This window comes from Quercus suber, unplaced genomic scaffold (assembly GCF_002906115.3).
Source record: "Quercus suber isolate HL8 unplaced genomic scaffold, Cork oak 2.0 scaffold_391, whole genome shotgun sequence".
NCBI lineage: Eukaryota > Viridiplantae > Streptophyta > Magnoliopsida > Fagales > Fagaceae > Quercus > Quercus suber.
This window is the reverse complement of record NW_027069843.1, coordinates 558965-623725: the sequence shown is the minus strand read 5'-3', so window position 1 is coordinate 623725 and position 64761 is coordinate 558965. Positions and strand designations below refer to the sequence as shown.

Genomic DNA, 64761 nt, shown 5'->3' with positions numbered 1-64761 from the left:
TTAAGTGATTTAAGTGTCAGAAGAGGAATACAAAAACTCAACTGATCTGAATTCGAATCTTAAACATTAAAGAAATCTAAGCGAAGAAACAACCAAACTCAACCAACCAAAAATGGGGTCTTGTATTTAGTTCGATAAGCGCATAGATTGGTTGAAAAGAGAAAAGAGGAAACATGGGTTGGAATTGGAGAAATGGGATTCAAGAAGTGGCGAATACAAGGCCTCTGTTCTTGACAATTTACGCCACTGTCATCATTGGTGTAATCTTCTCCTCTTTCTATGTCTTCTCGGCTATATATTCCAAGCCTTTAGTTGACTCCTCCTTCTCATGGCTCTCCTCTCCACCTTCAGCATTTCCTCTCACAGTATGTTTTTTTCTTTTCTAATCTCTATATGAATTTTATTTTGCCTTCACTTTTATGCACACCCATTTGGGTTCTAGGACGATTGGAGGGTTAATCTCGTTTGCATTTTACTTGGGCTGTGATGGGTTTTCCATATTATTATGTTTTTGTTTGTTAAATTTTTGCTGATTTGGTTGGTATAAACTAAACCCATTTGAGTTTTTGTTGGGAGTGTTAAGGAGAGAACTCTTTTTAGAACGTCAATGTTGTGTACATTTCAAGTAGGAACTATGGAATCAAGTTTGGTGCTTGTTTGTGTTTTGGCTTTTTATGTCATTACTTACCAATCTCTATGTATATCTATTTTGCTTTCACTTTTATGCACACCCATTTGGGTTTTAGGACGACTGGAGGGTTAATCTCGTTTATGTTTTATTTGGGCTGTGATAGGTTTTTCATATTATTAAGCTTTGCTAGTAAACATTTTTGCTGATTTGATTGGTAAGAACTAAACCCATTTGAGTTGTGGTTGGGGTAAAAGATTTCTCTTTAGAACTTATGCGTTTTGTGCATTTCAATAGGAACTATGATAATCGAGTTTCGTGCTTTGTTTGTGTTTTGTATCTATTTATGCACACTCATTTGGGTTTTAAGACGATTGTGGAGTTAATCTCGTTTATATTTTACTTGGGCTGATGGGTTTTTTCATTTTAAATTTTGTTGTTAAACAATTTTGCTGATTTGGTTGGTAAAAAAAAAAAAAAAACCCCATTTCAGTTCTGTATGTTTGGAGTGTTTGGGTAGAGAATTCTTTTTAGAACTTCAATGTTTTGTATATTTCAAGTAGGAACTATGAATCAAGTTTGGTGCTTGTTTGTATTTTGCACTTTTTATGTCATAACCTACCAATCTCTATTATGCTTTCATTTTTATGCTCACCCATTTAGGTTTAGGTTTTAGTGCAATTGTAAGGCTAATCTCATTTATATTTTGCTTGGGTAAAATGGGTTTTCCATATTAATAAGTTATGCTGTTAAACATTTTGCAGATTTGCTTGGTAAAACTAAACCCATTGAGTCGTGTGTTGGAGTGTTAGGGTAGAGATTTCTCTTTAGAGCCTTTTTAAAAATCTTCTACTTTTCAAGTGGGGACTATGATAATCAAGTTTGCTGCTTGTTTGTCTTTTGTACTCCTCTCCCAGACCCCATAAAAGTGGGAGCTTTCTGTACTGGGTACATTTTTTTACCTAGAAAGGTCAATTGTTGTTGGATATTTCTAACTGATCTAATTATTTAGAATTAGAATTATTTCAAATTAGAATCTATCTAGAAATAGAATAAATAAGTAAAATTAGAATGTGTAGAATATGATTCTAATCTAATTAGATTCCATTTCTAATATTAATTGGTATGTTCCTCCTCCCTTCTTCCAAGAGTAACTAGGACTGACTCAGTCACGATTTCAGCTCTAACTGTATAAGTCATTTTGTGACTTTTTTTTTTTTTTTTTTTAAATCAAGATTCCACTTACTCCTACAAAAAAAAAAAAAAATTCATTTACTAGTAGATTCTAAGTAGCTAAACTGGTAAAGTTTCTTATCGTCAAATATGAGATTTGGGATTGAAACTCTACCTACACCAAAAACCAGTTAGTATATTTAGGCCGATAATGAAAAGTATTTATTATGGAATAAACACCATAAGTTGAAATTATATTGTATTTATATATAAAATAAAATAAAAACTAACTATTTATATGAAAGGGTTTGTTAATAGTTAGATAATGACCACTACACACCCTTGGTTCGATGGTCACTCTACAAATATAAGTGTTTGTGGAGTGTGGGGGGCAAGAGCTGAGGTTCAAGTCTCCAGGAAGAAGTTTTACACACATACATACTTAGTGTTGGAGCATTTTAATATTAAGTAATTAAAATGAATAAATGTTATAACATAAATGTAAAGATGTGGAAGATGAGGAGTTAGTGAAAAATGTTTAATCTCACATTGAAAAGGAGAGAAACTATTTTATTATTTTTAATTGTGATGATTAATGGGCTAAAATGTATTGACTCAGATATTAGACTAAATACGTGCGCAAAGGAGAGGTGAAGAGTGAATGTATCAAAATTGGAAATGAGTGAAGAGCCATTAACCCACTTAATGGACTATCCGTTTGGGCCTTTTCATTCCTTAGAAACTCCTTATCTCACCATTAATTGTGTAACTCTAGCCCATCAGATTAATATCTACCAATTAAACTTGTAACACCCACTTAATCAGAATAATGGACCTAATTAATCAGAATAAATTGGGTAGTAATTTCATGAGGTCCATTGAGCCTATAAATAGACTCATACAGATCCAATCCATGTAATTGCAATACACACAAAGAAAAAATAGAGAGATTCTTGGTAAGGAAGGGTGTTCTTTCTGGTAGAGTTTTGGGCTTGAACACTTTGTGCAGAGGTTGTTCTACCCATACAACACTTGTTGGGCTGTTGTATTCTGGGGGAGACAAGTCAGAGAATGTCTGCACCGGTTACAAAGTTTAGCCAACAAAGAGCTTGAATCTCCTTAAAGAGAGCGAGTGCCGCGCCTCAATCCAAATAGTGTTGTGTAATTTCTCTCTTTACGTTAATAATATTCAGAAGTATTTTCAATTTCTATTTGTATTATTTCCATTATTATTGTGATTGCACCAACAATTTTAAAGAGATTTAACACATGGAATCTACACAAGAGAAACCAAATGAGCCTGTTGGAGATCTTAACAAGCCCTTTCGCTTTAAGGGAGCCCACTTCAAGAGGTGGAAAGGAAAGGTCATCTTCTACTTGAGCCTTCTCAAAGTCTCCTACATCTTCACTGACAAGAATCCATCAAAAGCTCCTATTGATGAGATGAGTGATGAAGAATATATTCTCCATCAAGAAAAAATAGATAAGTATACAAAAAATGAATATAATTGTCGCTCTTATCTATTGAATTGTCTTGCCGATCATTTATATAATTATTATGATACAACTTACAATTCTGCTAAGAAAATTTGGAAAGCTTTACAAAGCAAGTATGATACCAAGGAGGCAGGTGCAAAGAACTATGCTGCTAGCAGATTTTTCCGTTACCAAATGGTAGATGAAAAATCGGTGGTGGATCAAGCACAAGACTTCCAAATGATCGTTGCAGAATTGAGATCTGAAGGCATAAAGATTAGAGACAATTTGGTGGCAGCTGGCATAATTGACAAACTACCACAATCTTGGAGGGATTTCCAAAAGACTTTGCGGCACAAACAAAAGGAGACATCCTTGGAGACTTTGATCACACACATCCGTGTGGAGGAGGAGGCTAGAGGACAAGATGCACTCATGACACAAGAGAGCAATGGTAATTCCACTACAAATGTAAACCTTATTTCAGCCAATAATCATATGCCCAAAAATCATTTTCCTAGAAATAGTCAATTGAAGCCTAAAAAGAGAGCCTTTAAAAATAATAATAGACCTCAAGGAAGGGGAAACCCGAATAAAAATTACAATAAGAACTAAGGACCCATTTCACAAGATCAATTTAATAGATCCCGTTTTGTCTGTGGCAAGAGTGGGCACATTGCTCGATTTTGCAAATTTCGGAAATGTGAATCTGTCTCGCAGGCTAACGTAACCGAAGAGCTTTTAGTGGCTATGATTACAGACATCAATATCATGCAATATGTTGAAGGGTGGTGAGCAAATTCTAGTGCTAATAGGCACGTCTGCTATGACAAAAATTGGTTCAAGTTGTACACTCCTTTTGAAGAAGAAAAAACTATTATACTTGATGACTCTAGGAAAACCAAGGTTCTTGGGAGTGGTGAGGCTGAATTGAAATTCACTTCTGGATGCGTGCTAACATTGAAAGATATTCTTTACACTCTGTCCATGAAGAAGAATTTGATATCAAGTTTTTTTGCTTAACAAGGCTGGCTTCAAGCAAACTATGAAATCTGATAATTATGTAATAACTAAAAAAGGATTATTTGTGGGCAAGGGTTATGCTTGTGATGGAATGTTTAAATTGAATGTTGAGAATAATAAAACATTTACAAATTCAGTTTATATGCTTTCTTCTATTAATTTTTGGCATGCTCGTTTGTGTCATATAAATAGTAGATATGTGAGAATTATGAGTAGTTTAGGATTAATTCCAAGACTGTCAAAAGATTTTGAAAAATGTGAAACTTGTAGTCAAGCTAAGATTACAAAAAGGCCTCATAAAAATGTTGTAAGAAATATCGAATTGCTTGAGTTAATTCACTCCGATTTATGTGAATTTGAGGGAATTTTAACTCGTGGAGGAAATAAATATATTATCACTTTTATTGATGATTTCTCAAAATATACAACTATTTATTTGTTGTAAAATAAAAGTGATGCTTTTGAAAAATTTCAATATTTTTTAAAAGAAGTTGAAAATCAATTCGAGAGAAAAATAAAAAGAATAAGAAGTGATAGAGGCCGTGAGTATGAATCAAGTGCATTCAACTCATTTGTTCAGTCTTTGGGAATCATCCATGAAACTACTGTACCATATTCACCTACTTCTAATGGTGTGGCTAAAAGAAAAAATAGAACTTCAATTGAGTTAACAAATGTCATGTTAATTGAATATGGTGTACCTTTACATTTTTGGGGTGAAGCTATTTTAACTGCATGTCATGTTTTGAATAGAGTGCCACATAAAAAGTCACACACCACACCTTTTGATATGCGGAAAGGACATAAGCCAAATTTGGGATATTTGAGAGTATGGGGTTGTCTTGCTTATGTAAGGCTTACTGACCCTAAAATGCCTAAATTAGGAATAAGAGCTACTACCTGTGCTTTTCTTGGTTATGCGATTAATAGTGCAACCTATAGATTTTTTTGATCTTGAAAACAAAATAATTTTTGAATCTGATTATGCAATTTTTCATGAAGAAAAATTTCCTTTTAAATTGAAAAATAGTGGGGGTGAAGAAAATATTTTGTCACAACCTAGTTCTTCTACTTCACATTTACAAAATCAAGAAAATTTTGAAGTGGAACCTAGAAGGAGTAAAAAAGCTAGAGTTGAAAAGGATTTTGGTCCTGATTATTATGTTTTTAACATTGAGGAAAATCTCCAAAATTTAAAAGAGGTTTTAACATCATCTGATACTATATTTTGGAAAGACACTATAAATGATGAGATGGAATCTCTAATTTCTAATAGAACTTGGGAATTAGTAGATCTTCCACCGGGTTGTAAGACCATAGGTTGTAAATGGGTCCTTAGAAAAAAGTTGAAACCGGATAGGTCAATAGATAAGTTTAAAGCTAAACTTGTTGCAAAAGGTTTTAAACAAAAAACTGATCTTGATTTCTTTGATACTTTTTCTCCAGTAACAAGAATTGCATCTATTAGATTGTTAATTGCTATTGCTGCAATTTTTGATTTGAAAATTCATCAAATGGATGTAAAAACTGCTTTTTTAAATGGGGACCTAGAGGAAGAGATTTATATGGATCAACCCGAAGGCTTCGTAGAGCTTGGAGAAGAAAGCAAGGTATGTAAGCTAACTAAATCCCTATATGGCTTAAAACAAGCACCTAAACAGTGGCATGAAAAGTTTGATTCTTGCATGATTGAGAATGGTTATAAATCAAATGAATATGATAAATGTATTTATTCTAAATCATGGAATAATTTACATGTTATTATTAGCCTCTACGTGGATGATATGTTGATTTTTGGCTCAAATATGCATGTTATAAATAAGACAAAAAATATGCTTAAAAGTCATTTTGATATGAAAGATCTTGGTGAGGCTAATTTTATTTTGGACATGAAAATTACAAAAACATGTGATGGAATATATCTTGATCAATCACATTATGTTGAGAAAATATTGAGAAAATATAATTTTCATAATCACAAAAGTGTAGCTACTCCTTTTGATTCTAGTGTTCATTTATTTCTTGTGAATAATGGTGATGAGATTTTTAATCAAAAGGATTATGCTAGTATCATTGGCAGTTTGCGTTTTGCTACTGATTGTACTAGGCCTGACATTGCATATGCAGTAGGAGTACTTAGCAGATTTACTAGCAAGCCTAGTAAAGATCATTGGTTAGCTATTGAGCGAGTCATGAGATATTTAATTGGTACAAAAAACTATGGCTTATTTTATAAAAAGTACCCTGTTGTGATTGAAGGTTTTAGTGATGCCGATTGGAATACTTTGTCAGGTGATTCTCTCTCTACCACTGGTTATATTTTTACCTTAGGTAGTGGTGCTATTTGTTGGAAATCTAAAAAGCAAACAATAATTGCTAATTCAACAATGGAAGCTGAATTAATAGCATTAGCTTCAGCTAGTGAAGAGGCAAATTGGCTTAGAGATTTGGTATCTGAAATTCCACTTTGGGAAAAGTCAATTCCACCTATATTAGTTCATTGTGATAGCACTGCCGTAATTGGTAGAGTTAAAAACTGTTACTACAATGGTAAATCCAGACCTATAAGAAGAAAGCACAGTATCGTGCGATCTTATTTGAGTGGTGGCATCATAACTATAGATTATATTAAATCTAATGATAATCTTGCAGATCCATTTATCAAGGCCTTGGCAAAAGATAGAGTTTGGAATACATCGAGGGGGATGGGACTTAAGTCCATAGAATCATGAGTCATGTATGATGATACCCAACCCAAGGACCAGAGATCCTGAGAATTAGGTTCAATGGGAAAAACGAATCATACAATGGTCGTAAGAAATGCACAATTTATTTATTTTTAATTATTTATGTTGTAAATAATTTTTTAATTGCTCATCCCTATGATGTAAATACATTTATCCTGTAATGTGGAGAGGATGAGTTAAAAAACTCTTAATGAAATTTGTAGCTCATATGAGTGGGGTGTTAGAATTACAAGAGCACCCTTGACAAAATTTCACCTATGTGAGTGTAGGGGTGGGGCTGCTTCCTATGAGATTTGGACTTAATTTCAAATACACTCATAAAACCGGGATCAGCACACGGCCGTAAAGTGCTGGCTATAAAAGCTCATGTCAACACTTAGGTTATTATGTGTAAGCAGTGACGCTTAATTTCCCTAAAACAATCCTAGTTCAAGTTGGAGACCACTACGACTCTGGAGTTGAGATCGCTGTTTTACCAAGTGAAGGTTTAATGTAGAGCACACCTTCATGATGCATAGTGACCCGTCTTTGCCTAGTAATCTCTCTTTAACTAAAAATTTTAATATTAAAATGAGTGAGGGATTGTTAGAGTATTTTAATATTAAGTAATTAAAATGAATAAATGTTATAATATAAATGTAAAGATGTGGAAGATGAGGAGTTAGTGAAAAATGTTTAATCCCACATTGAAAAGGAGAGAGACTATTTTATTCATTTTAATTGTGGTGATTAATGAGCTAAAATGTATTGACTTAGATATTGGGCTAGATACGTGTGCAAGAAGGAGGTGAAGAGTGGAGATATCAAAATTGGAAATGAATCAGCCTCTTTGATCCTCCTACTTGACAGCCCATTTAGAGTAATTACCATATTCTTTGGCGAGTAAATGGCCCGAATTAATACTCCATTTTTATTATAGACAATGAAGAGCCATTAACCCACTTAATGGACTATCCATTTGGGCATTTTCATTCCTCAGAAACTCCTTATCTCACCATTAATTGTGTAACTCTAGCCCATCAGATTAATATCTAGCAATTAAACTTGTAACACTCACTTAATCAGAATAATGGACCTAATTAATCAGAATAAATTGGGTAGTAATTTCATGAAGCCCATTGAGCCTATAAATAGACTCATACAGATTCAATCCATCTAATTACAATACACACAAAGAAAAAATAGAGAGATTCTTGGTAAGGAAGGGTGTTCTTTCTGGTGGAGTTTTGGGTTTAAACACTTTGTGCAGAGGTTGTTCTAGCTATACGACACTTGTTGAGCTGTTGTATATTGGGGGAGACAAGTCAGAGAAGGTCTACACCGGTTACAAAGTTTAGCCGCTTGAATCTCCTTAAAGAGAGCGAGTGCCGCGTCTCAGTCCAAATAGTGTTGTGTAATTTCTCTCTTTACATTAATAATATTCAGAAGTATTTTCAGTTTCTCTTTGTGTTATTTCCATTATTATTGTGATTGCACCAACACTTAGATTAGGGTATAGTAGAAATTCTATCTTGTATAAACAAAAAAAATAGTTAGATAATGAAAAGTAATTATTATGGAATTAATATCATAAGTTAAAATTATATTGTATCTATATATCAAATAAATAAATAAAAACTATTTATACGAAAGGGGTTGTTAATAGTTAGACTAATCTCGGGAGTAACTAATGTGAATTCTAGTTCAACTTTGCTTTGGTAAATTTATTTTTTCTTCTTTTCAAGACCTTTTGTTGTTGTGCTTGCAATTCTTGGACGTATATAGTTATTTGTAACTATTGGGTAGTTTGCTTTCTTTATAAGTTAAAAAGTTATTTCATTAATTTCTGACCAAGTCAGGGTCTTACTTACCAACGACCAAACCAAAATAAGAGCACTAGCATCAACTATGTTAAGCCAAATGCAATTTTAACACATTAAAACCTACTTTATCTATTTTATTATAGTTTTTAATAATACACCTTATATCACATTTTCTATTTTAACATTCATCACATTAAAATAATATAACCAATCCATTAAAATAATATAAATAACCCAATAAAAATATGCATTCATTTAAAGCCTTGTCTCTTTACATCTGAACTTTAAAACCTTCTCTCTCTCTCTCTCTCTCTTCAATCCCAAGGAAAAAAACACCACCACCATTGCAAGAATGAAAAAAAGAAGAAGCATACTTGTTCTTTATCACCCTAGGCCAAACTCAACCAATAACCACTAAACCCAACCACCGTGATCAACACTAGATCAAGCGAAACCCAAAATCAACCCAAGCTTCACATTCACAATGACCACAACCCAATTGAGAGAGAGAGAGAGAGAGAGTCATCACCGTCAATTAACCAAAAGTAAAGCTTTGGATCTAAGATAAAAAACAAAAAAACAACTGCTAGAGATACTGAGAGATCAGAAGGGAGAAGAAGGGGAACATAAAAAGGGGAGAGAGAGAGAGAGAGAGAGAGCAATACCCAAGCTTTCAAATAAGAGAGGTAGAGAAGAGAAGAAGAGGAGAAAAATGAGAGATCAAAGATTGATGGATGAGAGAAGAGATAAAAGACGAGAGAGACCAAATGGGTGAGGGAGAAGAGAATGAATATTTTATTATTAGGAGAGAGAGAAAGTTGAATAGAAAAAACCCAAATATTAACATTTTATATTGTATCTTTCTATTGATAGAAGGGTATTAAAGCTCACTCAAAAAAAAAAAAATTTTTTTGGGCGTTTGTCACACTTAATGGAGCATGGTTTTTAGTGTTTGGTGTGCTAAATGCTAAAAATTTAGCATTTACACAACTAATGTTAGTGCTCTAACTCTTTAGCTTATTCTCTACTTAAACAATCCCATTAGACCTTAGTTTTTATCCTACATAGATTGCTCATCTCGCTCAAGTAAGAAAAAATCATTTTTGTTATTTCTCCATCTTCAAAGGAAAGACTTTTATTTTTTTATTTTTGATAATCTACAATGTATTAAACTAGGAAACAGAAACAAAGGGAAAATCTTCCTTACAAATGGTAGTCAATGTCAGGGGAAGATTGTCCTTATTGAAAAAGCAGGATTTTGGTGTGCTAAATGCTAAAAATTTAGCATTTACACAACTAATGTTAGTGCTCTAACTCTTTAGCTTATTCTCTACTTAAACAATCCCATTAGACCTTAGTTTTTATCCTACATAGATTGCTCATCTCGCTCAAGTAAGAAAAAATCATTTTTGTTATTTCTCCATCTTCAAAGGAAAGACTTTTATTTTTTTATTTTTGATAATCTACAATGTATTAAACTAGGAAACAGAAACAAAGGGAAAATCTTCCTTACAAATGGTAGTCAATGTCAGGGGAAGATTGTCCTTATTGAAAAAGCAGGAATATAAAGACTAGAGGTATTCGCGGTGCAGTTTTGGGTCCTTTTTAGCACCGTATTTTGCGGTGCGATTTAACTAAAACCATAATTACACCGCACCTTGTTTTTACAGTCACATGTGCGATGTGGTGCGATTTAGAGTTTAGTCAAAACCATAACCGCACCGCACCTCATTTTTACAGTTACATGTGCGATACTATGTATAAGATACGATCTGAAGTCGGTATATTTTTCAAATTTTAGGCTTTTCCTACTCAACCCAAAACTAATTTTTTCCTTTTTTTGGGCCAAATTTTAAATTATTGAGCTAATTTTTCTGTATTTTGGGTTGGCTTTTATAGTCAACACTTGCTAGGGTTATTTATTTATTTTTTTTTTGGAAAACTAGGGTTATTAAACTATTAATAATATATTTAATATTAAAAATAAATAAATATATTAATATATAGAGAGGGTGCGGTGCGATATGATTTGTGCGGTTTTCTTATTATAAAACCATAAACCACACTGCACCATGCGGTGCGGTGAACTATTACTTGTGGTGCAGTGCGGTTATGCTATTTTGTTGGCAGTTTTGGTGTCACATATAGAGTTAGGCTAGCCATTTAACATATGAATATCTATTTTACTATAATAGTTACTTAGTACTTATTTGCTAAAGGTAATATCAACTCATTAAAAACTTCTAAGAATGATAACGAATATCATCATCTTTCAACAATAAGCAACTAAGTTTTGCTAAGATATTGTTACAATATTTAACTTTTCATAATGAATGATGTCATATGCTACAATTGAAACTTTTCATCAAATACCTTCAACCATACACAATGAAAATTTTTTCATTCATACTTTCTTCTCTGTCATTCTACATGACTCTAGGTGCAATGTTTAGCTTACATAGTTTTTAATGAACACCCATTTAAGGCAAGAAAAGAAAAGAAAAGAAAAAAGATAACAAAAGGCATGTGTCACCAAATATAAATTATAAGTTTCGAAGATTTAAACCTAGAAAATCAATTTTCTTTAGGTAATAAATAAAACACCTTATATCACCATTCTAACTTTCTAAACATTACTACCATCTAAAACTCAAAATAAGTGAAGAAATAAAATTTTGAAATGTTAAAATTTAGTGGGAATATTTTAGACATTACACAATGTAATATTTAAAAATCATAAGTTTTCATTAGGGTTTAACTAAGAGAATAACAATATGACATATTAGCTCATTTCCAAAATATTAAGGGGAGAATTGCTTGATTTTAAAGTTTAAGTAAGAATTGTGAACTACCCCAAAATAAAGAATAAAAAGTGATTTTATCTTAAGTTTTGATTTTGTGTGTGTGTGTAAAATTATGTATTTTTACTTAAAATGGTGCATAAAAATAAAAATATAATTAAAAAATACAAAAAGTAAATCCAAAAAAACTATATGTAAAACAGTAAATTTTGGCTCAACAAAGTTAACTAAACTAAAAAAAAATTTCTAGAAACATAGCATAATGGTACAACATATTCGTAATACCTTTATAATTTTGCTATATTTTATTTTGACTCATAAAGAATTGACACTTTAGTAGTTGTGAAAATATTATGACGATAATAAAATGTCTTAATATTTTTCACAAGAGAAATTTTATTTCTATAACAATTTCATAATAGATTATAAAGTAGTAGGTTGTTACGAGTTGTTATTAGTGGGCAAAAAGCAGAGACGGAGCCATTGTTGGACTAGGGGGGGCGATGGCCCCCCTATTTTAAAAAAAAAAAAAAAAAACTATATATGTGTGTACTAATTTTAGCAATTTTATATTTATAAAATTACATTTACTTCCCTTAAACTATATCATTGATTCTTTTAAGAGTAATGTTATACTCACAAACTTTTTTACAAACTATTTTGGTAGCAAATTCTTATTATATGGGCTCACTACTTACATCATTTTTTTTTTACCTACTAATAACTACTTATTACCTCAACGATTTTTAAATAAGTTTGTAACTCTAGCATTTTCTTCATTTTAGTGACCATAAAAAAATTTATAGATCTAAAATCTAAAACAAAATATACAAACCAAAAAAAAATTAGCTCAACAACAAAAATTACCAATAGTAAAACTAAAAAAAAAAAAAAATTAAGCTCAATCAACAAATTTTATTCAAAATATACAATCATACCCTTTAAAAAAATTCTAAACAAAAATAATTTTGTTTTTATCCACAAAAAAAAAAAAAAAAAAAAACTCAGCAGTTAAGTAGTAGCAAAATCAGAAGTTGAAATCACCGCACACAGCCAACAATAAAACCGCCCCTTTTAACTCAAAGTTCTGACTCTGTCCCTAGTAAAGAGTATTTTCATTGGTAAATTTAAATTAGAACCGGTAACAATTTACCACTTATGATTTGTTATGAAAGTATTATGAAAAATATTATACATGTCGTATTTTTTTTAACAATACCTTTATTTTTAGTTGTAATTGGTTTCAGTATGATATTTTATTATTTTATTTTAGCCTATAAGGAATTAACACTTCAACAATTGTGAAAATATTGTGACAATTTGTTGTATTGATATTTTATTTATTTAGAGTAATAACTCATATGTAGATAAAAAAATAAAAGATAAAAAGTGCGTTCAATATGCGATATTTCCAACAAAAAAAAAAAAAAAAAGGAAAAGGAACCCAGTGAAAGAGTGCGGATTGAATAAACCAAAATTATTGTTGCTTTGCGGATTGGCTCTTTTTATATATAGAGAAATTTGTTTCTGTCTTAAAGATCTTTTGCATCCTCAAAAAACATTTTAGCACTACACAAGAGTAATATTTAGGCAAAAATATAATTAATTTACACCGGTTAATTCATTTTAGTCTTTTACTTAAAGTTTGACATTTTAGTCCAGTTTCTTTACCCAAAAATCATTTTAGTCATTTAAGTTTGAAGTTGCTCATTTTAATTCGGTAACTTTACTTAAAAATCATATTAGTCATTTAAGGACTAAAGGACTAATATGTACAACTTCAAACTTAAATAACTAAAATGATTTATGAGTAAATTTATTGAACTAAAAATGACCAACTTTAAACTTAAATGACTAAAATAATTTTTGGGCAAATTTATTGGACTAAAAATGACCAACTTCAAACTTAAATTATTAAAATAATTTTTGGACAATTTTATCAAACTAAAAATGACCAATTTCAAATGTGAAGGATTAAAACGATTTTTGAGCAAAATTAGACTGTATAAATTGCATTTTGGCCTAATATTTATTATTTAAGAAATCTTGTATGGGTAATAATCCTATGACCTTGTGTTCTACTCTGTATTTGACAAGAAATGTACAAACGAAAACGTCAGAGTTAAGACCCTTTGATTATTCCCATGCATAAGAAAGTCTTTGGTAATTTCAAGCTTAGTCATGCTACGCTTCAAGTCAATGAATCTTCAAAGCATTTCTGTACACCAACATAATTTCCTTCTTTGATCCTTCTTAGCGCTTCCATTTCTAGCTCTCTCTTTCTCCCCTCACAAACAGGAGAATGGTATAGGGCATAAGTTGATATAAAGAAAAGAAAGGTACAAGAGCACAAGTAAAGGCAAATTAATAATAGCATCATGTGGCTCTTTGGTTTCTCCACCAGCCATCCAAGAAACCTATGGATAATTGGTGCTATTCTGCTGGTGGTTCTTCTAACCATGGTCTTAAAGAAGTGGGCAGTCTACGTAGAAGACCAAGAAAACAAATGGTCAGAAAGAGAAGGTGATCAGACACAACACCATGGAACTTCAAGGACTGCACGTAGTATGTGTTGCCCAGGTGTTATGAGGACATATGCGCTCCAAGAGTTGAAAAAGGCAACCGCGGATTTCAAGTTTCGTATCGGGGTCGGAGCCACTTCTTTCGTGTACCTTGCGGAGCTTGGAGACGGAAGATTTGGTGCAGTGAAGCGGGTGATGGAGGAGAGAGGTGGCAGCAGGAAGATGTTCTTGGATGAAGTCTCAGTTTTGCTAAGAATTTCTCATCCAAATTTGGTGGGCTTACTGGGCTTTTGCTTGGACAAAGGTAAGCCCAAATAAAGAACCATATCTTGCTCAGCCTATTTTCATTTTTAATTTTAGGGCCCAGCCCAGGAAAGTCACCTAACAGCTAAGCCTTCTGCATTTGTTAGAAAATATTTTTAACAGGCCTAGCTACATGCTTCATCTATATTAAGCCCGAGTATATTGGGCTTAAAGTCCTAATTGGGCCTTTCAAATGTTTTTTCATTGGGACCAATGTTCTTTGCATAAAATGGATCCATCATGCTTCTTGCTGCTTGTTTCAAAATCATAATTTTTTTTTTTTTAAATTTTTTAAAAAATTTTATGATCAAGTTTGAACTCAAATAAGAGTAAATTGGGCCTTGTCTGTTCACAATTTAAAGGGCCAATGCAAAAACTCTTCACCAAAATATGCTCACACATTTGTTGCCAAATGGTAATGTGGTCGCAATGACAAATCCTTTATGCAGCTAATTATAAGTTGTAATTAAGCAGGTGAACAACTTCTACTACTGGAGTACATCCCAAACAAGAGCCTTTTTGATAAAATGCACACATACCATGGCCAATTCTCAGGGATATTGACATGGTCTAACCGGTTGAACATTGCTCTAGACATTAATCGAGCCCTTGAGTACCTTCACTCACAAGCCGACCCACCTATCATTCACAGAGATGTCAAGTCCTCTAACATTCTCTTAGTTGACAATAACCATGCCAAGCTTGCTGACTTCGGCCTTTGCAAGTTGGGCTATGGCACAGAACATGGCTCACAAACTCCAACTAGTGTAAAAGGTTCATTTGGTTACATTGACACTACTTATCTCAGTACAGGCCTAGTTTCGCCTAAGAGTGATGTTTATAGTTTTGGGGTCTTATTGCTTGAGCTAATAACGGGCTTGAAATCCACACAAGGCTCATTGACACTTGTGGAATGGACCGAGGAGTGCCGGAAGAGCAATGATATTGAGGCCTTGGCTAGAATGTTGGATCCAAAACTAAATGGTGATGCAAATTTACAGCAACTACTATCTTTGATTAGTGTAGCCAACTCAGCATTACTTAAGAATTTAGAAGGGAGACCTGATATGAGCCAGATTGTGGATGTGATTTTGAGTTCTATAGAACCCCAACTCCAATTAGAGCTGCCAGTATAAAATTGTACAGAATGCAACGAAACATAAGTACAATTCCTTAAATGTTATATCTTAAAATTTTCAATCAAATTCAACTATATGGTTACATCGAAGTATTGAATAATATAGCACAAAATGTGTTATCTTTTTTCAAGAAAATACGCTGCCGTACAGTTGAATTTAATTGGACAAACTAAGGTACAACACTTAAGAAATTGTAAGTATGTTTTGTTCTTGTTAATACTTGCTAATAATGTCTTATTTGTAAATCTAATATTAGATTGATTATTTAAACTCATGGTAAATTTTTTTTTTTTTTTTTTTTACTTATTAATTGACCATTTTCCATTTTCTTTCTTAAATTATAAAATTCAGAAATTGTAGTTTTACATCATCACATGTTTTTTTTTTTTTTTTTTTGAGAAGCTCATCATCACATGTTTTAGATGATAAACTAGCTAGAATCCATTTTGCTGGCGTGCGTGGACTGGGTCTATCATAAAGGACAGTTATATCCATCTTCTTTTAGAGTCCCTTTCCGTGTGGAATTTCTGGCAATCAATTATCCCAAATGCAATACAAGTCCAAAGTTTATTCTTGTTTGAGCTCCTGTTATTTTCATCACATTGTCAAAGGAATTGTAATGAGTGGAAAATTCAATTCTTCGATCGCCACTTGTTTTTGGTTCTCTCATAGGGAACTAACAATTAATGATTCCCGTGGCAAAACCGTGTAGCCCCTCATTAGTTTTTTTAGAACCTCGTAGCCCCTCATTATTATTATTGGAAAAACAGAATTTATAATTTCCATCAATTTCTGATCTGTTTGTTGGATTTTTTTTTTTTTGGATCATGATTACGTGTTCTCCACCCATATTAGAAGGTTGTAGTCACGTTTTGAAAATTTTTTCTATAGTGGATTCAGAAAATTTGGACCATAAATTTTCATTAAATTAACCTAGCTATAGGGTTATAGCTAGTAGGTCAGAGTCTTTTGTTTTGAAAATCAGTAGGTCAGAGTCTGTGACAGACAATAGAAATTATTCTTAATTAATTGCTTAAACATGTATACTGTACAAGCAGACCCTTTCATCGTTCTTATTAATTAGACATCGAATTCACAAAATTAATTGGTATATACATTATTATATGTAGAAAGGTCAAATCAACTTGCTGGGATCCAATACCTTTGCACTTGATCCTAGGTTCAGCCCTAAATTTCCAATAGTATATGTTCATACATAAATACCCGATGTTCTTTCCTGGACCCTGCCCCGTGGATTGGATAGCATAGATGTAATTCATAAGCAAAAATACAAGAATTAAGTAATTGATAAGTTAGAATATAGGTTTCAAAAAATAAATAAATAAATAAATAAGAGGAAGAAGAAGAAGATAAGTTAAAATATAGAGAATGCTTAGCGGCATAAATAAAGTTTTCAAAAAAATGTTTTTCCCATTTTGGTTACTAGCTTATAAACCCTATATATGTAGGAGTGTAATACACACAAATAATATATTGTACATATTCGTCAAAAAAAAAAAAAAACATATTGTACATATTTATAATATTAGATAGAACTCATAGAAGGATAATAAATTCGAAATGAGTTATTTTATATTTTCTAAGTTTAGATACTTGAATTTGCATGTAAACATAATTGACATATAATTAGTATCATTGGAATGACACTTAACGTGAAATTGGAATATATTTAAAATATAGAGACACTGGACATCAAATAATAAGATAATTAGAATGACACTTGGCATAAACTTGGAGTACAATTAAAATCTAATTTGGATTTGTGATTGAGCTTAATCTTATCTCTTGCTTTTATATATTATATATAAAATAAGATTTGAAACACTTGAAGATTTTGGTCAAATTGAAAATGGTTTCAATTGGTTAAAGATAAAAGAAAATTAAAAAACCGTTGATGTAATTTATAAAGGTCCTAAAACATTTCTCTCAGCTAGCTTCTGCTTTTATATATTATACAAGGTAATATTTGAGACACTTGAATATTTTGGCCAAATTAAAAATGATTTTAATTGATTTAAAAAAATAAAATAAAAAACTTAAAACAGGTTGAGGTAATTTAGAATAGATGTAAAAAAGTTCTCTCAGCTTCTGCTTTTATGTATTATACAAGATAAGATTTAGGACACTTGAAGATTTTGGTCAAACTGAAAATGATTTCATTTGATCAGAGAAAACCTTAAAATGATTGATGTAATTCATAACAGACCTAAAACAATTTCAGTACATAGTCACCCTGTAATGGTCTACTAAAACATTTTCCTCAACCACCAGAGACAAACTTCCACACAACTGCCCCCTTTTACGACCCAACTGCCCCCAATCCACTGGATGCACACTCATCCTATAACCACCCACTCTATAACAAAACTTGTTCCTCAATTGTGACCAATCTGAGACTCTTTAAGACATGCCCTAGTCATCGGAGAAAAATTTTCTGTCTGGATATGTCCTGTTTGTATCTTTTTTTATTTTCCCTCTATTTTTTAGAAATTAATTCACCTACTACTTTAGTATCACACACACTCTCTCTCCCCAAAGTCATTGAGTGCTAATTCTACGAAACAAAAAATTTCAATTAGACTTCCTTTATTGGTAAGAAAAATGGGATAGTTGAAATGATTAAAAAAAATAATAATAAAGAAAGAAAAAAAATATATATCTATATCTATGTAAGATTTTTTTTTTTTTTTTTGTGATTTTTGAAAAAACCAATTGATTTTTGAAGTATTTTTAAAAATGCAACAAAACACGAAAAATAGTCGATCGTCTTGAAAATATTTTTCATTATTAAACATATTACATCAAGATAAATAGAGGTTTTATTTGTCTTCATTTTTATTTTAGTGTTTAGATTAAATTCTAGGGTCTAGTGCTCTACTTAAATCTAGCCACCGGTGGACTTTGTTTAAAAGTCAACCATGGCTCCCAATCAAATCGTTCATTCCTTAGTTAACTATTGTTTTGAAAATAGTAAAATATCTAATACACCTAATTATTATTGTTTGAAAACACATTATTGGTCTATAATATCTAAAATATCTAATATATTCATTATTGTTTTTGGCAAAGCATCATGATCAATTAAGAAATTATTTTTTATTAGTAGGGACTGTCGAAGCACTAAACACAACTGGCTTTGTCTGGTTTTGGACTCATATATGTATAGAATTAATTATGTGCCCTAGGGCATGGATGCTTCATTGAATGCCACTCGTAAAGTATGATCCATTGTTCATTATTTCTCGTTAAAAATTTATACAATGACCTTTAAAAAAATTATTCTACCTATGTACATATTAGTACGTACGTGCATGTGTACTTCAAATCAAATGGAAGCACGTGTCTACAGTTGCATGGATTAGCACACCACTCATTATTTAATAGGTCAAAGGATGTGTATAAATTGTTAAGATTATGACAGATGAGTGAATGTATATGCATTATTATGTCAGTGACCTACTTTTATTCTTAAAATAATAGTTAATTAGGTGTGCCATGAACACTTTGAGAAGAACAGCCACGCCTTATCTGTAAAGTCAGAGAATGACTTGTACACAAAGTGATTATATACATATAATAATAACTATACTTATTGCTGCACACGTTCAATTACACGCAACTTGTAAATACATAACTTCATTTGTGATTGCAAAATGATGAAATCGTGTTTTTAACTAAAATCATGTATTTTAGTTGTTTTTCTCATATATATTAATTGTTTTTCTCGTACTTACAGTGTGTAACTAACACCGACAATATAATAAATATATCATAAAAACATTTCAAAGGAGCACTTTGGGGCTTGAGAAAACGAAAACCATCAAAAAGGTGGTATTAAATTAGGAGTGGTTTCCACCCCAGAAAGTTGCTGAAACACCAAAGAAATAGTATCCATGTGGGGTAGGAGAGGTTGATTTGTATTTTGTTTCCATATCCCAATCCCATCCCATATTGTCTCATTCAAGAACAAAGAATATAATAATAAACAAGAAGAAGCCTATAGAGAGAGAGAGAGAGAGAGATTAGCTAAGGGAGAGGAATGATACCTTAATAAATTGTTGAAATCTGGTATGCATAATTATTATTATTATTATTTAGCAAATAGACCAGTTTTGAGTAAGGGGGATTATGGACCCACATGCAAGGATGCCCCTATTTGGCCGTCAAAAAGTTGAAACTTATCTGATATATTGATCAACAAACTCTTCCAAGTTGCACGCAGCAAACTGGGACTGACCCCTGGTTTCTATTCTTAGTGGTTTTTCACATACTGGGACTCTCTCCCTGGTTTTGTTTAGGCCCTACGTACGCGGTGGCATACAATTATTTGCCGTTTAAAGTAGGCCAATGATTGTCTCTTATTCTTCTAATAGCTCTAGAACATTATTTTACAAAATATCAACATCGTGAATCTATATTTTTTCTTTTCTTCAAATTTTTGGTATGTACGGAGTATGGTCTTTGGGAGGTAGAGCGATGCCATGTACGTACATTGCAATACTAATAATTAAGTCTAATGTGCCAATAAATTTCATTACTGTTGATGAGTGTTGCGGTGTTCCAAGTTGTATAAATTTGATTGGACCATATGAGTTTGTGTTGTACAGACACATAGTGATGAGTTTTACATTGTGTGTTTACTAAGTGAATTTTTAGATATATAAATGATTATAACAAACCTTGATTGTAACTCAACAAGCCTTTATGGGAAAATAAGCTCCTTTATGTAATTAGCGCTTTCCTTGTGGCACACCGTACCATTTATTTTGCCTATTATTATCTAGATTCTAGCATTGACTAGCTAGGAGTAATGTGGTCCATCCTTTGATTGTGGCTAGTGTAAGGAATATGCAATGTTCCTCGAGGTGTGAATTCAGTTTTTGAGGGCTTGGTTGGCTGGTTAGGTGTTTAAGGGACTTCTAGGTTCGGCTAGGGCTCAGAATTATAATAGGTTAAGCGTTCAAGAACAGTTCTCAATGAGAAATGAAGAGAGAGTTTGTAGGAAATGAGATTAGGGTTGAGAGTTTACAATGAAAAATGGTTTAAGGTAGACCAAGATTTTACAATGAAAAAAACACTAAAAAATAGTAAAAATATTTTCCTATATTTTAGGATTAAACAAACGGAGTCTAATATTTTCACTTTAAGCTAAAGAAAGTATAACTTACAAAAAAACAAGTGTATAACTATAGTAATTACAAAGAAACGTCAAATATACTCAAGAATTGTTGGCTACAAAAATAGCATCCAGTTAAGAGAATAGCACGTTTTGAAACAACGGTGGCGCTTTGAATAAGAGTCAAACTACTTGACTCCTTACGAGTCCTTGTTTTGTATCTAGTCAATCTATGTATACATAAATTATTTGTATCGATAAGTGATGGAATTGATACCAGATCTTTTTTGGCTAAATGGGTCATTATGATGATAGAATTGATATGTTAGCCCATCTTTCAAGCTAAAGATTGTGATCAGATTTCCCCCAAGTGTCTTTGTTTGTATGTTTTTTTGTTAGTTTGGTAAGTGTACAAGTTGTGCAATTTGATAGTCTTTGTTTGTGGGGTTTACATGACCATTCCTATAGCAGCAGCTGCTATAGGAACACAGAAAACTGATTTTGTTAGACAAAAAAGGCAAGCTAATGTCAATTTCTATGAAAAGGATGGGACCTTTTTTCTGTCTTTGGTGGATTCAAGGTCATTGTAATGAGAGAATATATATACATATATATTAATTGTTTATGATCGTTATCTTAAACTTTATAATATCAGTATGAATTGGAAAAACCTACAGAGCAAAATCCAACACCTTTTTTTTTTAACACCATCAAGGTGAATGTCCACTTATAAAGGCACACTGGTACAAGTGGGAGATCCCTCCCATCCCTTTCTTCATGTCTCTCTCACTCTCTAACGACAAGTGATAGCTGTAACCAAGTACTCTTTGAAAAGAGAAAAGATAGAAACAATCCAATTCAAATCATTCAATATAGACTTTGTCCAATTTTTTCTATATTTAAACCTTTTAAAAATTATATGAGGTCCTCTTGCTTTGGTACTATGTACCTTAATTTATGACCAATAATTAATAACTTAAGTTTAGTGCTAGTGAGGAAAGATTTGAGTTAAAAAAAAATCTATAGCCACTAGATTTATATATCACTTATCAAGCATTAACAATCCATTAACCATCACATAATTTTAAATTTATTCAAAAACTAAACTCAAAAAGAAAAAATAAACATAAAAAAATGTGAACATAGTTGCATTAGATTCGATTAATCTTGCTTAGAAGGTCTTTGTCCTGTTATCTGTAGATTTTTCCACAATCAATTAAAACCAAATATATAAAAAAAAGCTTTCTTACTTATAATGTTGATGTACAATAAGAAATTGATATAGTGGAACTTATAAGAATCCAGATGTGTTGGTTCTGTTTTTCAAAAATTAATACAATAATTCATATTAAAATAATAAACTTGCAATAAATAATATGGATTTTCACTATTCATTTCAATACATTTATATGAAAAATCACACATGTATGATTGGTAAATAAATCTATAATATATAGTAGGGTTGAGAGGATATACATAACTTGGTTGAGTCACTGCTAAAGGTGTTTCATGCCGCAAAATAATATTATACATACATATTTTTCAATCGGTGTCGTGTGTTTTCGAAATTGTTGGAAAAAGTTTAGCTTATTATTATTATTATTATTTTGTCTCAGTTGTTTTTTTTATTTAAATAATTGATTATTTTTTTATAAATAAATCAGCTTTTAATTTTTTTAAAACATTTAATATAAAAGTTATCAAAAACGATAACTGATAATAAACATTATGCAAATAAGTTATTGAAAATAAATAATTTTCAAACAAACATGCATTGTGTTCACAATGTCTGTTTCTAAATACAATAGCTTAACCACATACACTATAATATATAAATGAATTCCTTATCTATCTTTGTAACTTAATCCCTAATCTTAGATCACGGGTTCTAAAGAGTGTTTGGGAAAAGTCAAAAATCATTTTGCTTTTTGGTTTTCTTTTCTTTTCTTTTTATCTTTTTTTTTTTTTTTTTTTGTCTCATTTGCAAATAATCTAATAATCTAACTTGTAGCTTATTTGTGAAAAATCTAAAAGTTATGTTATTTGTAAATAAGCTAGTTTTTAGCTTTTTGTTACACATTCAATATAAAAGTTACCAAAAATGATATCGTTTATATACTATGCAAATAAACTACCAAAAATTGTGGGGTACCTAAACAAATAAATTTTGTTATTTTAAGAATGTAACCAAGATATCAAAGTTTTGTAATTTTCTTAAATTGTATCTAGAGAATGAAGCTATGAATTCTTTTTCTTTTGCATTCAATAATAATATAAACTTTTTTAATGTAAAAAAATAATTTTGTTTCATTTTCAATGTTAATTTTTTTATTCAATAAAATAAGTGACGATTCTATGTAAAACTCTTGAACTAAGAGGACATCAGTCAAACCACTTACTAGAGACAATAGTTTTAACCACATATATTATAAGCTTAATGTGTTTGTACAATACCATAAAGCAAAAAATCCAACAAAGATATACTCTTTCTTATCAAAAAATAATATATACAAGATCTCCATTTTATACATGAATTCCTTATTTATCTCTATAACTTAGCTTCCAATCTTAGATTAATGGTTCTAGACTAGGTCTTATCTTGTAAAAAATTTTATTATTATTATTATTTTAAATGTAACTAGGAAATCAAATTTACGTAATTTTCCTATATTGTAACTAGAAAATTAAGCTACATATTCTTCCCTTTGCATTCAATTATAATGTAAATTTTGTTTTTTTATTTAAAATGAAATAAAAAAGTGTTGTTTCATTTGCAAGATTTTCTTGTATAATAATGTAAGTGACGACTTCATGTAAAACCTTTGATCTAAGGAGACAAATATCTTGGAAATATATTCTTGGAGAAAACTCTCAAAAAAGATACTTTGAGGAAAACCTTAATTGGACTTTTTTGTTATAAAGCAAAAAGTCATTTCGATCACATAAGACACTTTCTTTATGATTTTTTTTTTTTTGGGTCTTTTGAGAAAGACAGCCCTTAAGGCTTTTAGAAAATATATTTCCAGGAAAATCTTTCTTTGATATTTTCAAAGAAAAGGGTTTTCATGGAAATTACTTTTCTAAAGAAAGTAATTTATTAGGATTTTGGAAGAAAAAAAATGTTTCAAATGTATCAAAAGATTCAAAACCATCCTTTATGAGTTTTTCCAACGAAAACAAAATCATTTTAGGAAGGAATTCTTTGGAAACACACCCATAATTGGATAGTTTTCAATAAACCATTGTGCTGACCAAAGGAGAGGCAAATGGACTGGGCCTCACTTGGGCTCACAACTTATTTGAAAAGTGGGTATAGGATTTCTCACAATAGGTGGTCCACGGCACAGAGACTCAATGAAATCACTTTTCTCCTTTTATGTGGCTACCATTTTTCTTTCACCCTCTCTCTCCCTCTCTTTTCTTCAAAACTCTCCAACCCCCTATCTACTCTCCCTTCTCTCTTATTTATAGCACTCTGATTAATGGGGTGCCATGATTGCTTTTATAGTTAGTGTAATGAGAGGTCTAATGTTATCCGTTATAAGTGGTTAGTTAGGTGGGAGTGGGATGGGGCGAAGGTGGCTTTGGAACTTGGTTCCCACTTCAGCGATTATGTCTGGCATAGGTGCTTCAGGGTATCGCCGGTCACATTCATGATGGGATGCTCGACAGTTATTCTTCTTATACTGTCCGGTAATTGTTTCCCGAGCAAATACTGAGTGGTAAAACCTGGGCCTACACCCCGTGTGGGCTTAAGTTGGGATCCTGGGTAAAGGAGGATGGGAATAATGGGCCGCATCGTTTGTGCTTGAACTTAAGGCCCAAATGGGCCTGGTCATCTTGGAGCCGTACATTAGCCCCCTCTTGATTCATGTCCAGTGCACGGATAGAATCAAGAAGCCCGGTGGGCACATTCGCTAGAGAAGGTTAATAGGTGGAAGCCAAGGCGGTTTTAGAGACCCATTAATGCGCCATTAAAAGACGTGCCGTTTTGGCCTATTGGGTTCAGCTGTCATCATTACTTGATGGTTTGTGAACTGAAGATGTGTCAGTTGGCGCCCACGTGAACTCTTCGTTAATGGAGCCTCATTATTGCTGTTTGGGCGCCGTTTCCCTCCTCCTTTGTCCTCTATAAATAGTTCACTCCAAATCACTTCTCCATTTTCAAACTCTCCACTCTCTGAATTTTTTTTCTGCCGAGCATTCATCTGCGCACCTATTCGCCTGCCCAGAGCCCCTCTTCCTTCCTTAGAGCCCAAAGTAAGTCCCCTACCTCTTACTTTTTCTTCAACATCTTTCTTCGTGTTTCCCCTTTTTGATTTTAGATTCTAGGATGGGGTTTGCTTACCTTTTAAACACCGCAGATTCCTTAGCCATATTTAGGCAGAAATTTGATATTCCTAATGACGTGGAAGTGGCATATTGCCATGAGAGCGAATTCGAACTCCACAGAGGGGATCAAACTGCCTTTTTTCCTCTAATGGCAGTCCTTAAGGGTGGGGTTAGGTTCCCCTTGGACCCCCTCTTACTAGACACACTCCGGTACTACGGGCTGTGCCCCGACCAACTACCTCCAAACTTTTACCGAGTTGTTAGTTGCGTTAGTAGGTTGAACCATACATTCGGTTTGCAGTTAAACTATCACGATATAAACCACATGTACAGCTTGTGTGGAAACAAGAACACAAATTATTATTTAAAGATTAGGGATAAGCGGGTACGGGTGATATCATGCCTACCTGACTTGAATAGAAATTCTGTAGGGGAATATGTCCGGGTGCGCGGCAACTAGTTTGCTAGGGATGTCCCCCCTCCTCTCACTCGTCGCGAAGTGGGTTCGTATTGACTCTTGACCTTACTGTCTTTGTTTAATAGCTGTTCTGCTCACTTGAATTTCAATACGCCTATATGTGTGTTAATTGTTTCTTCATTTTTTCGTCATCCATGTTGTTGTTTCTCTTTCTTACAGACGGTAAAGTGTTTATCCCGGACTTCAGGGTAGTTCACGTAAGGGATTTGAACTTTGTGCTCCGATCGGAGATATTCGTTTACTGGGACGGGCAGCTCCGAGCATCCCACCTCATTCTCGGAGTTGAACCAGTTTACTCCACTCGGCAACCCTATAAGTAAGCACTCTTGGTAGACAGTCCCCTCCTATCTTATATCAACGTTCGACACGCGAACTTTTTGCTGCCGAACCTTACAATGGGAGAAGCTCGAGAGATTGGCCGGTGATACACTTGCTTGGAAGAGCTAGCCCCAATACACGACGAATCAGCGGAGTGCGTGTCCCAGCACCTCCGAGAAGTTGCACATGCTCCCGTTGAGGAAGAGGCTCCCATTCAAGAGGCTCTTGTCCAAGAAGCCCCTGCCCAACCCGAAGCCCCGACTGATCCCGAGGATCTTGTACTTGCTACCGAGCAAGTTGTTGTTGACATTACCGAACTCTCCGATACAAAATCTGACCAGAGTGTGGATATGGTGACAAGAAAGACCCTGTCCATTGACTGCTTTGTGCCTGGGGCCCTCTAGGGCCAGACGTCTCCCCCTCCGCCCTCGTCGCAAACTGGACGAGCACAAAAAAGGCAACGTGTAGGCGAGCAGGCCTCCACTAAGCCGGGAGATGCTCCTACCCGGGTACCCCTACAGTCGTCCAAGGGCATCATCATACAAGAGCCGCGGGCTCAAACCGAGGCGGCGACGTCCTCCTCTAGGGTAGCTCGGCCATGGCAACCCATGTTTCTCCTGGACGGTGATCCACTCCCCAACATTGCCAGTGTGCGAGTTTGGGAGAAAGGCGAAGGGGGTCGTGTTACCCAAAGTTTAGTGCATGGACTTCTTCTGTCTGAGGACGTGCACGCTTATGAGCAAGGGACGGAGGAGTCTATGGGGGAGAAGGCGCAATGGTTTATTGTCGTGGTAATCTCTCACTCACTAGTTTTTGTATGTTGTTATTACTTATCATTACTGTTAGCATGTACATGGTATGCGCACTAACACTCAAAATTTTATCAGGCAGCCCAACTGGCCCACGTGGTGGATGGTCATATGAAGGAACTTTCCGAGGATGCCGACAGGGAGAGGGTCGCCAAGGAGACGGCCACCAGGGCCATGAAAGAAAAAGCGAAGGCCGTTGATGCTGCCGAGAAGGCTAGGGCTTTGGCAGAGAGTAGATGTCAAATTGGCCAAGGCAGAAAGTCTGAATACCACCTAGATCGAGGAACTAGTCGATATGAGAGCGGCGTTGGCGGCTGCCGAAGAGAAGTGGAACCAAGAAGGGTATGCCGATGCGAAAAACTCGGTGGAGCCAGTAGTGAACCAAGCTCGGAAGTTGGATTTTGAAGCTGGTTGGTTGGCAGCCCTGCAGGCTATGGGGGTTCTTGAGGATTCTCTCCTTAGGAACCCCAGCCAAATACCCTTCCTAGATCTTGCTCCAGCCTCGCAGAACCCCCGGGCACCTACCGACGCAGAGGATACAACTAGCTTCAGGGAATTGGTGGAGCAAATAGACGCTCATGCAGAAACGGATGACACGGAAGTTACCAGTGTTCCCTGCCCAACCGACCAGCGTGGTGAAGACTTAGCCCAAAACCTCGCCGACCAGCAATCAATCGACCATGCCGACCAAATGAGAGAAAATTGACCAGGAAGCCGTACAAGCTTGCTATTGTTTCGTTCCAGCTAAAGTTTTTACTAGGTTTTACTTTCTTTTCTTAATTTGCCTATGTCACCGGGTTGTGGTGACTGAACAATTATTACTTTGCCTCGTTTTACCTTTCATATGGTCGCTTGGTTTTGGTGATAGGACAACGGTTTTATTCCTTATGTGTTTATGTGGTTTTTGTGTTTTTCATTTGCTTAACGTTCGCTTTAAACGTTTTCATAGAGGTTTATTTTCATGATATTTTTCTCATCATGTTTCACTGTTTTCCTTGCATAAACAATTTCCTGAATGCCAGGTAACTTATGGGGTGCTAAAGATCGAGAGCTTAGGTCAAGGTTTCTCTCTATCTGACGATGAGCATCGGACCGAGGATAGGTTTCTGTCCTTAGAAAATTTAGACTAAGGTTTCTTCCTATTCAGTGATGGATGTGGAACCGGGACAGGTTTCTGTCCTTAGAAGTTTTTTTTTTTTTTTTTTTTTTTTTTATTATTATTACAAATTTTCCGGTTGCTCGGTAATGATGATCGAACTGGGACCGACTGATAGAATCAAGCATGAGTGCACGGGTAATTCTTTCATTGTCATTAGTGATACGTGGGCAAGGTACTGCCTTACAACACAGCTTACAACAGATTAGTGGTAAAATTTCTTAAGATTATGAACATTCCATGGCCAAGGTAATGGCCTTTCATTCAAGTCCTCTTAAAGATATGCTCCAGCGCCAACGATTGCAGTAACTAGGTAGGGTCCTTCCCATGTCTGGGCTAGCTTCCCGGAGTTCGTATCTCACATGTTCCCCACGGCTTTCCTCAACACCAAGTCCCCAGCGTTGAACTCCCTTGTTTTTATACCTTGATTATAACGCCGAGCAAGCTTCTGTTGATATTCGGCCAATCGTATGGTAGCCGATTCTCAGCGCTCTTCTATCCAGTCCAAGCGTTCCATCATCAGCTCACCATTTTGGGTGGGGTCGAAACCTTCTACTCGTGCACTGCAAAGATTTACCTCGGCTAGTATCACTGCTTCCGCTCCGTACGTCAACGAAAACGAAGTCTCACCGGTTGATCTCCTTGGAGTTGTTCGGTATGCCCACAAAATGCTCGGTAGCTCCTCGGCCCATCTGCCTTTCGCACTGCCCAATCTCTTCTTCAGCCCGTTTGGGATCGCTTTGTTGATGGTTTCAGCTTGACCGTTGCTTTGTGGATAGGCTAGTGTCGAATACCTGTTTTTGATGCCGAGATCACTACAAAAAGCACGAAAAGCTTTACTATCAAACTGCAGTCCGTTGTCGGATATTAGCGAGTCTGGAACCCCAAATCTCGTAACTATGTTCCTCCACACAAACTTCTTGACGTCCACGACCCGAATATTGGCCAAAGCCTCTGCTTCCGCCCATATTGAGAAGTAATCAATGGCCACCAATACAAACCTTCGGTTACCCATTATTCGGGGAAAAGGGGCGAGAATATCCAGCCCCCACTGCGCGAAGGGCCATGGACTACTGATCGGGTTTAGATGCCCTGCTCGCTGATGGATTAACGAGGCGTGTTTTTAACACTGTTCGCAATTTCTTACATACTCAGCGGCATCCTTCTGTATTTGCAATCACCAAAACCCCAGAGTCATTGCTCAGTGGGCCAATGAACGCCCCTCCACATGGCTGCCACAAACCCCTCATGCAATTCGGCTAGAAGCTCGCCCATCTTCTCTGGGTGCAAGCACAGAAGATATGGCCCCCCAAAAGTTCTTTGATATAGCTTGCGATCTGTCGACAACCAGTATCGGGGTGCTACTCGGCGAACCTTGTTAGCCTCTTTTCGTCGCTTGGGACCCGATTCTCAGAAAGGAACTCAATGATTGGGTCCATCCAACACGGCTCGAGTGTTGTAATCACGGCAACGTCAACCTTGATGATGCCAACGCAACCTGTCATACCAATGCTCGGTTCTGCTATCAGTTCCACTTTAATCAGCCGAGGAACCTCTTTCGTCATTGACGACGCTAACGTAGCTAAGGAATCAACATGTCTGTTCTGCGTTCGGCCCGCTTGGGATACCTTCACTGTACTAAACTTGTTCATAGCCTCTTTTACCGATTGCAAGTATGCTTTCATCCAGGGGTCCCGGGCTTTAAATGTTCCCTGGACTTGACTCACAACCAACCGAGAATTCGAATGTATCTCCACCTCTGGGGCTCCCATTTCCGAGACAACTCTCAATCCGACGAGGAAAGCTTCGTACTCAGCTTTGTTGTTAGAAGCTCTGAACCCCAGCCTAAAAGAGTGCTCCAGCCTTATTCCCTCCGGAGTGACAATAACAATACCGGCTCCCGTCCTCAAAGAGTTTGATGCGCCATCCACGAATACTTTCCACGGGCGAGCCTCCACATGACACATTGTTCCCCCGTCAATCTTGGGAGAAAACTCTACAACGAAATCAGCGAGGACTTGGCCCTTCACTGAACTTCGTGGCCGGTATCGTATATCAAAAGAACCCAGCCGAGTCGCTCATTTTTCTATCCGGCCTGTGAAGTCTGACCCCCTCAACAACGATTACAAGGGATACTTCGTCAAGACATACACTGTGTAAGCTTGAAAATAACGTGGCAACCTTTTCGCGGCGTGTATCAGGGCTAGCACCAACTTTTCCAATGGCATGTATCTTGTCTCGGCATCAACTAAAGTCTTACTGATGTAATACACAGGCTGTTGAATTTCTCGGTCACTGAGTAGTACGGCATTGACAGCGTGATCGAACACTAACAGATACATGAGTAAGTCCTCCTCGGGCTCCGGGGCTGTTAACATAGGTGCCCGTATCAAATATTCCTTCAAATCCTGAAAGGCCTTATCACATTCTTTGTCCCATTAAAACCCTTTCCACTTCTTTAGAAGTTGATAGAATGATCGGCAAATTTGGAGATGAACCGGTTAAGGGCGGCTAGCATCCTAGTTAACACTTGCACCTCTTTTAGATTGCTCAGTGGTTTGAGACGCTTCACGGCATCTATCTGGTCTAGATTGACTTCTATTCCTTGGTTGGTGATCAAATATCCCAGAAATTTTCCGGCACCCACTCCAAAAGCACACTTCTCGGCATTCAGGCGTAACATATGTTGGCGAAGTACCTCAAACACCCCCCTGAGGTCTTCCAAATGCCACACCTCCTGCTTGCTTTTCACCACCATGTGGTCAATATACACTTCAATGGTTTGTCCTATTTTATTCCGGAACATCATCGTCATCATCCGCTAATATGTGGCCCCGGCATTTTTCAACCCAAAGGGCATCATAGTATAGTGATAGTTAGCATCCGGGGATATGAAGGCGGTCTTTTCCTGGTCCTTGGGAGCCAACGTAATCTGGTGATACCCCTGAAAAGCGTCCAAAAAACTCATCCTCGTGTGCTCGCACGTGGCATCTACTAACTGGTTGATCTTCGGCATGGAAAATGGGTCTTTCGAACATGCTCGATTCAAATCTGTGAAATCCACACAGACTCTCCACTTGCCGTTTTTCTTCCTCCCTACCATCGTGTTTGTCAACCATTCCGGGAAATAGATTTCCCTTATTTCCCCAGCCTCTTTTAACCTTTGAACTTCTGCTTTCACTGCTTCAACATGTTCCTTGGCTGACCTTCTCTGCTTTTGCNTGATCTTTATTGCGGGCGCTTTTCTTTTGCTTTGCAGTCGGTTGTCTTCTAGCCGTTTGTACTCTTTGATGCGCCTCATCAGCTATCTCATGTCCTCGGGGGTTTCTTAATTAATGATTCCCTTAGTCCGGAGTCCTCGGAAACCCCCATTCTGAAAGTGCTCGCAGCTATCTTCTCGTTTCCTTCGCTGATCTCGTTGTAAAGCTCCCAATACCAAGCAGCATAGCTACGAAGGGTCTCCCCCACCCTCATTTTCATGGACAGCAATGCGTCTACCGGTTGTGGCTCCCGGCTACAACTTACGAACCGGATCCCGAACTCCTGTATTAACTGGACGAAGTTGTGGATGGAGCCTTTCCGTAACCCATTAAACCATCTCAGAGCGGTAGGGCCAAAACTTGAGGGAAAAACTTTACACATCAGCGCGTCATTGTGGGTATGCAGGGACATCATCTGGATGTAATGATTGATGTGCTCTACTGGGTCAGTCTTCCCATCATAAGAGTTGAACGGAGGCCGCACGAATCTGTCTGGCATTGGGGTCCGCTCGATGCCATCTGAAAATGGCAACCTTGCAGCTCTTCGCAGCGCACGACTCATCGTATCCATGGCCGCATTATGGGCCGTTGCTCTTCTGGGGAATCCGAGCCTCGGTCCGTATACTCCCGTGACCGCGAACGGTCTCGGCGGTGGTGGGATTCTTGCGAATTCGAACATTCCCTTCGCCGACGAGATTCCCGTGAGTGGGATCGTTCTTGGCAGTGATTGGATCTGGATTGATTGGATCCAGTCTCTTGACGATTTTCCCTGGTATTGGACCTCCTTTCTCGGTCGTCTTGGTTCCTTCTACGACGTCGATTCTCTGCCTCCAACTCCAGATCTCTCACCATCCTGCGCAACCACTCAAGTTCCTCGTCCCTTTCGTCGGGTTGTCTGTGCCCTAAAGCAACGGATATTGTTCGTTGCGTTTGGAATGACTGTTCGTCGAGGCTGGATCTCTCTTCCTCGCACTCGTGATTCTTATCTTCGCGCCTTTTTTGCCTCTGTTCTCACTAGGAGGATCCCCGAGAAGATCCCATCGAACCACTTTTAGCATCACTCCCGGAATGTCTCCCGGACATTTTCTCGCGTAGGAGTCTCGACGGAACCACGGCTCTGTAGGAGATTCCCATAGATGGTGCCAATTGTGCTAACCAAAGGAAAGGCAAGTGGACTGGGCCTCACTTGGGCTCACAACTTATTTGAAAAGTGGGTATAGGATTTCCCACAATGGGTGGTCCACGGCACAGAAACTCAATGAGATCACTTTTCTCCTTCTATGTGGCTACCATTTTTCTTTCACCTTCTCTCTCCCTCTCTTTTCTTCAAAACTCTCCAACCCCCTATCCACTCTCCCTCCTCTCTTATTTATAGCACTCTGATTAGTGGGGTGCCATGATTGCTTTTGCAGTTAGTGTAATGAGAGGTCCAATGTCATCAGTTATAAGTGGTTGGTTAGGTGGGAGTGGGATGGAGTGAAGGTGGCTTTGGAACTTGGTTCCCACTTCAGCGATTATGTCCGACAGTGGTGCTTCAGGGTATCGCCGATCACATTCATGATGGGATGCTCGGCAGTTATTCTTCTTATACTGTCCGGTAATTGTTTCTCGAGCAAATACTGAGTGGTAAAACCTAGGCCTACACCCCGTGTGGGCTTAGGTTGGGATCCTGGGTAAAGGGGATGGGAATAATGGGTCACATCGTTTGTGCTTGAACTTAAGGCCCAAATGGGCCTGGTCATCTCGGGGTCGTACAACCATAGTTTGATAATCTAAAGGATCAAATATTTATATAAAATTAAAGGAGTTCAAAGGATCTGCAGGCCACATATAATATGCGAGTTAAGTGCGTTTTACATCACTAATTAATTTGGAATTTAGTGTGTAAAACCTTGTCCATTTAAGAAATTAAGCTAAATACAAAGAAAGTGCATGCAAGAAATCATGCATCCAAATAAAATAAAATAAAATCCAATCTACACATCCATGATACTGTTTATTCAATAACTAAAAATGTAGCTTGTTGTTAAGAAGAAATTGGGTAAGAATAGTTCAAGAGTTCAAGCGAAGAAGCGTATAAGCGACTAGCTAGTAGTTTAGAGAACAGGAAGTTTCCTATTTTCCATAATGAGTTGAAAGTGTCAGCTCGATGCTTGAATATTAATTGGTCCCCATGTCACCTCTATCCTCTGTTGTGAATGAATAGGGTCCTTACTAGAGATGACCTCATGTCTATGTAATATTATATCCCTCTTATTTTGTTTTGAGTAATGTTAAGATCACAATTTTTACTACACAATTCATAACTTATTATGTGAGCAAATTGTGATAAAAGTTATGGTCTTAGCCTTTTTTTTTATTAAATGAATACGAAAATTATCCAAAAAAAAAGGGGAGTTTAGAAAACTTATAAAGTGATTAGTATCTCCTGCCCTCTCATCCTTTGTCCAAAAAAAAAAAAAACTTGCCGAGAACTGGCCCCACCTGGCATGTATAATATTTATTATATGTATTATATATTTATATAGGGATAAAAAAAAAAAATTTTGTTATATTTTCTTCCGTTTTTATTTGATAGAACAAAGGGTTTTTTTTTTTTTTTTTGGGGTGTGGAAATAGAACCCATTAAAAAGGTCAACTAAAATGCTTTATTTATGGCCGAATTAGAGAAGACCTAATTTTTAAGTAAATGTATATATATTGTATAAATTTGCCAACTTGCACAACCAAGTAAGTAAAAATTGCCTACATTTTCAACAAACTCGTTGGTTTTCATTTCAAAGGTCGGTAGGTTGATAGAAGACTGAAAATTTTCAACCCACCAATGATGGTTTAATCAAGAATATTTTAGTCTTGACTTGCTTGCTTGACTTGTATTCAGTCCTATTAGAGCCTGATAAAATTGAATGTACTATATATACATTTTTCATTCCAATAAACCATCATTCCAACCCTAATTAAAGTTGGCAAGTTGGGGCTTTTGTATTCGGTTTGGGCTGGTCCCCATCCCAACTTTGCAAATTGTTATGAATAAGGTCCTTACTATGAATGACCTCATGCCTATACCGTATTATATCTCTCTTCTTTTGTGAAAAAAACCCATCTTCTAACTTTTTTTCAAAATTCATTTCAGCCTTCCAATTTTGTTTTTATTCATTTCGATCCTTTAAGTTTCAAGTTTATTCAATTAAGGCATTTCTGATAACTTCTATTATTTTTTAAAATTTTGAAAAATATTTTTCAATCAATAATTTTTTTTAATTTAAAATTTTTTAAGTAAAAATTAAAAAAAATTGGATAATTAACCACAACATATAATAAAAATTGATGGAAAAACCTTAATTGAATAAACTTAAAAGTTAAAGGATTGAAATAAAGTTTGGTGAAACACAAAATGTAAGTTTTACATCTTAACCCAAAAACCTCCTTCCTAATCAAATAAATTAAAATAAAATGTACTTTAAAAAAAAATTCATTAAAATAAATCAATCTTCCAACCCTATTTAATTAGGTTGTTAATGCTAGCATGGAAGTCTTAAGGTCTTTTTTATAAATAGTTGAGATTGATAATTGCAAAAAGTAATTTTCAATCTCAACCGTTAATTCAAAAAAAGTTAAGAGAAGTAAAAAATTAAAGTAATAAAAATTGCGAAAAGTGAAAGGAAAAAAAAAAAAATAATAATGAGATGAGACGGGTGAATTGCAAGGTGCACCGGATTCCAATCCCAAAATTCAAATGAATAAACTGTACGGCAAGTGGTACGCGCTTACAGAAAGGCAGTGGACAAAGAAAGCTGAATGAATGAAAACTATATGAAAGTCAAGTGAGTGATGGGTTAACAAAATGAATTTTGGGTCCCAACCCGAAGTGGACATCAAATTAATCAAAGCCAGCGAACTCTTGCGTGGCACGTGGACCCTATCCAGAAGCCAAGCTCTCTCGTGATCAGAAGAAGAATTACAATATCAAAGTTAAAGGCATTGACTACCTTGAAAAGGTCCACACAACAACAATAACAACAAAAAGTAGCAAATTAATTAATCATATTTTTATAAGTATTAGAGTATTCAAAATAATAGTGTCAAACGACTCAAACCCACTCAAAAGCTATTTTTAAAGCATCTTAAATTATACAAATTATGCTTCTTTAAAGATATCATATCTAAAAAAATATAGCATCCTGCTACAGTAAACTTGCTATTATTTTTTTAATAATTTTGTGGTGATTTTTTTTATTATTTTAATGAGTTGTTTATATTATTATAAATGAAATAGTAAAAAAAAGAAACTTTAATGTGGGATGAATTGTAAGGTGAGTTATTAAAATTGATAAAATAAATTCTTGAGTTATTAAATATTATATTTTTTGAGATCCTTAATGTGAATGCTCTTACAAAAACACACATAGTTGATACTATCTCTATGAGTATTCTTGTTTTCTTTTTACTAGCATAATAGTATAATATACAATTTCTATTTCTTTATATATTTTGAACATGTACACATAAAAAAAATAAAAGAATATAAATTATTGAGATAATTATATATGCAATAATATTAATAATGGCATGGGGATGCCCAACTGTACGTGCATGCATTTCCCAAATCTTACTTTTCTTCTGTCTTTCTATTTTTATATATATTCTCTATGAAAAAGTATGGCTGGAGCCTGGAGAATTATCGTACGTACATGTGTCTTGCTATTGTATGGGTTGTTCTTTTAATCTTCAGTATTACTGCAAATTTATAGGTTCTTTCTGTTCATCTAGACAAAATGCGTCTGCATCTAGTAGTCTTCCCCAATAGTTTATGTACATGTGGGGAAGTTAGAGCCATTGAAATTCTTCGTTTATCATACATGTTAGGTTTAGCACATGTTAATATCCTAAATTAACTAATAATTCTCCCCCCTCAAAAAAAAAAAAAAAAAAAACTAATAATTCTCCTAACTCAATTTTACTTCCTATTTATACACCTTATTTAAGATTCACTTTAAACAACAATTCTAAGTAGTTAAGATCAGGAAAGTTAATACTATACTAGTATCGGCCAATCAATACTCCTTTATAATGTACAGAAAAAGAAAAAATATACTAAGTTGTATCAGTCTATACTGACTGTACTAGGCATATTACAATTGTTTCGGTTAATATTATTGTTTTGGTTGATATAATGAAAAAATATTTAAAAAAATTTATATTAAAAAAAACATTTTATTTAAGCAAATATATTTGTTAATATACTTAAACTAATATTTAGGCTAATAAAATATGTAGATTTAAAATTTTATATTGATTAACATAAATAAATAAATAAAAATATATATTAATAAAAATATAAATATTTAATATACTTAAACTAATATTTAGGCTAATAAAATATGTAGATTTAAAATTTTATATTGATTAACATAAATAAATAAATAAAAATATATATTAATAAAAATATAAATATATATAAAAAGTAGTAATAATCTTGAAATGAAACATCGATCTAAATTAGTATTGAAATATTTCGTTCATTTAATCAAACCAAAACAGCCTTCAGTATTTTATTAACTCCGTTAAAGACAATCTATTGACATGTAGGCTGCTAAGCCAAATCGTATACATCTTAACAGAGAAGAAATATTTGAAATTCCCTACAAAGTTGGTTGGATGGCTGTGGGAATGACTAAGTGATGTTGAACTTTCAAACTAAATAATATTTTAGATAAATTATAGCTATCCATATTTTAGATAAAAGTATTAAACCCAATGAAAGCAAATGACTGAAAATTTTGTCTCATATAAGCGTGTGTTACTATGTTATTGGATAAATGCATTAGCCCAACAAACGCATACATAGTTGATTATGTAATTGGAAAAAAAAAAAATTATATGTGGATAATTTCAAATTTTTAACCCCAAAAAAAAGCTGCCTATGCGTGGGATGAGACTAGTTACTATATATGTATAATTCATGCCTCGATAATCATCCTTTTATCAATTGGAATAATAATTTTTTCTATATTGTATCATGTTTAAAATTATTTTCTTCTGAAACATTAGACAACATAATTGTGTAAATGTAATAGAGTGATTTCATCCTATATGTTCATCGAGTTGCAATATACGGCTTATTCATCTTATTAAATGTTTGAACCAAGGACACATATGACGTGTTTTAGATTCTTTTTGAATCTATATTTTTTTTCTTTTAGTTTATTTTAAGCTTAGATGCGTGCCTACTGTGCCTACCTTAAAACTTTTAATCTAACTATATATATTTATCAACAAATGCGCTAACACCAACCTTTTAAAATGGAATCCCTTGGTTGTCAAAGGTATATAGGCTTCTAGGAAAAAAAAATGCTGCCAATACTTTATTACAATTATCTAGAGTTATTACAATAATTCAATTTCTTTAATTCTTAAAATTCACTCAATTTATTTTGAAATGAGTAGGTTAGATTTTTTTAGATCATCGATTATTTAACTTCATTCTATAATTATTAAAATTCCATTAATTTAATTTTAAATGAGTAGATTAAATTTTTCCAAATCATCAATAATATAAATATATAATCAAATATATATAGTGTTAGTCAATGTTTGTTTATTAAATGATGATGACACCTGGATGGTTACTCAAGCTAAATATTACATTAACATGTGTTTACTACTAAGGCTTTTACAGGAAAAAATATATATAAATAAGAAAAATATTTATATTTGAAGGATCAATTTCCAAACTAAAAATTGGAAATTCTTTAATATCGAGGTTTTATCCAAAAATTTGCATTTAGTTATACCTTTGCCTATAAATTTGATCAGTGTTAAAATTTTGTGGTTAAAAGATTAAATTTACCAAATCGAGACAATCGATAATTTAACATGGTATTAGAGCATAAGATCCTGAGTTCAATCCTTGTTTCCTCCACTCTACCTCCCATTTAAATTCTCATGTGTTAGACCTCACCTATTAAAAAGTAGTTTCAACCCACACATGAGAGAGAGTGTTAGAATTGTGTGGTGAAACTAATGATTAAATTTACCATATCCTAAAAACTTAAGTTTTTAGGATAATTGTTAATTTAACAATTAGAAAGTATATGATTTTTAAAGTAAATCGCTCTATAACATTTTACTAGTAAAAAATTTGGGGGGGGGGGGGTGGGGGGGGGGAGCCTCATGCTAGCCCTAATTTGAGCAATTTAAGATGTTCTTTCTTCCTTTTTATCATTTCTTATTTGCTTCTAATTATAATTTTTGAAAAAAATACGTTGCATGCCTGAAAATGGGGGAAAATTTATTTTTTTAAATAAAATTTTTTTTTTTTATCAAAAATTTTTTTTTAGAAAAACCTTTTTGGAGTGATATTATGGATGTTACAAATTTTACTATGTAAGCTTAACATACTCATGTATAAACTTTTAAACACAAAACAAAACAAATAATAAAAAAATGAATTTATATGTTGTTAATATGACACCAATCACATTCATTGATATGTGAGTTTTTAAATATTTTCTAATAAACTGATAGTAGCTTTAAAATTTTCTAATCACCTTTGAACTTTTTTATGCATTTGAAGGAGTGATTTGAAGTGTAGAATGATAGAAAATTCCACATTGTACTGAAGGATCATTGGTAAGGATTAAAAAAAAAAAAAAAAGCAGGGATAGCAATTTTGCTATGCCCTACCTTAACCTGTCCCTCTCGCCCTGTGAGGGTTTTCCCCACCCCCGCAAAGGTGGTGGGACAGGGATGGATTAGGCTTTTTAGCCTCGTCCCACCCATACTATATTGTTATGTATAAGACTATTAGTGTTAGGATTTTTAGAAACTTTTTATGGGAAAGGAAATTAAAAATTGATTTTTTTTTTAAGTTTTTTTTTATATTTTTCAAAAAAGTGATATCAAATTTCCTAAAATGATTTATTAACAAATTCCCTAAGGGCACCTACTCGTTAATAAGACACTTATGGTGTGTTTAGATATCGCTTATTTGTTGAAAAATGAAAACTTATTGCTGAAAACACTGTAACAAAATAATTTTTAAAGTTGTGGATAGTGTTGTAGGACCTAAATTTACCTAGAAATCTGTATTTTGTTGAGCTTGGTGGTACATGAATAGTACCCATGAGACCCACTAAAAAAATGCTGAACACTCGAATTGGGCAAAATGCCCAATCCAAACGCACGCTTAAAAAAAAAAAAAAAAAAAAAAAAAAAAAAAAAAAAAAAAAACAGGGATAGCAATTTTGCTATGCCCTACCTTAACCTGTCCCTCTCGCCCTGTGAGGGTTTTCCCCACCCCCGCAAAGGTGGTTGGACAGGGATGGATTAGGCTTTTTAGCCTCGTCCCACCCATACTATATTGTTATGTATAAGACTATTAGTGTTAGGATTTTTAGAAACTTTTTATGGGAAAGGAAATTAAAAATTGATTTTTTTTAAGTTTTTTTTATATTTTTCAAAAAAGTGATATCAAATTTCCTAAAATGATTTATTAACAAATTCCCTAAGGGCACCTACTCGTTAATAAGACACTTATAGTGTGTTTAGATATCGCTTATTTGTTGAAAAATGAAAACTTATTGCTGAAAACACTGTAACAAAATAATTTTTAAAGTTGTGGATAGTGTTGTAGGACCAAAATTTACCTAGAAATCTGTATTTTGTTGAGCTTGGTGGTACATGAATAGTACCCATGAGACCCACTAAAAAAATGCTGAACACTCAAATTGGGCAAAATGCCCAATCCAAACGCACGCTTTAGTGTTAAAGACTTGATTTGTATTACTAAGTATTAAAATGAAAGGATATTAAAACTTTTGTTTTTGTTGTAATATTTTCTTGTTAAAAATAATATTATTAAGCTCTTAATAAAATTTAGTTTGATTTGATGTGATAAATTTATTTGTAATTGTATATTTTTATTAATGAAACATGTTTTATAAGGAAAAAAAAAGTAATAGGTGTGACTTGTGTGGCACAGCAAATTAACACAAAGTAGAGTTTTAAGGGGGTGGGGATGGTACAAGATAGTTTGCCCTATCACGGAGGGTAGGTGTGAAGAAGGAAAGACAAAACTATGCAAGGTGGAAATGAAAACCCCATCATTCGGTCCCACATTACCCCCATTGTCATCATTAAAACAAAGTAATAATTAATTTGAAAACGGCAAAAATGTAGTCATAACAAGTATGGAGACTACCACCGCACACTCTTAATGCGATGGTCGCTTTATAAGTATAAGTACTTGTAAGGTGTGTGGGGCAAGAGTCAGGGTTCAAGTCTCCACGAGGGAGTTTCACTCACATATATACTTAGATGAGGATAGAGTAGAATTTCTATCTTGTAAAAAAAAAAAAAAAAAAAAAAGTATGAAGACTGGAGAGAGACATTAATTTAAAAGCCTCAAACCAGTCTTATGTATGACATTCAAGATAATACAAAGATAATTAATGAAATACGTCTGCCTTCTTCTATATAAAATGCGTCATTTGGTTGCTGTATTATATTCTCACTGACAATCTCGAACTACATTTATTAAATGGAGTTATCTTTTCCTTTATAAGTTAATTATAACCTCTATGATTATAATCTTTTTAACCTAAATAAATCGAGTGACTTCATGAAACTTATACTTTTGTGCATGTGGAACATCCTAAATCGATAGTGTCATCGGGATGCTCACCACCCAGCCATTACAAAGCGGCCAGGCGCCATGGCTGAATTAGACAGTTTTTTCAATAAATTATATATATATATATATATAGTTCATATCTCACAGCAAAATATAAAAAAGAAAATTTCAAACTACATAAAAAACAAAAGAAAAAACAAAAACAAAAACAAAAACAAAAACAAAAACAAAAAAGCAGAATAATGGGTTAGGTGAGTTGCATTAGGTTGAGGCTATATGTAAGTGTTTCTAAGTTTTTTTTTTTTTTTTTTTTTTGACTGAAGATAGGTTTCTAAGATTTTTTTATTTGTAAAGATGCTAGGCAATCAATTGAATTTGAAGATTAAACAAGTGAAAGTGAACCAATAACATAAACACAGGTGTGTATTTTTTTTGCTATCGTGAGTATCCATAACTCTTCGTACAATTGACTACTCCCTCATTTTTACATATACCAAATACTAATTAGGTAGATGAATCTTCTTTTCAAAAAAAAAAAAAAAAAAATTACATAAAGGAACTTGTTGAGGTGATTTCAAGATTAAATTAGTAGTTTTGAACTCAAAACTTCATATATCTCATTAGATCTTGGAAATAACGATCGAGATCAAGCCCTGAGGTTATGTTTGTGTATATACACACGCTAACTCTCATAAAATTTTTGTGCATTAGTTAACTAAATAACTTTTCAGTTGATGCATAATTAAAAGGCTTGGGATGAATGCCACTCACAGAGAGGAGTTTGACTATTGTTCATAATAATAAAAAAAATCTTTTAACCTATTTCTTTGAGAAAAATCACTTTTTTTGTAAAATCTTCAATCAAATTGAAATGATTAACCAAAATCCAGTTGAATTAGGTGCACAAGAAAAAATTTGTATTGGTTTGTAATAAAGAGAATGCTAAAATTGTGATTAATTTTATAATAAAAGATTTTCAAATAGACATGACAATCTAGGTGTCTTATGCCACGTCAACTGTTTAATAACTAATTACTGTAATCATATAATTTTTTATAATTATTGTGTTAGATGTTTCTTGATCACTATCTAATGGCCAAAAAATTCAACAATGGCGTTGGGGAAAAGAAAACTGTTGCAGGATGGAAGAAAAGTAAAGGCGGTTTATTTTCTCAAAAAAAAAAAAAATGGTGTCAAGCGCTGCATCAAGTCTTTTATAGAAGGGAAAAATCAACCTATTTTCCTCCAAGGGACTAAGCTAGAGGGGGTTAGGCTGCGTTTGGCGATATGTAAAATGTTTTCCGAGTGTAAAATATTTTCAGTTAAAAATATTTTACGAAAAAGAAAATATTTTCAATTGTTTGTTTGTGTTTTGGAAAATTTGTCAAAAAAGAATTTTCAGTGTTTGGTATTACCTATAAAAACTTATTTTCAAAAAAACCAACAACCACAATCACCACCATAAACTCAACCACTACCGGCCACTACAAACCCATCCACCAACAGCTACCATTAACCACCACATAACCAATTAACCTGAAAAATCATAATCAAAATCAAAATTCATTAATCTCAAAATTAATATCAAAACCCATCTACCAAAACTTATAATCCACCACCATTGAAACCCACAAACCATCCTAGTCAATGATCCACCACCCCCAATCGGCCACCATCAACGCTTAAACTCACCCCCAACCCACCACAATTGAAACCCATGAATCACCCCAACCACCGATCCTCCAAAACCTAAGAACAAATGTTATTTTACAATTAAAAAAAAAAAACCATTTAGGGCAACGACGGCGTAGGTGGAAGAAGGGTTGAGGTGGCACGATCTAGGCAGTGCGATTATGCTCACCCTCATCTTCATGATCGTCGACTTGAGCATGAGACTGAGTGTGAGTGAATGAGCTCAAATTGGAGCTGAACGAAATCAGGGGAGGAAGAGGGATGGGTTGGATGAATGAAAGAGAGAGGACAAAGGTAAAGTAGATGAGAAACTACCTTCACCAGTGGAGGTGCTTGCAAGCACGACGACAGGGCCGTGGGCGGAGACTGGATCTGGACTTCACCGACGATAGCTCTCTCTGTCCTTTGGCTTGGGCTTGGCATGAGTGGTGAGAGTGAGTGAGGAGAGGAATTTTCTAAGGAGAGTGGAAATGGTTTAAAGGTAGATTGAATGTGTAAAATGATTTACGGGTGTGAGGTGAGTATTTTACAGTCAACTGAAATCTATTTTCAGTTTGACCGAAATTTTCTATGTTGCCAAACACCAGCAATGGTGTTAAACAATTTCAAAAATTCAATTACACCCGAAACAAACACAACCTTAGTTACAGGTTCCTTCCTTGCAAATGAGGCTTTGGCTTTATATCCTCAATATGCCCTGCATGATTCTAAGAAACAGAAATGCCGAACTCTATATGATCAGAGAATTCTGTTAATATGGCATGGAGAAGCAAAACAAGGCAAATAAGGCCAAACATGGATGAATAAAAGACAGGGTCTGAGCTCCAAGCACTATGTTAGGCTTGGAGATCTTGTGCAAAACTACCATAGGGGCCTATTTGAATGGAAATACCTCATTCGAAAATCGAAATAAGGACTTCCATAATTAGTATCCCTTCTTCACTTTAGCCTGTTCAACTTAGAGATTCTTATATTTTCTCCCGTTTTCATTTTGAAGCCCTTTCTTAATAAGGAATTATTTCTATTTTTATAGGTCAAAGTTGTAAGGAACATCAAGGTTTTCAAATCCGGACCGTTCATTGAACCGTAGAAAGGAGAGGTTCAAGGTTTTTGAGGTCGAACCGTGATGACGTCATAATTAATTTAATAATTAATTAAAGCCTAAATATAGATATTAAATTTATAAAACTAGTAAAATTGACTAGAATATCTATATATGTGAGGGAAATTTAATGATTTTCAAGCATATATTTAATAATTAAATAAGAAAGTTAATAAAATAAAATAATAACCATGAAAACATTAAAATTTATAATTAATTTTTGAAGTAAAGTTGAATATTTTTGAAGGATTTTAATTATAATTTTTTTTCTATATATGTGAGGGAAATTTAATGATTTTCAAGCATATATTTAATAATTAAATAAGAAAGTTAATAAAATAAAATAATAACCATGAAAACATTAAAATTTATAATTAATTTTTGAAGTAAAGTTGAATATTTTTGAAGGATTTTAATTATAATTTTTTTTATTCCTTGTAAGAGATGGATAATTGAATTAAGTAGAATAAAATTGTGTTAAGTTGTTTTTATATAAAAAAAAAATTGCTAAGGGGTTGGACCGCACGGTTCTTGACCGGTTCGTACGGTCCAACCCCTGTTTTAGGGGTCCACGGAATTGTCACATGTGTCCGGTTCTTTATACTTAAAAAACCGGTTTTCATCACGGTTCATGGTTTTCACGGTCCGACCTCCCGGTCCGGTCCGGTTCTGAGAACTATGAGGAACATAGGCCCTCTTTTTTTAGGATCATCTGATTGATGTGATCATTAGATCTGAAGAGATTGGTGTCATATTGGACAATTATCATCCTTTCATTGGATCATTTGCCAAGGCACACATCCATTGCTTCCATAATTCCTCCAAGCCACTATCCTCGTTTTATTCCCTTACACACTACACCAATTAACAAAGCACTATTGTTAAAATCGAATTTAAAAAACAGCAGTATTTTGCTAAATAATTTCAAAACATATATATTTTACTGTATAGTTTGTAAATTAGGTAAAAATGCCCCTTCTCTCCATATATTATTTAGATAAAATGTTTGATACATTCCAAGACTAAAACTTTAGCTAGCAAGAGCATATACATCACGCGCTGGAAATTGGAGTTGGTAAGACAAGCAAGAAGCTACATATACGTACAAATGTATGAATTTCACTCATACAAGCAAATACTATACTATATATATAGTCGTCTAGTCTCCATATCTTGCTTTGGCAACGTGTGCTTACACAAGTATGACATATTGCATGCAATAATTCATCACCGTTTTAATTTCTCCAACTTTCAAGCCCATCTCTTTTTACTCTCTTTCTCGGCTTTGGCTTTCTGCGTGTCTATGCTGTGGGCCTAATACAGTACAAGGCGAGCGTTGTCTGTTTGTTTCCTCCATAAATACATAAAGCTGCATTAGTTTGACAATATCATCTTGAATCTTCTTCCTTTCCTCATTTTTCAGACACATTATTTATATTGTATGTTTCAGACATGTTGGTGAGATACAGGCCTTAATAACTACTAGTATCTACTTCTTTTATGAAAGCATACTTACATTGTCACATACGGTAATAAAATCTGCCTTGTCTTGGTATAGCAAAGAAAGTCTTGTTTGCTCAAAATGCTCATTAAAAGTCTAAACAACATGCACTGCCAAGATAAGAATTGAATGGAAAACTTTTAGGGATTATTAGGTGGTCAATCATTAATCATTTTTTTACTTATTATTAATAACTTACTTTCTAACAAGCGGAAAATAAAAAAATAAAAAATTGTCTCTAAAGTTTTTGAAAATATTTAGACTCCAATTTGATTTATACCAAAAAAAAAAAAAAAAAAAAACCTCATTTTAATCGATCTTAACTATTTGATCTTTATAAACTTCTAATCCAAACTTGATGCTAACACAATTTTATTGATATAATCCAATTTGATATGTTTTGACACTAGGATTCTGCCAACACATCTTAAACCCTAAATCTAACCCAAACCCATTGCCACAATGCCACCCTAGAACCCACTTCCAATAGTCGGATAAGGATTGGAAACACACACACATGCATATGATTGGGCTCAACTTGTACTTGGTGTAACCTTAACCAATGTTACATCACTTAATAAATTTTTATTGATTAATAATTTTGAAAAATTCTACAATTGGATTACATATCTTATGTTTTTAACANACCAAGCTCTCGGCATTCTCGACCAGAGTTTGGAGCTTCGCCCTTCTAGGTGTTTGGCCCCCTGCATCATGTGTTTCATGGCTGAGAGAACCTTGCTTGGATATTGACCAATGCACAAAGTATGTAGGTCACTAGGATGAAGTAGGGTCACCAAGTGGACGTGGTCTCAGGCTGGACCGCTTAAGCCAAACTAAACCACATTAATAATTTTAAACACAAATATCTAGTGAATTGACTTCGAGTTAGTAAACCTTAAACCAAATTTAACCAAATTCTAAACTAACCTGAACCCCGCAAACACCTCTAAGCACATTTAGTTTCTGTATACAGTTTGCAAATTAGCCGGAGCATGACTTGACAATGTATAAGCGATAAATGAATTAAAAAAGAAGAAAGCAAACAAACAGAGCATATATATATATATATATATATAAGTGGCATCTTTATTCTTTAACCGTTAATTAATCTTCTTGAAGAAGAAAAGTAAAAAAAAAAAATATAATATATATATATACTCTATTTCTTAATACTAAAGCATCTATGCATAGTTCATCCAACACTTACCGCCATTTAACTTAACAAAGGTTCAATGGACACACCAGTTTACTTGAATCAAACTAATTATATTTTACTTTTGACAAAAAAAAGGGGTGGGGGGGGGGGGGGGGCAAGATACAAATATAATAATATAAATAAACTAGATTCATTTGAAAAAAGAAGAAGAGAGAAATGAAGTCCAAAACCCTGTTTCATAATTGATAGATGCCTTTGTCACTGCTCCAAGAACTTGGGCATCTATTCTACTCAATTTCGTTTCAATATAACCTTATTATATATGTCTTTGTAGTTATTATAATAATGATTTTGTAGAGTTTGAGTTGAATCCCGTTTTGTATCAAATAGCAAGTTGGCATTTTTTTTTTTTTTTTTGAATGCAAGCAATGTCATTTTCAGAATCTGCCCCGTTCGATAGAAAAGAACACTAGGCAAAAAATAAGAAGCCAATATAGTAAAATAAGGTTTTAAATGTTATGAGCTTAGAGGTGATGAAAATATTGGCCCCCTCCAAAAGTCAACTATTAGTTTAGTTTAGTTTAGTTTAGTTGATTGGTGATAACAACATTCAATTTGTAATTAGCATCATGTTCAAGCTCCTTACCAAATTGACCAAGTTAGTGTTATGTTGTATCATTATGCACGCGAACATGCACCCAAAATGTTATATTTATATGTTGAAAGAAAGAGGATTACAAGGAACAGGGAAAATTTGCAATATCAATAATATATTCACTCTCTCTCTCTCTCTCTCTCTCTCTCTCTCTCTCCTTTTTTGTTTTTTGATAATGGAAAGAACAGATCAATTTGACTCTTAAGAAACCTTCACCGGCCAATATCTTTTACATGCATACTTTACAAGCATATGGTTACGGAGTTAGAATGATAATTAATCCCAATATTAAATTTTTTTTTTTTTTTAAGAATTTCATATTTAGGGGATGAGGTATTTGAACTCTAGATGTTTCCATTAAAAATGCTAAATGTTAGTTGAGTTACAAGATTGTTAAAATTATTTACTTATCACCGTGTAAACAAAAATTTTCAATAGACTCTTTATGGAGGACCAAGAAGAAGAAGGAGAGGGTGTCTAATAGCCTCATTGGAAATAAATTTTAAACCTCTTAAAAGTTATTATTATTATTTATTATCTAAAAAAATTGAAATTTAGAGTTTTATGAAAAAAAAAAACAACACTACAATTACTGTTCAGACTTTATAAATTTAGAATTTTAAACTACTATTGAAAATAATTTATTAAACATTAAAGTTTTTTTTTTCCTCAAGAATGAATAGAGTTGATCATTTGAAATCTTGGTGTAATCAACAAAATACTAATCAACCTGGAGTAATAAAGAAAAAAGAACAAAAGAAAATTGTTATAATTACAAAGCCACATTGTATAATCAAGGAATCATGCAATGATCAAGAGGACAAATCGTGTTTCTTTTTCTCGCAACACACACTAAAAATAGGTGTAACTAACACGAAAATGTTGTCTGGATGAGTGGCAACTAATAAGATGTGAGATAAGAAGAAGATAAAACTCAAGGCATATTGGAATTGTATCAAAGAAATGGTTCTTCCACCTTTCCGTTTTTATCTTTCCTATATGACGATTGCAGAAGCGAAAGAGTGAAAGAGCAAAGACTATCCACATTTGGTTATTAAAAAATAAAATTACTTTTTCAAAATTTTCATCATTTTTGAGAAAATAAGAATCCATGTAAAAATACCTTTAGTTTTTTTTTTTTTTTTTTGATAGGAAAAATACCTTTAGTTGATTGACAATGAAAAGAAATTGATGAAAATGAAATTGATGAAAATCCAAAAGTGAAAACAACAACTATTTAAGGAAATTTTTTTTACTCACTTTCGGCAAAAATGAGTTACAATGCGAACCGTATATTCTTTAAAAGGTTAAATACTCCCAAATGAAGCACAAACATTTTTTTTTCCCAGATACCCCACTAAAGCTTTTTAGAACAAAGTCTCTCCAAACTAGTTTAGAGAAAAACTCTTCGAACTACTTTTTTTTTTTTTTTTGTGAATTTTGAAAATCTAACTATTGAATTTTATGTTCCTTATGTTTTTAACATACATATCAAATTTCGTTCTAATTAGATGTTATTTACTATTTAATCAATTAACTTATTTTTTATATACAACTTTAAATCACAAATACTTGAAATTATAACATTTATTTGATGATATAGTAATTGATCTTTAATCTTCTTGAAATTTTGTTAGCATTAAGAATGTAATAAAGACATGAAATCTAACAGTTAAATTTTCAAAATTCACACTTAATATAAAGATATATGATGAGTTTATAAGGTTTTTCTCTAAATTAATTTGGAAAAAAACTTTGTTCAACTTTTTATTTTTATTTTTAAAAGCCCCACTAAAACTATTTAAAAGTGGGAAAATCATTCCAAATAAAGAAATTTGAAAACCATTTCTTTTTGGTGGTAGGGGACTACTTTTTTTATTTACATTTAAACGGCGCATAGTTTGAGATCGTAAATGCGGCCTCAGCAGCTCCATTGAAATTTTTGACATCATTCAAAAATGGGAAAACGCATCTTATGAAATAATGCCATTTGGAGTAGAAAAATTCCCACATTTTGAATAATGAATGAATTATTTCAAGGTGGGTGGCAACCTCATTGAATAAAGAGTTCCAACTCTTATCTTCTAACAGCTACCACATGATTTGAATGTGAAAAATAGATTAAATAGCAAAGAACTTTGTAGTTGAATTAATACATTTTCTAGAAAATAAGAATCCATGTAAAAATACCTTTAGTTTTTTTTTTTTTTTTTTTTTTGACAGGAAAAATACCTTTAGTTGATTGACAATGAAATGAAATTGATGAAAATGAAATGAAATTGATGAAAATCCAAAAGTGAAAACAACTATTTAAGGAAATTTTTTTTACTCACTTTCGGCAAAAATGAGTTACAATGCGAACCGCATATTCTTTAAAATGTGAAATACTCCCAAATGAAGCACAAACATTTTTTTTCCCAGATACCCCACTAAAACTTTTTAGAACAAAGTCTCTCCAAACTAGTTTAGAGAAAAACTCTTCGAATTGTTTTTTTTTTTTTTTTTGTGAATTTTGAAAATCTAATTATTAAATTTTATGTTTCTTATGTTTTTAACATACATATCAAATTTCGTTCAAATTAGATGTTATTTACTATTTAATCAATTAACTTATTTTTTATATACAACTTTAGATCACAAATACTTGAAATTATAACATTTATTTGATGATATAGTAATTGATCTTTGATCTTCTTGAAATTTTGTTAGCATTAAGAATGTAATAAAGACATGCAATCTAACAGTTAGATTTTCAAAATTCACACTCAATATAAAGATATATGATGAGTTTATAAGGTTTCTCTCTAAATTAATTTGGAGAAAAACTTTGTTCAACTTTTTATTTTTATTTTTAAAAGCCCCACTAAAACTATTTAAAAATGGGAAAATCATTCCAAATAAAGAAATTTGAAAACCATTTCTTTTTGGTGGTAGGGGACAACTTTTTTTATTTACATTTAAACGGCGCATAGTTTGAGATCATAAACGCGGCCTCAGCAGCTCCTTTGAAATTTTTGACATCATTCTAAAATAGGAAAACGCATCTTATGAAATAATGCCATTTGGAGTAGAAAAATTCCCACATTTTGAATAATGAATGAATTATTTCAAGGTGGGTGGCAACCTCATTGAATAAAGAGTTCCAACTCTTATCTTCTAACAGCTACCACATGATTTGAATGTGAAAAATAGATTAAATAGCAAAGAACTTTGTAGTTGAATTAATACATTTTCATACAAAAAGTGTTAAAGAGTTTAGAGAGGAAGAAAGCGTTTGAGCTTCATGCTTCAAAAAACTAAAAAAGTCTAATTTATTTTATTTTATGGCATGTCAAAGATTACAAGACAAAATTTGAAAACATAGGTAAAATATTGGATAGAATTTGGGTCATCCATATCTGATTGATATAAAACACTAAATACAAAATAGTGTAAGATGATATTTTCATTATCGAGCATTATCTGAGATGACAACTAAAAGCTAATGGTAACAAATAATTCTGTGGGTTTGGCAGAAAGCTGGAGTGAGAGTGCTGAGTAAAAGGAATTACTAAATAGGAAGTGTTAAGAAATGAAGGGTAATGATTTTCCAGCCGACTCCAAGCAGAAAGTACGGACAGAGCTATATTAAAAGGTTCTTCACTTCAATCTCCCCTTTTGTCTTACTCAAAGTCTCAAAGGCCACTTTCTTTTTTCGGTTCTGGTTCTTTGTGATGCCAAAAACGCACCCCTTTCTTCGTCACTAGCGCCACTCATATTACTCTTAACCACGAGAAATGCTATGTATACAATATAATACTTAGTAGCCGAGTTAGTAAGTTTTTACTTAGTATTGTTTGGATTTATTGTCAATTTTTTTTTTTACTTTGTAACTTACCGATAACAACTTTTTATTCACAGTTATGAATTTTTTTGTCAAAGTTAGGTAAGTTCATTGCTCACTTACTCAGACGGTCAACCTACGCTATATACTTCTCACACGATCTTTTTCCAACTCTTGTGACACGTGCTCTCTCTTTCTCTCTCCAAGAATAAGTAAGACCCAAAAGAGAAGAGGGGAAAAAAGAAAAAGATAAAGGAAAAAAAAAAGAATGAGCTGGAGGGAGATTCCGTGTATTGAGGATTCAAGCTGTAATTGAAAGGCTCTTCTCGCTCTCGCCCTTCCCTCTTTCTACCTCGCTTCCCATGGGCATGGGCCAAAATAAAGCCTATATATACCCCTCAGCTCCTTCACTTCTTTGCTCACACTTCCTTTCATCATCCTATCTACCATTACTCTACTCCTCCTCATACAAATACTACCCCACCTCAAAAACCTATATGGAGTTCATCACCTCCATGTTTTACTTATTTTCTTCCATTTTCTTCATCTTTCTCCTTCATTCCCTCATCAAGTTCTTCACTTCAAGTCGCCCGAAATTGCCTCTTCCTCCCGGTACCTTAGGATGGCCTTATATAGGGGAAACCTTTCAACTCTACTCTCAAAACCCAAATGTATTCTTTGCCTCAAAAGTAAAAAGGTTCATACCCTTTTGCCCTTTTATTTTAAATTCGCTAACTACTTGCTAATAATGTTAAGTAAAGTATATACTAATTTATATGAGATGGGATTGTTGGTTTTTGACTTATAGGTATGGCTCTATCTTCAAGTCCCACATATTGGGTTGTCCTTGTGTGATGATTTCAAGCCCAGAAGCCGTGAAATTTGTGTTGGTGACGAGAGCTCATCTGTTTAAGCCAACATTCCCAGCAAGTAAAGAGAGGATGTTGGGGAAAGAAGCTATCTTCTTTAGCCAAGGAGACTACCATGCCAAACTGAGAAGGCTAGTTCTCCGCGCCTTCACGCCCGAAGGAATTAAAAACATCGTCTCCAACATCGAATCCATTGCCAACGATTCTCTCCAATCCTTGGAAGGGCGGTTGGTTAACACCTACCAGGAAATGAAGACAGTGAGCTCTCTCTTCCCTAAACACTTCCTACCTACTTTTCCTTAAATAAAAGAAAAACAGATTAAAACAGAGGAAAACAGAGCAAAGTAAGACTCTGCTATGTCCGAGCAGACTGCTGAGATTGAAATATCTAAGGAAAAAAAATAATAATAATGAGCATAAAACTCAATAAATTAAAATGGGTTCGTGGTTTTTCATCAAAATATCCAAACACTAAACTTTGTTTGCATTTGCAGTACACATTCAACATTGCACTGCTTTCCATATTTGGAGAGGATGGAGTTTTGTACCGAGAGGATCTGAAGCGGTGCTACTACATTCTTGAGAAGGGTTACAATTCAATGCCCATTAACCTTCCTGGAACACTCTTCAACAAATCCATGAAAGCAAGAAAGGAGCTAGCTGAGATCGTAGCCAATATCCTCTTAACCAGGAGGCAAATGAAGAAGGACCACAACGACTTGCTGGGATCTTTCATGGGTGACAAAGAAGGTCTCACTGACCAACAGATTGCCGATAACATCATAGGTGTCATCTTCGCCGCTCGTGACACCACCGCCAGTGTCCTCACCTGGATCTTCAAGTACCTCAGCGAGAACCCCAGTGTTCTTCAGGCAGTCACTGTAAGATATCTTAAATACTTATAATTACTTTATAAGTAACAGCTAGTTTTGAAAATAATTTCTTTATTTAAATTTTTTTTCACAAATCAAGAAAAGTTGGTAATTGTTGCTGCAGTGACTAATGATTTTGAGTGATTTTGGATTTACAGGAAGAGCAAGAGGCCATTGTGAGGAGTAAAGAGGAATGTGGTGAGGAGAAAGTTCTGACTTGGGCAGACACCAAGAAGATGCCAATAACTTCAAAGGTGATTCAGGAGACACTTAGAGTTGCCAGTATTTTGTCTTTTACTTTCAGAGAAGCTGTGGAAGACGTTGAATATGAAGGTCAGTCAATTACTAAGAAATCTGATAAAGTTTATATATATAACCCATTAAACTTAGTCTGAGTTTCATGCATTATTCTTATGCTAATACTTGGAAATTCTTCTTCAGGGTATCTTATACCAAAGGGGTGGAAAGTTTTGCCGCTTTTCAGAAATATTCACCACAGCCCAGAGAATTTCCACAGCCCTGAGAAGTTTGACCCCTCAAGATTTGAGGTAAATTTTCATTTGCTAGTATTCTCTCTTAGAAAAAAAAAATTAGTTTTACACCCTGGAGCTAAATTTTTAATTAATTTTCTTTAATGATCCACAGGTTGCTCCAAAAGCCAATACTTTTATTCCATTTGGCAATGGGACCCACTCATGTCCTGGGAATGAATTAGCTAAACTTGAAATATCGGTCCTTCTCCATCATCTGACCACAAAGTACAGGTAAAAGAATGAGAAAACCTTTTTAACTTCTTTTTTTTCACTAGTGGTTATGACTTATCGAAGGCCAGCTTCTAGAAAAAGAATGTTTTTTGTAAGGACTGTGCTGACATGAATTTTGTCTGTTACATTATGCAGGTGGTCTGTGGTGGGTGCACAGAATGGGATACAATATGGTCCTTTTGCTCTTCCCCAGAATGGATTGCCCATCAGATTATTTCTGAAGAAAGAGGCTACTCCAACACCAAAAAGCTAGTCCCAAGTCCCAACAGTTTAAGAAGAGGCACTTTCTAAATATAGAAATAATTGCATCATCAACTGGTTTCTACTTTCTCAAGATGATTATTTATGATGATGAAGAAAAATACCAATAAGAAATTAAGTGGAGAAAGAGAAACACTGTCTTCACTTTTGGGCCAAGACACCCAGAGGAAGAAAGTTTAAGATTATACCAAGAAAAAAAGGTCAAGAACCAAGTGTACAGAGGAGTAGTCTACATAACAAAAACATTAAAAAAAAAAAAAAAGATGTGCAAGCAAATTTTGCTCATTTTTCTTCTTTCTTCAAGAGAGGAGGAGAAAGCTCCTCGGGTATGGGATTAATGTATTTAAGTAGGTTTATACCGATTTAGTAGTATTCTTGTTATTGTTAACAAATATAATCTCTGCCGCAAGGTGAAATGAGAATTCAATGATCAACATTTTGATTCCAATATGCTTTTTTTTTTTTGTTTATTTATTTATTTATTGCCTTTCAATTAGTTACACCACAACTCAGATCATCCCAGTGCACGTACGAGCCATGAGGATAATGCTTCCCAAAAGGCTTCACAACAAACAGTGTAAATAGACCCCGTACATATTATTATAAGGAATAGCAAAACAGTGAAAATAGACCCCAATTATTGTATAAATTTATATATAAAAGCAATACTTATCATTCACTGCACTTCCAGATCTTTCCAATGATCATCTTGGCTTCCAGCTCTTCATAAAGGCATGATCTAAGTCAATTTTTACCTAGGTTATAACTTTATATGATCAAATCATGACAATACATCACTGTCATGTCCAATATTAGATAACTTTAGTTACATGCATAAATGAGAATGTTACAGACAAAAATTTGTAGTTAATATGTTTGTTCTCTCTCCCAATGATCGAGGTTGGAACATCTCATAACACTAACGCGTTCCACCCAAGTCCTTCTAAGCAATACAGAATTAATTCAGTGATAGTTAAGAGGATAATAGCCACTTCTGGCAAAAGTCTGAAAGGAAGATTAGGAAGCTAACCAATCTTAAGGATTACAAGACTTGGCAATTGCTCCATTCATGTCAAGTTCAATCTAGCTAGTTCAAGCTAAAATATTTGAATATAAACGGGTCAACACTGATATGGGCAAAGGCCAACCTGCACACAAGTCACTTCTCTTTGTCCCCACCCCCAAAAAAAATTAGAAATATACTAACTATTACTAATTAGTAGCATTAAATTTGATAAAATATCATATATCTCAATTAGCATGTGATATATCTTAAGATTAATACAATTTACAATTACCCAAGTTAAATAATTTTAACAATTTTCAACCAAAATGAACGTGATATGTATTAAAAAAAATTAAAAAAAGTTTGCAAAGCACACGTATATAATGAATCGATTTTTAAAGGAAAGATTAGGAATTGAATCTACCTTGAGGATTATTTACTTGGCAATAGGTTGGGTCATATCAGGTTCAAGTTTGACCCAATTTAGTTCATATAAAAGTTATTCAAATTTAAACGTGTTCACTCGTATTCAGGCCACCCTACAGATCATCTCTCTTTATTTCACCCCACCCCAAGCGTTAAAAATATATTTGCACACATATGGTGAATCTTTTTTTCTTTAATTTAGTTTTGTTTATCGTATATTGTATCATATCATCCATCATACATACATAATTACTATATAAAATTTATAAATATATAAGGTGTATTTGTTACAAATTTGGGATATATTAGTTTAATAATTTATTTTATCATCACTTAATTATGCTATAATATTCCACAAAGTTTAGAAATATATTTACAATATCTACACTATTTTTTTTTTTAAAAGAATACTAAGTATTTTAAGTTTTTAACACATTAAAAAAAATTGACAGTAATGCATATCTAAAATGGCCTAACTCTTAGATACACAGTACAAACTTTAAACATCTTTAAAAAGTTTCCATAATTGTTATAGACTTATAGTCCTATGATTATTATCAATAAAAACCATGAAAATAAGAGGAGAAGGGAGGATACAATTAAATAAAATGGATGAAGAGAAAGAATACAAATGAATGAAAAGAATTGTTATGTCTATAATATTTTTACAGCATTTTCATAACAAATTTTAGGTGGTAAATTGTTATTAATTGTTATTAGTAAGCAAAAAAGTAATTTTAGTAGTAGGATTAAATTAGAACCAATAACAGTTTACCATCTAGAATTTGTTGTGAAAATGTTACAAGCGTAGAAGTTGTCCTTGCACTAATCTATCTGGTGAAATGTGTGGTAAAGTGAGTGTATTTATATGGAGGCTCATAACTAGTTTACGTTATGATCCTAACGTCTCAAATGGATTAAGTATAAGTTTAACAATGTGTTTATAAGTTCTTGGGCACCCTCCCCTTCAAGCCGATTTTCAAGAGTGAGTTCTACCCATGAGTTTGTAACATTTGGTATCAGAGCCAACCATTATGTCAAGTAATTGAACGTAACTCATTGAGTATGGGATCAAATGAGTTGCAATTTTGTGGTCGAATCTCAGAGGGGGCAGCCTAAAGGCTAGATTAAAACTAATGATAGGTGAGTGGAGCCACCAAAAAGAGAAAGGGCTACCATCAGGCCAATGTCGCTAGAGTAAGTCGTCGTAAATGTCACCTACGGAGCATGATGGTATGTTATGATCCTAGTGTCCCACATAGATTAAGTATAAATTTAACCATGTGTTTATAAACTCTTGAGCCTTTGCAAGCCAATGTTTCATAGTTTTTATAAAGTCTAGTATGCTGCATGCTAGGAAACTCGGGGTTGTGAGGATGACAATTTAACCTTGAAGATGTTAACCCTTTTTATTTTTGTGCTCCATTTTTTTTTTTTTTTTTTTTTTTGTTTCATAGTTTTTATAAAGTCTAGTATGCTGCATGCTAGGAAACTCGGGGTTGTGAGGATGACAATTTAACCTTGAAGATGTTAACCCTTTTTATTTTTGTGCTCCATTTTTTTTTTTTTTTTTTTGTGGAGTGAAAAAGAGATAAGCAATTTAATCAAAACCAAGAATCTTATGATGTTGATTTGACTCATTTGAGGGTTTATTTTCTTATATTTAATGGGAAGATTCAACCAGATAAGTTCATTGCTTGCCTAATAAATGTGGTATCTAGAATGCAGTACTAGATGAGAAAAACGTAATTTGGAAAATTGTACACAATTTGAGCCTTTTATGTAATTTTTCGTAGTATAAATAGTGGAGTATGTATGATTCAAAAATTGAAACAAACAAAGAGCTGGTTTAGGTCTCAGCACTCGATTGAATGGGTTATATGAATCAGTTGGTCTAGTTAGATTTTTAAAATTATGACTTTTGAAATTATATAAAATATATGAGTTGGGTTCAAGTTACACCTGGTGTAACTCTAAGTAATGTTATACCACCCAATAACTTATTATTAGATTAATATTTTGAAAATCCAACCGTTGTATTACATGTTCTATATGCTCTTAACATGCATGCCAATTTTCATATCAATCTTATGCTATTTACAATTTGATCCATAAACTCATCTTTTATGCATTATTTTAAACTATAAAAATTTGAATTTTAACAATTGATTGATGACATGGTTATTAATTTTTGATCTCCTTGAAATTTTGCAAGCATGAAGAATATACGAAAATAATGTAATCTAACGGTAGATTTATCAATATTCGCATCCAATTAAAAAATATTGAGTAGTATAACATTGCTTAGAATTACACCAGGTGTAACTTGAACCCAACCCAATATATATATATATATATAAAAATTAAAAAGGTCAAAACCGAACTAAGTTTATATCCTAGTACATGGTCAGATCAAGACCGACCAGTCCAATTCAGTTTTTGAAACTATGGGCGTAACCGAACCTTAGGAAATCATCATTTCTTACATTTCTCATATCAAAGAAACCTCTTTCTTTCTTAATTTTTTTAAAGTTAATTCTTGCACTCTTCATCTGTTTAATTCTTGCACTCTTCATCTGTTTTCTTCTTTCTTGATTATATAGATTCACTAGTCACAAATAAGGCTAGAGTTGTGTAGTGAATATATTTAATATCTTAGCCACATTTCCTTGCGTGCAATACATTAGATTCTCCAAATTTTTTTTTTTTTTTTGCTGAGAATTCTCCAATTAATTTTTTAAACATATAGCTCCATTGAAATTTAATTATTCTTGTACAAATAATAATGTTTGTTATTTATTGATTAATATTGTTATGTGGTTGAATTTAATAGGAAAATTTAATGTGTGCATCTAAATTACTATACCTAAGCTTTGTCCATTACAATTTTTTTTATACAAAATAGAAATTCTACTCTAATATAATTTACGTGTATATGTGTGTGAAGTTCCTTTCTGGAGACTTAAATCCTAGCATTTGCCATCCACACCCTACAAACATTTATACTTGTAGAGTAATCAGCGCACCAACGATACGCCATGTGTCAATTACAATTAATACTTTCAACATTTGGTAGCCACTGAACATAGCCATAATGTGTCATTGAACTTTCAAAGCTACTAATGGTTTTCGTGAGAAGGCGTATCCTGTGTGTGCCCATTACTTTTAAGGACGGAAAAGATAAGGAATATCAGAAAATCTACTTGTGAACGAGTAAAGTATAAATTTAGTTTGGCTGTAAAAGGTTTATAAATTAAAATAGCAATAATTGTGATTGGTGTCATTTTAACAATATAAAAAAAATGTTAAATTATTATTATTATTTTTTTTTTTGTTGATAACACAATATATTTGAGTGTGTTTGGTATTATATTTAACTTTTAACTTTTAGTAGCTTTTATGTACAATTTTTTAAAATTTTGTCTTTTTTCATATTTTATTATTTTTCAAAGTACAAATATATTTTAATACATTTTAAAAAAAAAATCCGTAAAAACTAAATAAATTGTTCTAAAAAACAAACAATATAAATATTTATGCAGTAAAATATATGTAGTATATAGTATTACTCTTTTATAAATAATATCTTATGCAAACATGTGTGCGATTATGATTTGTGTTATAAAATTTTTGCTTTTAGAGTAGAGTCTATTGACTGAATGATATGAATCAGTCATTAGTGACAGCTAGTGGTAGGTAGGGAAATAAAATTCACCGTAGGAAAGGCGATCATTAGTTAAGAAATTGTACATTAATCACATTAATTAGGGTGATGGTCTTCTAAAGCAGGGTAATATGGGACTGGATTGATTTTGACAAGTTAACAGGGTAAGACTTTTCTTATTTCCTTCAAATTCGTTACTATTTTAATAATTTTTAGAGAAAACCTTTTTTGTGGGTTAATAGTTGATAGTAAAAGGTAAAAACTTTTTAAGAACTTTTCTTTTTCCTTCCGTTCTTTCACTTCTTAAGCAGATGCAAGATCGATTGCAAAGTATGCAATGAACTCATAGGTAACAGTACAAAGAATACATGTTAAACATTCATAAATAAATAAAAAGGAATATTAATACATACAAGAGTTGCTTTAATATGAACTCGTAGTCAAGAGACTTGTAATTTAATTAACATTAGGATTGGCAATGATACAGCTTGCGAACACGACACTAAAATAATACAAATTTTTGAGAGTTAGGGTTTAATCTTAACGGATTTTAGTCATAATCAGGTCAACCCGTAATCAAACACGGTAATAAATGTGTCAATTTCGAGTTGACCTTCTTAACTCCTAATTGACATGATTAGTACGGTTATTTAATTGTGTCTACACAAAATGACCAATTTTAACATGACCCGTTTAACATGCATAACAATTAAATATTTGTTTTATTTTAGATGTTATAAATTAGGACTTCGTATAAAATTTGTTATGTATTAAATTTAAAATAATATTAATCAAGTCAAACAAGTTGAAATGGATCATGTTTGAAGTGGGTAAAAAAAGTTGTATATGTGTCAATTAACACAACTTGTTTATTGAAATAGTCCATGTAGCATTCGTGTCAACTCAAAATGATCCATTTATATATTGTATTAAGTGAGTCGTGTCACGACAACCTGCTTTATAAAAAAATTGAGTTGGGGTTGAAACGATTATTAAAAGATTGTATTTGTGTAAACTCATTTACTCAAATAACTCTAACTCAACACAACACACCAACAAATAGATTATCAACTCATTCTTAAATTATTAAAAGGGTTGATTTAAATCTATTTAACTCTCAACTATTTTAAAGAATTAATCCCACTGCTTAGGTGCTTGTCATGTTCTATATGTGTTGTTAAAGTAAAAGATCATAATGGAATGCTTTGAGATGTGCTGTTTTGGAAGCTATATACCAAAAACGAATGTAAGGCAATAAGCTTTGACGGAAATGCATAGATTGTGATTATTGCCATACTATAATACGCAATGCATGGGAGGCTCAAACTTAGATATTTCGATACAAAACAAACTCAGTCATAGATCAGTCGGACTTATCTTTGTAAGGAATTTACAGATGTGCTAACAAGGCATGCACATGGACAAAATAGAATATTGAGAACATTTTTTTTTCTTCTAATCTTCTTCAATTTAAATTTTTTATTCCCATACAGTCCGTGAAGCTTATTCCTAATTGACTAATTTGTTTCCTCTAGCCGACCTTCCTCTTTCCTTTTTCCTCTTTCCTTTATTCTTTTTTTTTTTTTTTAATTATATATATATATATATCTGTGTGTGTGTGTGTTCTGGTTCTTAATTTGTGGTGTTTCTTGTGCCCTTGTGATTTTTTGTCTGTGTCTTTGCAAAAGCCAAAAGAGAATAAAGAACAAAAAAAGGTTCAACTATGTTAATCTTGTCTTAAGATGACCTCTAAAGTCAGTGGTGTAGCCTGTAGGGTAAGTGTTGAAATATCACAACTAGCATAGAGGACTGGAATTAAAATATCTTTGAGTACCAATTACATGATATAGTTATGTTTACTGCATATTCTTTTATTTCTCGAGGATAAATTAGTTTCATCCTTCTAGAGGCCAGCAGAAATGGACTAACTTTTTACATTAAAAGAGGCGAGGGGATGGGGGAAGAAAAGTCATACACAAGATTGAAGATAATTTTAAAGAAAACCCTGCTTATTTTGAAGGATATAATTAACAAGATGACATAGATTACCATGATCATATACAAATATATATATATATATATATTGTTTTCTTAAAGGATGCAATAAGAGCTCTCTTTTCATACTTATTGAGATTCTCCAAGTCATAGGTGAAATTCAGGCAAATCCTTCCAATTTCACTACTTAATTTTGGCTATCACCTATTTTTACAAGTAAAACGTTTACTTTCAAACTAGTTTAAAGAAAAGTTCTTTCAATTCACTCTGTGATGATTGATAAAATCATCCACGAGTAATTTTAATCACATAAACTATTTTATGAGGCAAGTGACTTGTTTAAATAACACACATTAATGGGTTTATGAATCATCATGTAATGGGATAAATGAAATTTCTTCAAACTAATTTGGAGGAAAGCTTTGTTCTATTTATAACTTTCCTACACCAATTACTTGTTTGCCAAGTTTTTTCTCTTATGTGAAGGTCCTTTCTTTTTAATCTTTATACATTTTAAGTGGTGATAGGTATTTGAATCTTAAATATCTCAATTGAAAATACTAAAAAAATGTCATTTGACTCACAAATCATTAGCTACAGTGAAATTAACCAAAGACAAACTTTGTTAGCTATAACCACTATATATATATATATATATATGAAGGAATAAATATCGGACCTTCACATCTCAAAAATGAAATGAATACGTACGTAGTTTGGTTTTGCAAATATTGCTCTCTCTCTCTCTCTCTCTCTTCCAAAACCATTAAATTAGGAACAAGGTTTTTCTGCAGCTGATTCTAACTGAATTCTCAAAATACTTCATTACGCTTGAAATTGTAAATGTTCGTTCATTAAGTCACTTTCACTAGTGCTACGTACTGCTTTCATATTAGTCCAGTCAAATAGAATAATAACCAATTTCTAGACTAATAGAATTGTCCCTGCTTAATTAGAGACTTTTCACAAGATGCTACTATAACATTTTTTTTTTTTTTAATCTTTGTTTATTTGATTTTCAGCATAGTAGAATTAGAGAACCAAAGAAAGAACTTCACCAGATCTTATATTAATCAAAATCAAAGGGAAAATTATAATTTAAACTTTTTTTGATCTGGTATATATAATATTATATATATATATATATATGAATTTTTGACCTAGCATATAATAAAGAATCAACTGAAAAATAAAAAATAAAAAATAAAACCTAGGTTTACTGCATCGTTGTTTACAAGAATGGAAACACCTTTTGACCAAATAAAACAAATAAGTTTCATTTTCAGGGGTGCCCAAGTGTTACCTATAGGACTCCTAAAGGGTTGCATTCAGTTAAAGGAATTTTATTTGCTAGACTTTTTATTCTAAGAAAGACAATTAATATATAAGTGTTCATGAATGGCTTGCTGGCTGAATCTTAGAATATTCAAAGTGCTCGGGTCATAAAGCAATTACTTTCTATTTCATGATGAACTTCAAAGTTGGATTATTTCTTTAGATGGAGAAAGTTTCGATGATTCGTGAATAATCAAATATTGTTTCCTAATCGTAATTTCAATGAATCACCATTGAAAAGGACTCATTTGAATCATTACAACTACGATTAAACAAGTCAGTTTTTCAACATGCTTGTTCCTTTCTTTTTTTAAGCTCTTTTAATTTCTTTAATTTCTCTTTTTTCTAATTCCAAGTTTGAACTTAGAAAATAAGGAGGGAAATGGGAGAAATAATGTGAAAATGTTTTGCTCATAATCACTTTCAATATCCAAAAGGCTGAGCCAAAAAGGAAAATTTGTAAATTGTAAGCACAAGCATATATATATATATATATATAGGCTTTGGCAACAGAAAAAGTTATAGAGTATATTATGCACCCGATAAATTGTGACTCAAACTACTGACAAGAACATCTTTGTAATGACCAAATCTTTAAAAATAATGCACCTTATTTTCTTTGCTATTTTAAAAATAAATTTGAAGAGAGAAGTGAATAAATAAAAAACCTCTCTCAATAAGTAATTTCGAGTAAAGTTCGTCTATAGACCTATCAACCCAGCTTAATGGCGACCATTCATAAATGCTAAGAGGAGTTTCAGATGTTTTTGATTTCCTCATTGAGTACGATAGTGTGATAGGAGCTGAAATAATTCTTTTTCTTCTTTTTTATTTTTTAAATGGAAAAGAGATAGGCATATGAAATCAGAGAATGCTCAAAGAAATATTCTAGTGTGTCTTCCATTCACTCATCACTTTTTATTCTACGCAGCGGTGGAGTTATAAATTTTAAGCTGGTTATCTAAATCCACAAAATAACAAAAAACACACACACATTATATATATATATATATATCTTTCTTTCTTTCTTTTTCTTTTTCTTGTATAAAATAAAATTTTCATCAATTCAGTTTTATATCATTAAAAAAAATATTTTCTTTCATTAAATCATATATAATTTTCCCTGAAGTTATATTAATCATAATTAATAGTCATTAAACATTTTAAATCTAGGTTTAATTTTAATAAATAAATAAATTAAAGATTACACATTTACACATAATAGTATACACTAGAAATGTATACAAATCAATCAATTTCAGATATAAATAATAAACGTCACACTTATGTGCTTAACAAATACAATGTAAATAAGATAAATATAATAAGCACATAAACTAAATGAATTTCCCTTACTTTCTTAAATAAATAATTTGTTTTTGGAAAAGAAAATTTTTTAAATAAATAGATGTACTTATAGATTTTGCAAATATATGCTTTAAATAGTAATATTTTAAATGACTGTTTATAATTTTTTTTTTTCCTTAAAAAAGAAGGGGAGTAATAAATAAAATTTGAACATAATTATATTATTTTCTTCTTTCATATTTTTCGACTTACCATGACAAGAAACAAATGGATGACAAGTATGAAAGAAGAAAATAATAATAAAACTTGTTCAATTGGGTGCTAATCAAATACATGCATGCCGGTGACCTTCAAGTTAAATATTACTTTTTTATTCTTTTTAATGGAAACGTGTAAGGTTAATTTGCATCTCCCGCTCCTTATTTAAAATGTATAAAAATAAATAAATAAATAAAACATTTTTTTTAAATGCATATAGGGATTATCTAATGCTAAGTTTTTTTTTTTTTTTAAGAAACTTCTAATGCTAATTTGTTCAATTTCTGTAAAAGAGAAATACTTGCTATTCACGGCACCGCTTAATAATTCGAAAATGATGATATATATACGCTTCCATTTTTCCAAGCAAGAATTTTTGACATTTTTGTTTTAGGGGCTATATGAAAAAAAGCATTACATTCAAATCAATCACTGTTATGTTTCATTAGATTTAGACAACCCATGTAACGTGCCTATATATTACTCGTTTGAAATTACGTGTTATTTTCTTTCTTTTTTATAAGGTCCGGCCATTGCGGCAAAATAATATCATTGCTAAGGTGTCAAATGCATTTTGTCTACTCCTATTATTACTACTTTGCACTTACTTCACATTTTATAATTGGTGTTTTTTTTTTTTAATGAAGAAATATCAATTATTTTTATTGATAGTAAATAATTAAGCTGTTGGATTCACCCAAAAAATAAAAGTATTTAAGTATTTTTTTTTTTTCCTTCATAATAAATCTTCATCTTCATGGAGGGAGTTAGGGTTTAGGAAGGATATTTCATGTTTTTTTTTTTTTTTTAATTTTTTTTTAAGAATAAGAAATGTCTTTTTATTATGGAGTGATGGGCTGTAAAGGAATTTAAATGTTTAATAATAACTCAAGCTCGGATCAGAAAAATGTTTGTTTATATTTGTTTATTTAGTAAGTTTGTCAAGCTCAATTTAGGTTTAGGCTCAGCTACTAAACTAGTTAAGTTCAAATATAATAATGTATTTATTAAAAAAACTTGGATATGAGGCTAGATTTAAATATATATATATATATAATATTTTTATACGTATACATGTATAAAAATCTAAACTAGTTAAGTTCAAATATAATAATGTATTTATTAAAAAAACTTGGATATGAGGCTAGATTTAAATATATATATATATATAATATTTTTATACGTATACATGTATAAAAATATAATTATATAGAGTTGAAATTGGATTATATAAGTTTGTAAATAAGTTCATGAGATATCACATGATTATTTGCTATTTATTGATAATATTAATAGTCTATTGAAAATTACTTTTAACAATACAAGGTTGGAA

The 64761-nt window shown here is 33.0% G+C and overlaps 3 protein-coding genes across 3 annotated transcripts; 2 read left to right on the top strand and 1 right to left on the bottom strand.

The window, feature by feature from the left end:
• Positions 1 to 13861: 13861 nt before the first annotated feature.
• On the top strand, positions 13862 to 15627 carry LOC111992693 (calcium/calmodulin-regulated receptor-like kinase 1). The gene is made up of 2 exons (XM_024024556.2): positions 13862 to 14476; positions 14950 to 15627. The coding sequence occupies exons 1-2, from the start codon at positions 14029 to 14031 to the stop codon at positions 15609 to 15611; spliced, it is 1110 nt and encodes a 369-aa protein (XP_023880324.2). The 5' UTR covers positions 13862 to 14028; the 3' UTR covers positions 15612 to 15627.
• A 15526-nt stretch (positions 15628 to 31153) lies between these two features.
• LOC136062204 (uncharacterized) lies at positions 31154 to 31675 on the bottom strand. The gene has a single exon (XM_065761007.1). The coding sequence runs from the start codon at positions 31673 to 31675 to the stop codon at positions 31154 to 31156; it is 522 nt and encodes a 173-aa protein (XP_065617079.1).
• A 19404-nt stretch (positions 31676 to 51079) lies between these two features.
• On the top strand, positions 51080 to 53884 carry LOC111993076 (abscisic acid 8'-hydroxylase CYP707A2). The gene is made up of 7 exons (XM_024024932.2): positions 51080 to 51367; positions 51479 to 51797; positions 52034 to 52420; positions 52570 to 52744; positions 52853 to 52959; positions 53057 to 53175; positions 53311 to 53884. The coding sequence occupies exons 1-7, from the start codon at positions 51168 to 51170 to the stop codon at positions 53426 to 53428; spliced, it is 1425 nt and encodes a 474-aa protein (XP_023880700.2). The 5' UTR covers positions 51080 to 51167; the 3' UTR covers positions 53429 to 53884.
• The last annotated feature ends 10877 nt before the right edge of the window (positions 53885 to 64761 follow it).

Bases quoted from the DNA above. Each gene is read 5' to 3' on its own strand.
- LOC136062204 (XM_065761007.1), bottom strand. From the start codon at position 31,675: ATGGATACGATGAGTCGTGCGCTGCGAAGAGCTGCAAGGTTGCCATTT.
- LOC111992693 (XM_024024556.2), top strand. From the start codon at position 14,029: ATGTGGCTCTTTGGTTTCTCCACCAGCCATCCAAGAAACCTATGGATA. The intron at 14,477-14,949 runs GTAAGCCCAAAT...GTAATTAAGCAG, and splicing joins GGGCTTTTGCTTGGACAAAG to GTGAACAACTTCTACTACTG.
- LOC111993076 (XM_024024932.2), top strand. From the start codon at position 51,168: ATGGAGTTCATCACCTCCATGTTTTACTTATTTTCTTCCATTTTCTTC. The intron at 52,745-52,852 runs GTCAGTCAATTA...ATTCTTCTTCAG, and splicing joins GGAAGACGTTGAATATGAAG to GGTATCTTATACCAAAGGGG. The intron at 53,176-53,310 runs GTAAAAGAATGA...TACATTATGCAG, and splicing joins CATCTGACCACAAAGTACAG to GTGGTCTGTGGTGGGTGCAC.